Source organism: Aulonocara sp. 'chitande type north' Nkhata Bay, linkage group LG12 (assembly GCF_057382095.1).
Source record: "Aulonocara sp. 'chitande type north' Nkhata Bay isolate Kocher_YH1m ecotype deep benthic linkage group LG12, A_spYH_male_GT1.1, whole genome shotgun sequence".
Taxonomy (NCBI): Eukaryota; Metazoa; Chordata; class Actinopteri; order Cichliformes; family Cichlidae; genus Aulonocara; species Aulonocara sp. 'chitande type north' Nkhata Bay.
The window spans coordinates 39,542,560-39,598,827 of NC_141355.1; the positions used below are offsets into that span (position 1 = coordinate 39,542,560).

The following is a 56,268-nucleotide window of genomic DNA, read 5'->3' on the forward strand; positions in this document are numbered from 1 at the left end:
GTCTCGGTCGTTGTGTCCTTGGGCAAGACGCTTCACCCGTTGCCTACTGGTGGTGGTCAGAGGGCCCGGTGGCACCAGTGGCCCCAGGGCAGCTGTGGCTACAATGTAGCTGCCATCATCTGTGTGTGAATGACTGAATGTAGCAGAAAGCACTTTGGGGTCCTCAGGGACTAAGTAAAGCGCTATACAAATACTATTTACCATGGCTAAATGTAACTTGTGTTACACTCTTTTTTTCTGCCGTTCCATTCGAACCATTCATGCTTACAGCCCCTTTGTCCACCTACCATCACATGTCGTGTGATTCAAAGAACCTAAAATACTTTTTTTTCCTTCCAGTTCATCCCCAGGTCTTTTCAGAAAATCGACATCATGGCAACCAAAACAGCTGGTGAGTCCACTCACATGTTATTGATCAGCAGTGAGGATTTTGCACTCACACCGTCCACAGAGAATAGATTTAGAGAGTAACTGTAACATCTGTTCAGGTATTGGAAGTGAAAGTAAGCAACAAACAGGTGCAGCAGCAGCAGGGTGGAGCAGGATCCAACTGCCATGATCACACTGTGCTGCTGGTTTTAGGAGCAACGTTGGCTGATAAACATATCCAACATGCTCACAGTTCTGCCAACAATAACAACTTACAAGATAATCCAGTGTAACACTATCTGTACTTACCAAAGGTTTAATGCTTGGAAATCAGGATTGTTGACCTTCACTAAGCATCAGTATCAACAGTTTGACCACGATGCCTAGGCCCAAAAATCACACAGTTGGAATCAGGTTGCAAGAATTGAAATGTGTCCCAAATATCTGGATCCCATCAGAGGCTAGTTTCATAAAGGAGATTGGCAATAGAATAGAATAGAATAGAATAAAATAGAATAGAATAGAATAGAATAATCCTTTAATGGTCCCACAGGGCAGAATTTGGTTCTAACAGCAGCAAAAAAAAACCCCACACATACAAACAAAACAGGACACAGTACAGAAACACACTAACTATATTAAAAAATATATTAGCTCAGTAGGTAGAGTGGTCCATGATTCCATGATCAGAAGTTCGGGGATTCGATTCCCCTGAACAGCTACCCTGAGGTACCCCTGAGCAAGGTACAATCCCTACACACTGCTCCCCGGGCGCCCAATGGCTGCCCACTGAGTGAATGGGTTAAATGCAGAGAGGAATTTCCCCACGGGGATCAATAAAGTACTCTTTCTTTCTTTCTTAAGCAGAATCAGCAGAATCAGCATACTTTATTAATCCCTAAGGAAATTATGTGGGTTACAGTTGCTCCAGTACAGTAACAGGAACAGACTAGACTATTTAAGAATACAATATGTTAAATATTGCTGCTGTTTTAATTCCCCGCGGATGTTGGGTCAAACATCGCACTGCTGCTCAGCACTGTCGCGTGTTTAACTCCTCCACTGCTGAGCAGTTTTCAACAGTTTAGTTAAAACTAAAACTTTAAAATCCCAGAGTGTTCATGCACACAGACTGAGAACCTGAGCTCATGGTTTTATTCCACTTGTCGGACTGCTTTGGACACTGTGGCTCCATTAAAAACCAGACTGCCTAAAACTAAATCTAAGTCCTGGCTGAACAGCACAACCCGAGCTGTCAGAAAACACTTATCTGACATTATTCTGTCAAACTGTCACAACCTGCTTGTTTTATTTAAAACCATTAACTCTGTTCTTGGTGCACCACATACTGAATGTATCGAGCCCTCGTCTGCAGCCTGTGAAATTTTTTTCCCCTTTTTATTGAGGTCTCCTCCACCAGGGCTCACATGTCTCCTTGTGCTCGTGACCTCTCAGTCACTTTAAAGAAGACTGTTGGTTGTTTTAAGCCTGCAGGGCAAATGATGCTGTCCCTCCTCGACTCTTAAAAGAGATGCTACCTACAGTTGGGCCTTTGGTTCTTGAGCTGGTAAACCAGTTTGATGTCAGGTGTTGTCCCTAAAGATATTCAACATGCAGTAGTCAAACCCCTGATTAAAAACCCTGCTCTTGATCCTACAGTTCTTGTAAATTACAGGCCTATCTCCAAATTACATTTTCTTTCCAAAATTCTTGAAAAGATGGTTCACAGCCAATTAATGACCTTCCTGGAAAAGCAAAATGTTTTAGAGGTTTTCCAATCTGGTTTTAAATCCTTTCATAGCTCTGAATCAGCACTTTTAAAGGTTTTGGGTGGGCATTAGGGGCACAGCACTGGAGTGGTTCAGGTCCTACTTGGAGGGGCGAACATGTGTCGTCCTCCGCTCCTCTCTTGTGTGGTGTCCCACAGGGCTCAGTTCTAGGCCCCCTCCTCTTATCTTTATACTGCTTCCTCTTGGTACTATACTGAGAAAACATTGCATTTCAATCAATCAATCAATCAATCAATCAAGGCTTTATTCGCCACATGCAGGTTGCCCCACTATACACACACAACACAGACATTACACATAAATGTCCACAGCACAACATTATGGAGCACGTGACAAGCCGCAGGGTTGGGTAGGGGGTGAGGAGTAGTCCGAAGCAAACACAGCGGCCATCCTTTTCCCTTTTATGCTGATGACTGTCAGATCTATGTCCCTCTAAAGGAAAAAGGCACATACTCCACACAGCCATTACTTCAGTGTCTCGATGACATTAAGGCTTGGATGTCTGTTAACTTTTTAAAATTCAATGATAAAAAGACAGAGGTGATGTGTTTTGGTAGCCCCACTGAGACCCCAATGTGTATTTAGATACCTTGGCCCAATATGTTAAACGAGCTGTCACAAACCTGGGGGTGAAAGTGGACTGTGATCTGAAGCTTGACAGATAGATTAACTCAGCTAACTAAAATAAAGCCAATTCTTTCACAGCAGCACTTTGAGACAGTGATCCACGCCTTTGTTAGCGCTAAGTTGGATTACTGTAATGCACTTTATATTGGGGTCAGCGCATCATAAATTACCCATCTACAGAGGGTGCAAAATGCTGCAGCTCATCTTTTAACTGGCACTTGAACGTTTCAGCACATTTCCCCTAATTTAGCTTCACTTCACTGGCTGCCCATTCATTTTAGGATTCATTTTAAAATTATTTTATTTCCTTTTAAAGCTCTCCGTGGCCTAGCACGATCTTATCTCTCTGGGCTGCTACAGCTTTACACACCTATCCACTCTGTCAGGTCAGCTGATCAGCTGCGCCTGAATGTACCCAGGACTGGACGTAAACTTAGAGGAGATCGTGCTTTTGCTGTAGCAGCTCCAGAACTGTGGACCGATCTGGAGCAGACTCCCCATACTCCATGTTCACAAAACACATCTAGACTGGTTTTGCAAACTCCCATGCACCTTGAAGTGTCCTCTAGAGGGTAAAGAGCTGGTCCAGTGCTCATAATTTGCGTTTAAGCTGATGATTCATTAACTAAATTCCAACTTTATCCCAACTCTATACTGTCTAGTGTAAAGACAGTATAAACAGTTTAGTATCAGTGTAGAGGATGGACATCAGTCAAGAAAATCTACTGAAACTCATATTAAAGATTTTTGTGAGTTGTGATATTTTTCCCTCTTAGGGTTTCCCACCCGCCAATATAACCCTTGACTGTACTCATTTCACTGTTACCATTTACAACAGGCAACAGAAAATAGTTATTGTTTTAAAGCTATCATTCAATGCAGGTGTCCGAGATAACAGATTCAAACTGAGTACATTCATTAGAATTTAGATTTATGCACTAACATTATTTCATTGTTATATTAGTATAGCACAAGGTTCAGTTACCTTTGTATGAAAATTGTTCATAGAAATGTTCTTCAACAAGTTACTTTTTACTTTCTTACACTGAGTACATTTCAGAGCCTGTACTTTTGGACTTTTACTTAAGTAAAGAAAGTTTGCACCTTTGCCACCTCTGTCCAACAATATCAGGCCAGTGCCTTTAAAACCTGCCCAGAAGCCTATCCTCCTTAATAGAGGGCTGACATGGCTGTTCAAACTTAGCCCGGCCCGTCATCAAGAAACCATATCGGAAAGTGTAACTGCCAGCGCTATCACTAAGCAACCTGTTTTAAGACAAAGTTGTAAGTGATTATTTCTCAAGTGATATGATTAACAATTGCAAACTATGTAATGGAATGTGACGTAAATATGTGTTTCATAATTTTTGATGTAAAATAACTTTTTTCTAATTGCAGCACGTGAACTCAGGATAATGCTGTTTGGAAAAAGTAATGACAAGAAATCAGCCCTGGAAAAGCTCCTCGTTGGGAAAAAAGAGTCTAAAGGTTTTGGAGGAAAGCAATCTGGTGCTGCCTCTGGAGAGAGGAACAGGAAACCTCCCACAGTTGTAAAAACACCCAACATCTTCAGTCTGCCTGTGAATGAGCTGTTTAAAGTGATGAAGAGCTGTGTGAGTCTCTGTCCTCCTGGACCAAACGTTCTGCTGCTGTTAGTCAAACCTTCTGATTTCACTGAGGAGAACAGACAGACTCTGAATTTGGTCCTGAGCTTGTTTGGTCAAGATGCTTTTAATCACTCCATCATCATCCGAACGCATAACGAGGAAGGGAATAACTCAGTGGATAAACTCATTGAAGAATCCAAACAAAGGCAGCAGTTCATTAACTTTGACAGGAAAGACTCCTTGTCAGATTCCTCAGAGTTGATGGAAGAAATGAATGAGATAGTGAGTAAAAACTGGGGAAAATATCTAATGTTAAAAGAAGAGGCTAAACCCAATGTGAAGTCCAGTCTGAACCTGGTTCTGTTTGGGAGTGGATCATCAGGGAAGACGTCAGCAGCCAAGGCCATTTTAGGTCAGACTGAGCTTCATTCAGCCTCCAACTCATCAGAGTGTGTTAAACATCAGGGAGAGGTGTGTGGACGTTGGGTTTCCCTGGTGGAGCTGCCTGCCTTGTATGGAAAACCTCAGGAGGCAGTGATGGAGGAATCATTCAGGTGTATCTCCCTCTGTGATCCTGAGGGTGTCCATGCCTTCATCCTGGTCCTACCTGTGGCTCCCCTCACTGATGAAGACAAGAGAGAGTTAAAGATCATCCAGGATGCATTCGGCTCTCGAGTCAATGACTTCACCATGATTCTGTTCACTGTCAAGTCAGATCCGACAGATCCAACTGTTTTAAGCTTTCTAAAGGAAGACAAGGACATCCAGGAGCTCTGTGAGAGCTGTGGAGGAAGATCAGTTGTTCTCAACATCAAGAAAAAACAGCAGATCCCAGAGATGTTTGAGATTGTGGACAAAATTAGTCAGCCTACAGGACAACTGTGCTGTTATACAACTGCAACATTTTTACACGCACAAATGGAGAAAGTCTTAAAACTTGTCACTGGTAAGTAATTTAGATTTTCTATTTCCAATGACCCACTGAGTCCTGATCTAACTCTAAGTTAAATGCAACTGTTTTCATGTTTTAGGTGGTGAAGTTGGAGAACAGGACTCAGACTGTCTCAGGATTGTGCTGATTGGGAAGACCGGCTGTGGAAAGAGCTCTACAGGAAACACCATTTTAGGAAGAGATGAGTTTAAAGCTGAATCAAGTCAAATATCAGTCACCCAATGTTGTAGGAAAGTACACGGTGAGGTGGACGGTCGTCCCGTTCTTGTGGTCGACACTCCTGGTCTGTTTGACACAAGTTTGTCCAATGAGGAGGTTCTAGAAGAGCTGGTGAAATGTGTCAGTCTTTTGGCTCCAGGACCACATGTCTTCCTGTTGGTGATTCATATCGGCAGATTCACAGCAGAGGAGAAGGAGACACTGAAACTCATCAAGCAATTCTTTGGGAAGAATTCTGAAAAGTTCACCATCATTCTTTTAACCAGAGGTGATGAACTGGAGCGTAGCAGACTGTCCTCAGAGGACTACATCAAAAACAACTGTGATCCTTCCTTTAAGAAGCTGATCTCTGACTGTGGAGGAAGATACCATGTGTTCAATAACAATGACAAACAAAATAAAAAACAAGTCAGTGATCTGATAGCAAAGATTGACACCACGATGAAGAACAATGGAAGGCGCTGCTTTACCAACAAGATGCTGCAAGAGGCTGAAACTGCGATAAGGAAGGAGATGCAGAAGATTTTAAAGGAGAAGGAAGAAGAGATGCAGAAAGAAAAGGAAGAAATGGAAAGAAAATATAAAGAAGATATGGAGGCCATGGAGAAAAGAATTGATGAAGAAAGAGAAAAGGAGAGAATACAGAGAGAAAAAGAACTCGAAAAAATGAGAAATAAAATTAGAGAAGAAGAAGAGAAGAGAAAGCAGGAACAGGAAATCAGGGAAAATGAGAAAAGGGAAAAGGAAGCTGAAGAAGAAAGACGCCGACAAGAGTTTGAAACAGAACTTGAAAAGCTGGACAAACAAATTCAGTCAGAAAAAGAGGCAAAAGAAAATGTGGACAGAAAACTGGAAGAAGCCAGAGAAGAGATGAGAAGAAAACAAGAGGAGTGGGAGAAAGAACAGAAAGAATGGTGGGACAAACAACGACAAGACGAAGACAAAAGACGAGAGGAAGAGAAAGAAAAAATGGAAAAACTCCAGGAAGATTATAACGAAAAGCTGGAATGTGAAAAAATCAATAAAGAAGAGGATCAAAGAAGAAGAGAAGAGGAAATAAAAGGATTGGAGGAAATTCATAAGAAAACTCTGGATGATCTAAAGAAGAAACATGAAGAGGAAGCCAGAAAGAAAGCTGAAGAGTTCAACCAAGCCCAGAAGAAACACGTGGATGATTTAGCAAAACAGAGGGAAGAACATAAGAAGGAAATGTACGACTTAGTGAGACGTGTGACCAAAAAGACTGAAAACTTGAACAAGATCAAGAATTTAATGCAAAAACATGAAAGACAAATGAAGAATCAAACTAATGAGGAGGACATAGAAGACCTCCAGGAAAAACAAAAAGATCAACTAAATGAGTTGATGAAAAACATTTTGGGAGAAGAGCTCAGCAGCTCATCAGCCTGCAGCATTTTATGAAATGAAACGTCAGATGTTCTTCTCTTTCTGTCATTTAGATAAGAGAATCTTTAAAGTAGCACAGAAACTGATTAGTGATCATCAGTCTCAGCAGTGTCATTATTAAACTACAGGTCATTACACCAACATTAAATATGCTTCTGACTAGTAAAACTAATTCATCTCATGTATAGTAATTAGCTGTTGTTACATGTTACATGCACTTCTGTGTTCCTGAGTTCTAACATTGATTTACTTTTAACCGTCCACTCAGGCTGCTCTGTGGTTTTTAGTCGACTTGATTTGACCTCTGCTTTCGATACGGTTGATCACCACATTTTATTATCGAGGCTAGAACATGCTGTTGGTCTCAAAGGCATAGTCCTATCTTAGTTTAAATCAGATCTCTCAGAGAGGACTTTCTCCGTTGCTATGGGACAATACTTTTCCTCTTCTGCCCATATTTACTGTGGTGTGCCCCAGGGGCCTGTTCTTGGTCCTACTTTGTTCTTCCTGTATATGCTGCCTTTGGACTCTACTTTCGAAAAATATTAACATCTCTTTCCACTTCAATGAACTCACCCGAAACTCTGGCTGATTGGGACCCACACCCAGTTTCACACCTTGGCTCAGGCGATTAGAGGATCATCAGGGGTCCTTTTGTCCCTCTGTGGGGGGAAACTCCCACTAGGTTTATATCTGGGACTCTCCACCATTTGACCTTAGAACTGAAGAAGCTTCTCGGATGAGAGGTGAAACGTCTTCAAGCAACTTAAAGAAGTCCAGACGCTTTTCTTTGCAAGCTCCTTTGACTGTTCACTTTACAAACACGTCAGATCAGATACAAGGAGCTGAATTCACGACACAAAGAGAAAAAAAGTGGCTCGTTTATTTCACTGAAATGTCATGTGACCAACTCAAAACGGTTCTCTGTCGTTTGTTTGGCCCCCACGTGATGGTGTGTGTGCCCGATGACACCAGGGCCTGCTTCTAATGAGACGACCTGTGGTGTCCTCCCAGGTCTGGACAAGGCATCACTGAGTTCCTGGACAGTCTGAGGTCCAACCTGATGGTGTCAGGTGGACAGAAACATAATGAGGTGCTCTGTTGGATTTAGGTCAGGCGAGCTTTGGGGCCAGTCAGTGATATTCATTTATCCTCCAGAAGTGCCTGCAAACTCTGTCCACATGAGGCCGGGCAGCGCACCAACGTAGAGTCTGCAGTGAGTGGAGGATTTCATCTCCGCACCTAATGGCAGTCAGGGTGGTGGTATCTAGCCTGTAGAGATCTGTCTGTATTTCCCTCCATGGATTTGCCTCCCAGACCATCACTGAGCCACCAAATCACTGATACAGAATCATGTTACACAGATCGTGTATGTCGATCGCTCTCCTTCAAACATCTGCATCAGTGCAGGCTAATGTCTGATATCTGGCTGTCATCTGACTGTTGTTCCTCCTCTGCCTGTTCATTTTCTCATTAAAATAAACATTAATAATCATTCGTCCACTGTCACTTGAACGCAGCATGCATTTGTGATCTCGTGAGAAGCTGAGAGTGTGAAGACGATCTGTTTGTCCGAGGCGACCGACTCTGCACGCACAAAGATCGCAGGGCCTGTTCTGGCCTGCTGCTGTTTGCAGCTGCAGTAGCACCAACGCAGGAAGAGTCTGACGATCAGAAACATTCATCAGGACAACAGTCAGATTAAAACAGCTGAACCAGTTTCATCAGGTGAACGATCTACGTGGAAGTTTTTTGGGTTATTATCCATCTGCACTGTAACACTGGCTCCACCATGTTGGTCACATGACGTGGTTTCCTTCAGATCATTGGCTGTTTCTCTCCTCCCGTCAGTCCGGTACTATCGAACCTTGGCTTCGTGTGTTTGTCACACCTTTGGTCTGTTGTCTGAGTGTATCTGCTTCTGTTGTCATAAACATGACTAAACTGCCAGTCAGTCAACTGTCCAATTACTTTTGACACTCTGAAAATGCTCGGCTTTGTTTTTTTAAACATGAATAAAAACTTTGGTTTAAGATCCTCTGCAGTGACGAGCAGTCATCAACACAGTGTCGTTATTCAGATACTAACAAACTTATCTGTGTCTCTGTAAACACCTGAGATATCACAGAATGAAGCTTTGAGTCGTAGCAGCACTCGGACCTGTGGAGCAGATGGCTGAGCTGATGTGCTCGAACACGTCTGAACACTACGTGTAGATAACGTGCAGGGACTTGAAGCAGGGCAGACATTTAGAAGGTGAAAGTACAAACATGTGGCCGCGCTGTGTGTAAATATGTCAATAAAAACGGAGCTCAATTTTCTCATAAATAAATATTTTGTTCATTTATTCTCTAAACTGTTTAAACTGGAAAATGCACCATCGTAAGAAATATATGAGCGCAAACCTTGACACGCCTGGACCGTCTACTCGTGTCGTTTCTCCATCACCCTGGTGGTGGCCTCTGACGTAAAGAGACAAAAACGACAGCTTGTAAAATAATAAACGCCAGCGTGCGTCTAGGAGCTCAGGGATAACGTAGACACTCGGCAGATATGTGCGGAAAAGCTTTTTCATTGACAGCCTCTATTTTCAGCAGGACGATGTTAAACCACACGCAGCAGGACTGCGTAGCAGACGAGTCCAGGTGCCAGCTGCAGCCTCCAGCTGCTGTCTGAAACTGAGAAACTCGACATTTCAAAATTGAGCCGGCTTCACCTCATCAACAACCTTTTCTGCCTCCTGCGTTCGTTGGCTCGTTGTGCTTAAAAAACATCATCTTCTGAGAAGATGAAGTTTTGTGGAGCTCAAAAGAGAAATACAATCATTTTACTCAGATCTAAAAACATTTATTGACCAAAACAACTTTAATGTGAATCCTTGGAAGTAAAACGATTCTGTTTCTGATCGTACACGACTGCTTCCTGTTCTCAAATGTAAATGAAGTACACATCTGTGTGGGGTCAAAGCTGTGTGCTCAGAGGAGACGATGAGGCTGAACGGACCAATCGGGATGGAGGCGACGACTCAGGTCGAGCCCTGCCCCCTGGTGGTCATTTGGTGGCATCAGCTGGTTAAGCTGCAGATTAAAAAGCATGTTTGAGATAAACCGAAGCACGAGGTGAGTCGACACAGAGCTGCGGCTTTAACGTCATTCACGGACACGTTTAAACACGTCAACCTGACAGGAAGCTTTTTTTCAATTTCTAGTACTTTAAAAATATTAAATATTTTCTGATATTTTAAAAACTATTTAAAAAAATATGGTTGTTGTAATACTTCTGGAATAATTTAGTGGGGATAGTACAGAAACAAGAAATTAAAGGTTTTCAGTACTAATTGTAAGACTAATGAAATGAATCAGTGTTGTTGGTATTATGCAGCGTCCACAGTCACATGATTTGATGGATGTGCAGGTTGTGTTTGACGTGTCAGCTGTTTTACACTCAAACCTATTGTAACATAATTACACATTTACAGCTGTTAAATTCCTCTGATGTACAATAAAAAACCTTCTTACTTTAGAATAAAACTTATAAACCTGTTTAATGTTACGATGACCAAAGCAGCGCTGCTGGTTTCAGCTTCACTTTTCATCTACAAGCCTAAAAGTTCATTTAAAACCAAAAACTTCGTGTTGAAAAACAAAGATTCGATTATTTAAACAGGTTACAAGTTTGTCCTTCTTGCTCGGCAGTAAATATTTTTACAACTTGAGATCACGTCATGGAGCAGTGACTCCATCACATTCAGCTGTTTTGTGCAGTAACTTTAAGAAGATGTTTAAATGTTTACTTTCAAACGCTGAAAAGCATCTTTGGGCGTCGATCTGAAGCCTCGACCAGCGCGTCACTGAGCCGTGTTGATCCTGATCCAGCAGGGAGACCTTCCCTCTGCTGTGGCCTGTTCTAAGCAGCCCGATGTGAACCTTCAAATTTTACCCAGAATGCACTTTGTGAAGTTTTCTCCGGTGAATCAAATCGATCAAACGGCGATGCTCGTTCCTGCTCGCGTGTCGGTCAGGGTTAACGCCTCCACGTAGCCGGAGAACCTGCAGCTGTTACATCAGCTGAGTTTACTGTACAAATAAATCAATCAGCTGATTTTCAGCGAGCACTGAGACGTGATGCTGACGCTAAACGGAGCACAGACTGACGACAAACAGACGCGTCAATGTTTCAGCGTAAAGGCCGACATTTTTGTTTATTCCAGCTTCCAAACAGTTCATCTCAAACATTTTACAGTTTTGGTTTTTTAGTAACAGGCGTCACAAAGTCCACAAACCTGAAGCATCCACGTTTCAAACGTCTCAGCGGGAGTTCAGGCCACGCCTCCGTACTGAGTGTCACAGTGGGGCGTGTCCTCTAACGAGCCACACAGGAAAATAATAATAAGCCATAAAAACCTCGTCAGTGGTCGAACTGAGCAAACCGGTGTTCAGCGGCTGTTTAGTCCGAAGTTCAGGAAACTCGATTCCACGACTGAAACCTTCCACCGCTCGTTTATGATCGACCTCGGTTCTGATCCAGACCTCGGACTTGTGCTGACGGGCGCGTAAAGAAAAGAAGAATTAAAGAGCGGCGAAGTCCAGGATGCACAAACTGAGGAACTGAAACACGGGAGGGAGGCGGGGACGAGTCCTCGCTCGGTCGGGTTTAGCCCTCGTCCAGAGTCACAGTGTTCACACCGAGACCTCTTCATCATCGTCCTGCTCATCGTCCGAGCTGCAGCCGGATCAGCGCCATGATTAAAGCATTCATCGTCCCGACGTGCCCGCTGCGCTCAGGCCGAACACGTGCCCGTATCACGCCGGATCAGACCCGTCGGGGCTGAGCTTCGTTTCCCCCTCAGACTGAAACATGTTCTTCAACAACGCCAGCGCACGACCTGCTGTGACTCTGAGCCGCATCACAGAGAACAAAAGGCTGAAATCAAAGAGTCAGAATGAACGTTTTAAATCAAACGTATTAATGTTTACATGTGTCGAGTTTGCACGAAGGACCGGAAACTGTCGCACAAAGTTAAACTAAACACAGGCGGGGAAACATGGCTGCAGGGTCAGTCAGGAAACACCTTCACCTGCATTCTACCTGAACGCCACCAGAGGGCGACAAATACTTCCAGTCCTACAGAAGTCAGAGGAACCAATGATCTCTGACCTCTGCTCATTTTGGGTCATACTGAATAAATCATCAAGTCTGTAGATTTTGGTCACACCAGGTTTGACAGCAGCCCCGCCCGTGAAACACGGCGTCCCCGCCTCGCTTCTGTTCCTCGGCGACATCGATACATAACAGACAAACAGCCCGGAGCACCTTGAGCATGCTGACAGAAGGGAAAGCGTGAAACGGGCACGTCTGTAACGTGTTCCTCGCAGGAAGTTCAAGCTTCACGTCGCCTTTCACAGGAAAACCTTTATCGGCGCGTCAGCCTGAACAAAAAGCTTCATCCAGACGCTGATCTGTGTCAGAGGAGGGAAACGAGGAGAGGCGGGGAGGGGGGCGTGTAAACGATGTCGGGGGGGCGGGTCACCGTCTCTGCTGGCTGTAGACGGGGAAGGCCAGCGTGACGTTGAGCGAGTCGTTGTGCTGGACCAGCGACGTGTGCTGGTAGTGCAGCACCAGCTCCTTCAGCGAGCCGTACAGGTTGTAGGGCTCGGCGAAGCCGTAGCCGGTGCTCGTCTTGTTGATGACGCAGTGCTTCACCTCGCCATCCACCCTGTGGGGGAGAAAGAGAGGTGAGGCTGATGTGCAGCAAACGGGTGAAGAAGAGGAGCAGGAGGAAGATGGAGTGTTGCTTACACCACGGAGCAGGCGTAGCAGCCCGGCTTGCTGCTGTCCCGCACCAGGAAGGTGCCGTCCCTCTTCCCTCGCAGCAGAGACTCCGCCTGGCTGCGGTTGATGTTTCCGAGGCGCCACAGACGCTCGTCGTGATGAGGAAGGTCCTCCTCATCCTCCACCATGCTGTACTCGCTGAGAGGGCGGAGACAGAGGACTGTGAGGAAGCTGCTTTACTCGAGTACTTCTACTTTCTGCTCAGGCTGAGAGCTGCCTGCACTGTGTGGGCTGGTGCCCCCTTGTGTGACCTTTGACCTTTCAGGTAAATTTAACGAGGTTTCTGTGGCTACACAAAGTGACCTGCCATCATCGTTTTACAGTCACACTGAATTCTAAAGGCTGGACTTATTTGTGACTCCTCCTCCTTTGGGTGGAGCAGCTGACGGAGGCTTTGGGCACTAAAACAAACAGTTTGAGCCGCTGGTGCGGTCGGTACTTACTCCTCTGTGGTCTCGTTCTTCAGGCCGAGCCACTCGTTCAGCCTCCTCTGCCGAACGCCTTTCTGAGTCAGCCACCTGTGAACGCACACACAGTTATTAGTCTGTCACACCGGGCGTCACAGTGCTGCGCTCTGGGCGTCACCTACATCAGGTACTGGTCCCTGGTCTTGCGGAGCTGGATCAGGTCTGGTTTGATGCTGTTCATCTTCTTGTCGATCTCTCGGTAGTCGGCCGCCTGCTTCTTCAGGTCCACCTCCAGGTGGCGCTTGCTGTCCACGATCTCGCTGATGCGGGACTTGAGCTTGTCGTAGTTCTCCATGATCCTGCGGAGACGCAGCGGGAGTTCACTGTCACGTGACAAATACGCCGCTGCACGGCGAGCGCGCAGACTCGTCATCTGTTTGTCGTTTCGATATAAAAACATCTTTCAGATCAAACTGAGCTGAAGCTCATTTCTGACTCCGAACTTCGTTTACCAGCAGGTGGCTTTCTTCCTGCAGTCTCTGCTGCCATGGCAACCGGCTTCCTTTTAGTGTGTGTAGATGTGCTTTCCCCTCAACGAGCTCCGTCACAGTTGCCATGGTAGCGGCTTACCTCTGGATCTCCTTGTCGTTTCCCTCCCGGCGAAACTTCTCGATGTACTCTTTGCTGAAGCGCTCCTGAGTCTGACACTGCTCCTCGAAGATCTTTATGGTCTCATTGAACGCCTCGATGGCCGTCCTCTTCATCTGGATCTCCTGATGAGGAGGAGGAAGAGGAGGAATGTTTTATTTACCATAATTTAAATGTAATCATTTTAATTAACTGTAGTCTCTCAGTCCTCTTCTACTCCAGTACTCAGAGTTCCCCGTTAACACCCTTAAATGATCGAGCACTAAAAGTAAAGAATCAGCTCTTTCTTAAAAACCCTGTAAGTATCCTGATCATCACTGTTTGTAGTTCTGTTTGACAAATCTGTAGTTTTATTAGAGAACTTCCTCCGAGCGTACCTGCGACGTTCTGGTGTACTCCTCGTACAGCCTGTCGTACTCTCGGTTCTTCTCCTGGTACTGCAGGTGATACTCGTGCAGCTTCTTCCCCACCGCCTCGATGCTGTCCTCCTTCACCACCTGATCCTGAACGACAACAACGCAGCGGTCAGACGCCGTCGTTAACCAAACGCAGACTCTCAGAGAGCGCGACCCACCTGCTGGTGCTTGGAGACCGGGTAGAGCAGCTTGACGTCCAGTTTGGGGTTGTACTGGGCCAGAGACTCGTGTCTGTAATGGTTGATCAGCTCCACCACCGAGCTGAAGGTCAGGGGGTCGGAGAAGCCGTACTTCCCCTCCCGATGGAATATCTTTATCAGCTTGTTGTTGCCTCCTTTCCTGCAGGTGACGAGAGAACGGAGAGCTGGTCAACTCAGAGCCCGCGGCATCGTCCAGACACAAAGCAGACAGTCGTGCTGTGGACGTTTACTGCACAAACAAGACTGTAACTGTGCAAACCACGAAATCTGTAAATCGGCTGGAAGACGTAGAGCCTTGGCCCCCTGGTGGGCAGTGAGGGCGCTGCAGGTGAGCAGCCACAGATCACTGAGAGTAAATTATTTTTATAGGATTTCAAAAATGTGAATTAACGAGTATAAAGTTGTTTAACTTTGTATGAATGTTTTATTCTTACAAGATTAGCAAAGGTTTCATCCTGTTCCACATTCTATTCAACTGTTAATGTCGACTTTCAGCTGAACGTTTCTCTCAGCTTTATTTGAGCCTCGTATCCACGAGTTTTGGCTCTTCCACCCTTCACACCTGTAGATCATTCAGTCTTTACATTTAAACATTATTTAAACGCTTCATTTCTGCTCACTGGATTTTAAACCTGTGTTTGAAAAGCCGGTGATGCACTGAGAGCTTTACCTCAGAGTCAGAGTGTAATCTCCGTGCATCTTGGTGGAGGCGTCTCGGACCAGAAACGTACCGTCGGCCGTGTCCCTCAGCTTCTCGTTCACCTCCTCCCTAAAACGGCAAAAACAGACTCTGCATCACTCCGTACATCCTGCATGTCCTCCCACGGTGTGTGTGTGTGTGTGTGTGTGTGTGTGTGTGTTACCTGGAAATGTCTCCCCAGTACCACTCGGCGTCCTGCAGAACCATGCTGTTGTTGAAACTGGTGGAAGGAGCCGGAGCCGAAGACTTCACAGGTTTAGGAGGTAAAGCTGAAACAGAGAGCGAGGAGGAGGAGTCACACCCGGAGACGGAGCAGTTGTCTTTTTGATGGATGAATAATCAGGCTCCATCTTATCTTAATGACCTTGTAGTACCATATCACCCCATTAGAGCACTTCGCTCTCGCTCTGCAGGCCTACTTGTTGTTCCTAGAGTATTTAAAAGTAGAATGGGAGGCAGAGCCTTCAGTTTTCAGGCCCCTCTTCAGCCTGAAACTTTCCTTTTTGCTAAAGCATATAGTTAGGGCTGGACCAGGTGACCCTGGATCCTCCACTCCCTCATCCTGGTTTCTTTTAATAGTTTTCATCCTATCTGGTCTTTAAGTCTGAAGTTATTAGCTGTGTCTGGGCCCAAAGTCAAATGAACACTGCGGCATCACTGAGAGTTACAAACTGTCTTTCATCTGTAATAAAATCATCAGCATTGCTGCTTTACCAGGTGTAACAATTGAGTTTAACATCCATGAAAACAGGATTTATTACATTTAACAGAGTTAGAAGTTAGCAGGAAGTTAGCTCGCTGGCTTCCACCTAAACATGATATAACATGTTCTGACTGAGAGACTTCTGAAAATTCAAACGTACAGCTCTGCTGTCACTTCCAACATAAATGCTGGAGGATGAACGCTAACACTTTTCCACTCGATGAAAGTTAACGTGAAGGTTCCTGATGGTTAGAGACAAATGCAATCGATGGCAGGATGCTGTAAACGGACCAAACTTCAGTCAGGAGAACAACTGAGATCATCCATCCACAGTACGAGGTTAGTCATTAATGTACTGCTGCTGGGCTGCAGTTACATCGTAAGGGTTTAAACACTGAGCTTTAAAATGATTAGCAGCAATAAAAACAGGGATCACTGACTGTTTTTAGGGGCTTTTTGAGATTAAATAGAACAAGATACAAAACATGTTAAAAACACAACAGCTTATTAAACGCAGAGTAGTTTGGGCCTGGAAGCAGGTTTCATCACGTCATCACTTAAAGAGCGGATTAAAGGAGTTCTTCCTTCCCACTGTCACCAAATGCTCCTGGGTGAGTTTCTCTCATGCTGCAGAGCAGCAGTGGGCAACTCCAGGCCTCGAGGGCCGCTGTCCTGCTGGTTTTAGCTCAATGATCTCACTTTGGGCCAACACACCTGAATCAAATGATGAGTTCATTACCAGCCTCTGGAGAACTTCAAGACATGTCGAGGAGGTGGTTTAGCCGTTTGACTCAGTTGTGCTGGATCTAAGACCTGCAGGACAGCGGCCCTCGAGGCCTGGAGTTATCTACCGCTGCTGTAGAGTCTGTACTACATGAAACACTGTGAGGTTGTGCTGTTGGGAACCGGTGCTCTCCTCCTCACAGCGTCACCTGTTCTAAAGTCACACCACCAGGGGGCGCTAACAGGTGAGCATTTGAGTGAACAGAAAGTATTTAAACCTTTGTTAAAACAAACATCCTGCGACTGTTGATTTATAGGCACTCACTGACTCTGACGTTCACCCTGATGTCAAAGGTATCTGCAGTCATGTGACACATCAGTGACTGATGAGGGGAGGGGGGAGGGATCACTTTGTTGTGCAGACTATATCGAAGAAACCACAACTAACCAGCAGTGTGACCCACAACCCAAAGAAAGAACAGTGGGACTGTGTGAGCGTGTGCGCTGGCGGGGCTTTTAAAGCTCCACGCCAGATTTAGGGAGGCGTCTTCATCTGACAGCACAACCAACAGAAACCTCAGCGACGTGCCGGCAGCACGGAGGAGCCTCCTCACTGAGAACAGGCGCTGCACAAACACCTGTGCACCTGCTCCACACGTCACCGGCTGCAGCAAAGTGAGCTCCGTCTGACACCATGTTTAAATCAGGCAGCAACAGGGCGGAGTCTAAAGGGGGCTCGGGGGGTACCAGACCCCAACTGTTTCAAGGCTTTAGTAACTTTATTTACAAGATTCACATAAATATGAACAAAATGTTTATTAAATTGTCTTAATAATTGAAAATTATTCTTAACATTGATTAAGTATTTATATTAACTATTAATTATTAACACCAGCAGGAAACGTTGCATCACAGCAGAGAGTAAAACTGAGAATGTCGATGTTCTTCAACACACACACACACACACACACACACACACACACACCTGTCAGAAATCCTTTCTTATCCAAATACTCGATTATTCGACTGAATACTCGAGTACTAAAATAACAGAGCATATTAGGACCGAGCTGTAGAGAAAGAGCGCCATTTCGTTTGTTAAAGAGGAAGTGAAACTGAGCTTTTGGTCACTCACAAATAAAAGTGACAGCACGCTGCGTTCAGCCCATCCGGCCTGAAAACAGCAGCCTCCAAATCGACTGTCTGCTTCACCAAAATAAAGTTCAACACGTTTCATGTTTCTCTGAGGAACACCTCGCCCTCTGACTGAAGCTTCACTTTCTGCTCAACTGAACAGCGAGTGAGTCTGAGCTTTTAGAGGAGGCGCACGGGGAGGAGGCGCACGCCATTGATAACAAGTGAAAACCAGAGCTTTGCAGCACAAACACCTGAAACTAAACTAAGCGTCGGAGCAGTTTCTCGGAGCTCGCCGCGTCTCGTGGCCATTTTTAGGTCTGAACTTTGAGCTCGGATCAGGTTTGACACCATTTTTCTTTCTCACGCGTGGCAGGAAATCGCTTCAGACGCATCTGCGCTTCGGGAAACACTCCGACACTCGCTCTGGTGAAATCACCACGAGATGAAGTGCGGGGTCATCGTGTGCCGACTCCTGAAGCACACAGCGACGTCACATTTTTAACCTCGACTCCATCGCACATCTGCATTCACACCGCCGGGTTGAGCCTGAACACGCTGACTTTGGGTGGGATGACGAGAACATCAGGAATAACATGGAAACACATTTTGAGGCTTCACAGCAAACAAACTTCCAGCTGCTGATGCAGATGTTTAACCCGACACAGGTTTAGTCTCGCCGCTGCGGCCATCTGATCAGGCGCTGCTCCCTCCAGGTGGGGGTTTGACTCCTACCTGGGCTCTGCATGTTGATGTAGCAGAGGATCTTGTCTCGTCCCCTCAGCGCCTCGGCCCTGCCTCCCTCCTCTCGCTCCATGTCGGCCCCTAAACCGTCACCTGTCGAGTCCTCAGAAACGAACGGACGCCCGGCTCTCATGTCCCGCTGCTTTCAGCCCGTTCGGCCGCCAAAAATCTGACGTCATCTCAGCTACATCTTCATTTTCGGTCACCTCGCTCGACTCGGGCCTGCTGGACGTGGCTTCGCTCTGCACCTGCAGCTCTGCTCCGCCTCCACGGCCTCAAAACCTCCTTTTTTATTTTTCCAGCTCGCCGTCCGCGGCTCGGAGACGTTTCCAAACGACGCAACTTTCTCCCGTCCGTCTCTCTCTCCCTCTCTCTCGCAGTCTCGGTTCAAAGCTCAGGAGAGCAGCTTGGAGATGTGTGACATCACCGATGGCTCCAGCCAATCCTGTGATGGCAGTGATATCACCAAGGCAACACCCCCCTCCTCCCTCCCCTCTTCGTCTGCTGCATCTCTCACTCTGTGGACGGGTGATGTCATCGTTTCAGCTGCTGACCGGCTGACTCAGAGCCGAGCAGAGTGGATGGATGAGTCGATGGATGAGTGACTAACGCAGTCAGAGCTGCTCGTTGACCCACTTAACTGACCCAGAGACAAACGCCAGCGATCATGTGTGCTTTTTTAAATCAGCTGATTCAGGCTTTAAATATTCCCTCCCGTCACATCTGAGAGGTTTGATCTGCTGAAACCTTCCATTTCTCTCCAAATCCATCTTTCCTCTGTTACCCGCAGCACCCGATGCTTCAGCCAATCATCATCCTGAAATAACAAAACAAAGAAAAAAAAACTCCTTCCTTCCTTAATGGGACAGGAATGAGCTGCAGAATTCCTGAACCCCCAAAATGGCAAATGTATGACAGAAATCCTGCCGAAGAGCCAATCATCTGCTTTCTAACAGCCAATCACGTGTGCCGGTGCACACGTGAGGACCAATGTTAACAACAGCTGCCAACAACGATCCAGAGGAGTGAGGCCGTAATTACACCGCGACACATTATAAAGTAAGCATGAAATAATAACAATAACAATAATAACAGACGCTCGGTGCTCTGGGTCATCCTCGCTGTGAAAAACATGAAACAGGAAGTTCTGGAACCACCCGTGAGCTGCGCTGCTTTCATCACGAGCATCATTTCAACCGTTTCCACCGTCTGCTGAACAAAAGTACCAGACTGTACCTCAGCACAGGCTGATCACTTCCTGTCACATCTTAACCCAAAGGCCTCACAGATGTTGCCAAAGTAACCGCGAGCTTAAACGGCGCCTGATTCTTCTGTACGACGTGTAAAACGTAAAAACAAACCTGTCGTTCGACAGTGTGAGGACGGCGCTCAGGCCTCAGAACGCTCTAAACACTCTTGGATCTGCGTGATGTCAGAGAGGATGGATAAGCCCCACCTACTTCATGTTCACAAGGAGCAGCCAATCGGGAGAAAGGCATCCCTGATCATCTTAAAGGAGGAGGAGCCAAAACAACTTGAGTGTAAGAGAAAGGAGGAGGAGCCAAAACAACTTGAGTGTAAGAGAAAGGAGGATAATTTTTGGACTTCAGCAGAGTCCGAGAATAAAACTGTGGAGCTGGAAATGAGCCACAGTGGTCAGGCTGAGAGCTTCAGCACTTCCCCGAGTGAAACCAAAGCCTCGTGCAGTCTTTACCAATAAACCCCGTCATCAAATCTTTGTTGCTGCACTTTTTCAGACTCATCTTTCCACCGCCGTCTCATCTGAACCGTTCGATTGAGCAACAGCTGTGCGTGACAGACTAAACGTGACGGCTGAGAGCAACCATACGGGAGTTTCACACACATGCACATCAACGCTCAGCCACTCGAACACAGGCAGGTGTGTTACCTGGTGCGGCCTGGTTCATGTTGAGCTCGCTGGTTATCAGAACCTCCAGGACCTGAACCAGAGGATCCAGACTCGACTCAGACCTGAACACAGAGACAACATCATCAGTGCCGTTAACAAAATGGGTCAAAGGTTTTCTCTGCTTCATCTTATTAATCATCATTAATCATCACACTTCCTGTGAGTGTGGCCTCAAATATGTGCATGTGCCAGGACCTGCGAGCAGCTCACGTCCTTCCTGACATCAGTGACTCCCTGAACCAGAACAGCGTGACCGATCTAAGCTAAGCTTCAGGCCTCGGGGTTTGCAACACGACAACACGACAACCTTACCTCTCCATGTTAGCTGCTCTTACGAGTCATAAAATGTGTTATGAAACATTCCTTCAACTTAGTATGGAAAAGAAAATAAAGTCTGTATAAATAACCCGTCACGTGTGTGTGTGTGTGTGTTAATAACCCGCCACGTGTGTGTGTGTGTGTGTTAATAACCCGCCACGTGTGTGTGTTAATAACCCGTCACGTGTGTGTGTTAATAACCCGTCACGTGTGTGTGTGTGTGTGTTAATAACCCGTCACGTGTGTGTGTGTGTGTGTGTTAATAACCCGTCACGTGTGTGTGTTAATAACCCGTCACGTGTGTGTGTTAATAACCCGTCACGTGTGTGTGTTAATAACCCGTCACGTGTGTGTGTGTGTGTGTGTTAATAACCCGTCACGTGTGTGTGTGTGTGTGTTAATAACCCGTCACGTGTGTGTGTGTGTGTGTTAATAACCCGTCACGTGTGTGTGTGTGTGTGTTAATAACCCGTCACGTGTGTGTGTGTGTGTGTTAATAACCCGCCACGTGTGTGTGTGTGTGTGTGTGTTAATAACCCGCCACGTGTGTGTGTTAATAACCCGTCACGTGTGTGTGTTAATAACCCGTCACGTGTGTGTGTTAATAACCCGTCACGTGTGTGTGTGTGTGTGTGTTAATAACCCGTCACGTGTGTGTGTGTGTGTGTGTTAATAACCCGTCACGTGTGTGTGTTAATAACCCGTCACGTGTGTGTGTGTGTGTGTTAATAACCCGTCACGTGTGTGTGTGTGTGTGTTAATAACCCGTCACGTGTGTGTGTGTGTGTGTGTTAATAACCCGTCACGTGTGTGTGTGTGTGTGTTAATAACCCGTCACGTGTGTGTGTGTGTGTGTTAATAACCCGTCACGTGTGTGTGTGTGTGTTAATAACCCGTCACGTGTGTGTGTGTGTGTTAATAACCCGTCACGTGTGTGTGTTAATAACCCGTCACGTGTGTGTGTGTGTGTTAATAACCCGTCACGTGTGTGTGTTAATAACCCGTCACGTGTGTGTGTGTGTGTTAATAACCCGTCACGTGTGTGTGTGTGTGTTAATAACCCGTCACGTGTGTGTGTGTGTGTTAATAACCCGTCACGTGTGTGTGTGTGTTAATAACCCGTCACGTGTGTGTGTGTGTTAATAACCCGTCACGTGTGTGTGTGTGTGTTAATAACCCGTCACGTGTGTGTGTGTGTGTTAATAACCCGTCACGTGTGTGTGTGTGTTAATAACCCGTCACGTGTGTGTGTGTGTTAATAACCCGTCACGTGTGTGTGTGTGTGTTAATAACCCGTCACGTGTGTGTGTGTGTGTTAATAACCCGTCACGTGTGTGTGTGTGTGTTAATAACCCGTCACGTGTGTGTGTGTGTTAATAACCCGTCACGTGTGTGTGTGTGTGTGTGTTAATAACCCGTCACGTGTGTGTGTGTGTGTGTGTTAATAACCCGTCACGTGTGTGTGTGTGTTAATAACCCGTCACGTGTGTGTGTGTGTTAATAACCCGTCACGTGTGTGTGTGTGTTAATAACCCGTCACGTGTGTGTGTGTTAATAACCCGTCACGTGTGTGTGTGTGTGTTAATAACCCGTCACGTGTGTGTGTGTGTTAATAACCCGTCACGTGTGTGTGTGTATTAATAACCCGTCACGTGTGTGTGTGTGTGTTAATAACCCGTCACGTGTGTGTGTGTGTGTTAATAACCCGTCACGTGTGTGTGTGTGTGTTAATAACCCGTCACGTGTGTGTGTGTGTGTTAATAACCCGTCACGTGTGTGTGTGTGTTAATAACCCGTCACGTGTGTGTATTAATAACTGACCCGGCTGTCTGTCTGAACAGCAGCGGGCTGAAGCTCTCGGCGAGGTTTCGGGGGCTCAGCTGGTTCCTGGAGCCGTGCAGGCACAGTCGGGCCAGGTGTCTAACCACGCTGAGCAAGGTCAGCCCATACTGGGCGGGGCAAGTTGGCGAGCTGGCCACGCTCCGCAGCAACTGGGCGCACTCCTCTAGGTCTCTGACCTCTGAAAGCAGGAACAGGAAACAGGACAGAAGTGTGAACAAACTACCAGATGCGGTGTGAAAGAGGGAGACGGGGGCGGGATCGTGGGGCTTCTTCTGACCTTGAACGGCGTGGATCATGTCGGCCTGCAGCGAGGCTGGCAGGACGGGACCGGGGAGATCCTGCAGGAACCGGACCACCCCGTCACACAGGGACGGGGCCTCCAGCTGCTCCAGGTCTGAAAACAAACACATCAGTTTAAGCAGAGATTTCACGATGCAGTCGTTCTGTAATTCACAGGTGAAAACACGCCCTCCTCACCTGCGTCTGCGAGCTGCTGCGTGTCCACTCCGCCGCCGCTGAGGCTGCGATACAGGCCGGGGCTGTCCAAACCTGCAGCAACACACGCATGTTACAAACACCAGCTGAAGACTTCGTCAGATCAATATTTCAAACTTCACACTCAGTTTGCTTTATGTTCAACCTGACATGAGGAACATAGTTTAGAGAGAAGTATTATGAGCTCCTAAACTGAAGCTGGGTCTAATGAAGTGTCCACAAATGCATTTCTGACAACTCTGCAGAACTGTGAACAAGTTCCTACAGACTGAAAGTCACGAAGCTTCAAATGTTCAGTTTAAATGCTGGAAAACACCAACGCAGTGACATCAGAGTGACGGAAGAAAAGGTCAGAATAAAGCTGTGAATGCATCTGAAGGGTTAGTGTGCCGTTTGCAGATGTAGGCGTCTCGAAGCTTCAGAAGAACAACAAAGATAAACTCTGAAACCAGACACAGAGACGGGAACTGGTTGGAAATCCACGTCAGTGTGTTCGGTACCTTTGGTCTCTATGGCCTCCATCAGTCTGCTGAGGAGGGGCGGGGCCGTGTCCGGGGGTCCGAACTGCTCGGGGAGGTCCGGCAGCACGAGACCTGAAGAAGAACAAACAGCACACGCAAGATTTCAACTCAAAAGTCAAAGTAATAAGATTCATAACGAGACATTGATCTCCCTCCCTTAACCTTTATGATGTCATAAAGTATACAAGGAAACCGGGGGGGGGGGGGGGGACTAAAATTATGGAGGAGGAAATGAGAGCATATAACAGCTTTTACTTTGAAAGGATGTAGGCAACAGGAAGCTGAGTGAGCAAAACAGTTCTGTGAAACACGCAGGTAACAACAATAATCAGGATTCTGCTGCCAGCAGCTTTAACCACAGCGCGCACAAACACACAGCGCGCACGCACACTTCCTGTGCTCTGTGAGGCGGGTGGCAGCAGATCTGTTCACTCAGCAACCGCAGCCCTGACTCAACCCGAGCTCTGTGTGTCTGTGTGTGTGTGTGTCTCTGAGGAGTGTATCAGGACGTGAGCGTCTCTAATCTGCTCGAGTCTTCTCAGGCTCTAGCTTCCAGGTGCAGGGTCGTCACACACACAGGTGTGTGCTGTTGCTCTGTTGAGGAAGCAGCTGAAGGAACCTGAATCACTGAGCGAGCGATCGGGCTGAAACCTTTCAGTTTCTTCAGGGCAGAGCGACAAAAACAAGTTTCAGTGTCGGTTTACAGATTTCACGGCTCCCTCTTTCAGGCTTTCGGCTGGTCCCAGATCAGAATCTGTTCTGGCTCCATGTGACGGCGAGCATCACGTCTACCTCTAACTGAAGGTTTAAGGAAGCTAACGTGTTCCGTGACCGTGGTGTTTGGATGTGTGACGCTTCCCTGCCGACCTCCTCGACCCGCCCGAGGACACAATATAAACAAGAAATAGCAATAATTTACATTTTTATTTACTCGCTTTATTATTTACTGTCTTCATTCTCTTGCCGTCTTCCCGTGCATCGTTTTAATCAGATCTGCTGCACAGCTGATCGTCTCTGAATCTGCATTTTTACGCCAGCTTTTCTTCTTCTTCTATAAAATCAGCAGAAAATACATGATGTGTTTGTTTTAGCAGCCTGATGTTTCTCATCTATGTCGCTGTGCTCACTGGTTCATAAACTGGGGAACTGGTTTCTGCTGCTGTGCTGGGATGTTGGGACGGCTGACGCTCGAGCTCAGTCTGCTTTTAAAACATAAGCACTTCCTCTCAGAGCGCTTTTATACAACCCTGTGTGACACCAGGAGGACGGCTCCACATCGTGTCATGCAGGCACGTCGGCCTCTTTATTTGGCCTGACGTATATGACAAAATTCAATAACATGTTTAAAAAATGGAAAAGGGTGGAGTGCCCACTCCGGGTCGGGGATGAGTTCCTGCCCCAAGTGGAGGAGTTCAAGTATCTCGGGGTCTTGTTCGCGTCGTGGTGAAGAGGGAGCTGAGTGTAAAAGCGAAGCTCTCAATTTACCGGTCGATCTACGTCCCTACCCTCACCTATGGCCACGAGCTGTGGGTAGTGACCGAAAGAACGAGATCGCGGATACAAGCGGCAGAAATGAGCTTCCTCCGAAGGGTGGCTGGCCTCTCCCTTAGAGATAGGGTGAGAAGTTCAGCCATCCGGGAGGGGCTCAGAGTAGAGCAGCTGCTGCTCCACATCGAAAGGAGCCAGCTGAGGTGGTTCAGGCATCTGACAAGGATGCCTCCTGGGTGAGGTGTTCCAGGCATGTCCCACCGGGAGGAGGTCCCGGGGCAGACCCAGGACACGCTGGAGAGATTATATCTCTCGGCTGGCCTGGGAACGCCTTGGTGTTCCCCCGGATAAGCTGGAGGAGGTGGCTGGAGAGAGGGAGGTCTGGGCCTCTTTGCTTAGGCTGCTGCCCCGGCGACCCGGCCTCGGATAAAGCGGATGAAGATGGATGATGTTTAAAAAACACGTTTAACAGTTTCAAAAAAAACAAAAAACAACTCTAGAAGCAAACGAGCTGGTTTGAAGCAAACTAGTCACACAGTTGAACCAAAGTGGAGTCGAAACCTGTAATCTACGACTTCTGTTTGCAGCTTCGTCACTCGTATCAAACACCAGACAAGTCCTGTGTGAACGACTACATGACAGATAATTAGGATGGTCCATGGTTGCTGTTCAGGTTTTAAAAGTTGGACAAGTTTCAGCAGGATTGGACGTGGGTAACAAACTACAAGCATCTGAGCGACTTTACTCACCCTCTGACTCCGAGTCGGCCCTCACCGACGCTGCAGATGGGGGCCTGGGTGGGCGGGGCTTTGGGGTGGGTGGAGACATCCGCTTCCTGCCGACAAACTCCACATACGTTCCCGGGAAGTCGCCTTTTTCCTGTCGTACACGAATCGAAGATCGCAGATGTGAGAATCATATAAAGTCAGTAACGATCATTTTTTGGAGGCTAGTTTGGGTCACACAGCAGAAACGCTACGAGCGTTCCCCGTTAATCCCACCATCTTTCTAACAGACTGGACTGAACGTGAAGGTCAGAAAACCTGAGCTCCTCGCTCTGACCCCACACCGAGGGGCTCCTCGGTGTGGGGTCGGAGCGAGGAGGATGTGGGATGCAGAGCTGTTTGTGGAGTTTCGTGATGACGGAGCCGTGCAGCTACGCCGCTCCTCCACTTTTACTTCAGCTTCGTTTTCTCTTTGCATCACCGAAAAGAAGCCGAGAGGAAACGCAAGTAAAATATCTCACTTTGACGAGTCAACACGGAGCATTTCCTCCATCACATGTGCTAATAGAGCGAGTGCTTCACTGACTGCAGGATTTATTGGAAGCGCTGCTGCAGGAGTTGTGACTGAACGAGCTGCACCAGGGTTCAGTCTGCACAGCAGCTTTTAAATGAACAAAGACGCCCAGACTGAGCTCTGCCTCACATCTCTGTGTGTTAGAGGTTATTAGCCTATCACAGAGCTTCCACTGCTGTAACCTTTGATGTCACCACATCAGCTCTTTCACAGAGACGGCCAGCAGAGCCAAAAAGACTCCAAAATAAAGACTAAGAACTTCTATTACTTTCTTCTGCTAAAAGAAGAGCTTCCTGTGACGGGAGAGGTTCGTGCGGTCTGAAAGCACTTCCTGTCTCTGCTGCGGCATCGTACCTGTGTGGTTTCGTTGAAACCAGGCAGCCAGCCGATTTCCGACGGCCGTTCTTCGGCTCCGTTGGTGCAGCCGAGCGCCAGCAGCGCCCCCTTAGTGACCAGCAGCACGTCCCCGACGTGCAGGTCGATGTCCTCCTCCCTCTCCTTCTTGTAGTCGTAGAGCGCTCGGTACTGAAAGCCCTCCGAGCTCATCCTGACTCAAGTATGGCTTCACGAAAACTAACAAAACAGCTCTGAGTGAAAAAATATGAACATAGGTTTGAGTCCGTGTCCTGAGGGGGTCTAAAGAGGAGAATCCACGTGGACGCGCGTCTCCCCTGTCTCCATGTTGGTCCGCCACAGTCCTGTCATCCCTCCAGGCCGAGCCGCAGCCGCTCGATCAGCGCGTCCTCGCGGTTCATGAACAGCAGTCTCAGCAGAGGTAGCGGCCACATCTGTGGAGGCGACGGGTCACCTGAGAGACGAGAGGTCAAAGGTTACATATGAGTGTGAGGAACGCGATGCGGCAGAAGACGCTTTCATCATTTAACGAGCAAAAGCTCCAAAACAAAAATGCTTTTTCTACACAGTCTGTACCTAATAAACTGCTCCCCGAGCGTTTATTTAACCTTTAAAACGAGGAAGAACCAACTTCCTGTCAGTTTATTCGTTGGTTCTGCTGCAGTGCTGGGTTTCCCCCAGGAAGCAGCTCAGCCACCACAGCGAGCCGCTGTCATTCCCGCTGCCTCGGATCTCAGAGTCCGTCGGAAAACATCAGCACTTAAACACAAAGCTTCAGATCTTCATGAATATCCTCGTGTCTTCATGATGCTCTCCGTTAGTGCGCAGCCAGGAGAACTCACTGTGGGTTATTTTAATAACCAACCGTTTAAATCAGGGCTGTCAAACATGCAGAAACAGGACACACATGAAGTGACTTCCTGTCCTTTAAATGACTTCATATGAAGGCAACATGAACAGTGTTACAGACGTGTGAGGGATGTCAAACTAATGCGCACACGCATGTCTGCAGTTTGTTACACAGGAACACACTGACAGCAGCAGCGCTGCCACGTGTGCGCAGAGAGTGTGTGTGATGGTTCAATGAAAGGATTCAGTCAAGTTTGCAGTTTTGCTTTTCATACAATATTAGAAATTTAAAAAAAAACAAAACTACATTTCCTGGAGTTTCCCTGTTTGCTTTGTACTGCTTGAACACTGAGCTGTGCTCACATGACACCACAGTGCGAGCAGCGGCTCACAGCTCGTTTACGTTATGATCTACACGGTTGTTTTATTTAAAAATATAATTTATGTTTTTATGATGTAAATAATATAATATGCAAGTTATTCCAATCCTATTAATAAAAGAAAACGGTACAAAGACAATGAGACATTTTTAAGTTCTGTAACACGTTTCACCGAAGCTGTGAGCATCAGACGTGACTCCACGCCACGAGCCTCAGAAACCTCCGAGTGCTTCAGCGAGTCACGGCCGGCTGCAGTTTTGTGCTTAAACACAGACTCTCTCTGAAAAAGACACCAGAGCAGGTCGAGCGTCACCTGCCTCCTCACACCGGCACCGCCTGATGGAGCAGATGGTTCAGCTTTAATGAGGCCTTCACCCAACCCCCACCCCGTCAGGGACGCTGGCTGTGAACTGAGTGCTGATGACCTGCAGCATCCATCACTTCCACCCAGACCTCAGACTTTGATTGGTCAGACTGGAGGACAGGTGCATCGGCTGCGGTCAGAGAAGGCGGCGCCATGCGTGAACACCATCATTAAGGCCATCACCAGACCATCAAAATAAAAGCTTTCAGATAAAAGCTGCTGCTGACAGCTCCTGTTATAACTCAGACACTCCAGGTCTTCATCAGGCGCCTCATCATCATCATCATCGCTATAATAAATTCTTTTTTTCGAGGATTTCACAACTTTTCTCATTTCTGAAGAATGTGGATGTATAACAGTAAAAATGAGACAACATTGTTATTATGCAAACAAAGCCTCATTTTCCACAGTGGTTCACCTTTATGTTTATTTATGAATCGCGTGACAAAAATCATCTGAGGAATACTATTATTATTATTATTATTATTATTATTATTATTATTATTATTGTTGTTAAGCTGTAAATAACTGTAGCTTAAATCCAACCACAGAAATGAAACGTGTTTAGTTTTTGATCATTTAAATGTAAAAATCGCCTCCAGTTAATCCACAAACTGCGTTCTGTTCACAGACGTTTATAATGATCACGTGATTCGGAGCTGGAGAGCTCAAATTTTAATTTTGAACTTCGGAATTTGTGAAAAATATTTCTGGCATTAAATCCTAACATAAAACATGAAAATAAGAACTGAGAATAATAAACTGGGACAACAATGAGTTACACGCCTGTGGATGCTGCACAACACTTTAACAACATCAGCAGAATAAGTCCCTGCTGACGTTTAACAGTCAGACACTGAACCAATAATCAGAAACAGATTTGATGCCTTTAGTTTCCCGTGTGGCTGAAAAAGGTTTACTCCGAAAACACAAAGCCCGAAACTGAGGAGCTGGAATCGGAATTTCGGCAATTTCTCTTCAATCGTTAATCGACCGATAAATTTTTTTTTTTTAAAGTCGTTTAACGAATTTTAATTAGTTCAGGTTCAAGCGGACATGCGTTAAGATTTAATTTAAATAAACTGGAATTTCTGGATAAATTGACGTATAAATGAAAAAGCGACGACATTTAAAAATGCTAATAATTATAAAATACACACAATATACAAAAATACAAACATACACACCAAACAGAGAACATTTGTCGGGTTTTAAAGGTACTTTCGTCACTCAAAGAGCAGAAAAGGAATAAAAACCCACTTTAAGGGGACTTTCCACCTCGCGGGGTTTATCCCACAGAGCCTAAAACCAAACACTTTGACTTTATTTTAGCCACATGAAATCTTAATCGATACAGAGTTTAAGTAAAGCTCCCAGAAGCTGTAAAACAGCATCAGGAGCAGCTTTCAGACGATGGATCCCCTCAGGAAACGGGAAACGACAATGCATGCCAGCGCTAGCTTAGCCACCTAGCTTCAGACGCTCAAACGTCTCACCTTTATTTCTTGATGTTTCACCAATAAAAGCCTCCAACAGCACGAGCAGCGGGCGCCATGACGAAGCAGTGAGGGCACACGACCTCCTGATGGAGTTCAAAGCTGAGACGTGCCGCTGTTTTATCGATTATTTCCCAGATGAAGACACTCGTGCTTCGTCCGTCTGTATTACAGCAGGGAGACAGGTGTCAAGTGCGCGTGACAGACAGAGGTTCCGGTACGGGCTTTCAAAATAAAAGGGACTTTTAATTTTACAGTGCGAAGCATCGGCGTAAAAGTTCAATTTAACCGTAAATGCTTCGTTTTCAGGATAATAGTGTTTATCAGAATCCAAAATCTAAATGTTAAAGTTATTTATTTTCTGCTTAATGTATCAAATATGTGTGTTTCTTTTAAATAAAACAAGCGATCAAAATGTTACATTTCCGAATGTCTTTCACAATAAACCTGAGGATACGAACGTGCTTAAAAATCAATAGTGCTAATTTCAAGCAAGTGAGACGTTAAGCAAACCGAAGATAGTCACGTATTCTGCGTTTCCTTTATTATTGCATCATATATTTGAGGCGTTAATGAGCCAGAAACACGGATTGAAGATCTGACAAGCGATTAAAGCTGAAAACGGGGGCTGGGTGCTTACGTCACATCCGGTAACCCAGATATTTTTTTAACGCAGTGTGCAGAGAGCCCACAGCAACAAAAGAGTGCGTGTGAGAGGGATGGGGGTTGTACTGTATTCATGCTGCACTCATTCATTCAGGCTGCTCGGTGTGTGTGTGTGTGTGCGTGAGACTCCAGCATCATGTGACTGCTGCAGCTTTTCCAGAACAGTCACATCACATGCAGCAACTCCAGACACTTATTACAAATATTAAAAAAGCTTTATTGGCATCAGAGAAGGATGACAAACATCAGTATGAAAACACTTTACAAACGCACACACAACACACAAATCCAGCTGGAGCACCCCCCTCCCCCCAGCTCATGAATAGTTCAGTAGATTTGAATAAAATATAAATGGGTTTCTGCCCTTGAAGCATTTGATGAAGAGGAAAAACAGCTTTAGCTTAACTTAGATATATTTTTACATCCTGTGTGGACGCAGCGCACAGCTGCAACAGCTCCTGATCACATATTACTGTTTGACACAGGTCAGGCTTACTGGTGGAAACTGGGTTTGATCTGCTCATAAAGCCAGTATGGCAGAACACTTGATGAATATTCGCCTTGTTTCCTTCAGAGAAAGCCTGAACGGTGGATAAATGGCAGCGTGGATTTGCTGTTTGATGAGCAGATTTCATTCACTATCACACAGCCTCGCTCTCAGTGTGCACTCTGTAACACCAACTGTTCTTTTTAATGTGCTCTGTGAGGGTTTTGTTAACGGACGCTGGTTTATTTGAAGACAGAGCAGAATGCTAACTTGATTTTTCTTGGAGCTTCTTCGTCTTCATCAACAGTTTCCAGCTACAACCTGATGTGAACAGCTGATAAACATCAGCTGGATTATGTCTGCATCTCTAAAACAAGAATGTTAGCTATGGCAGAAAGCTTGCTGTAACACAGCGCGTCTCCCTGAGTGGGTCTGATCGTTTCACTCTCACTGTTGCTTCCTTTTATCACTTTTACGGTGCTGATTCTTATCAGGACTCACACTGTGACTCACACTGATGCCGGCCGGGCCGAGCTGCAGGTTAAACCACAGTGACAAAGAATAAGACCGAAGCTGCCCCCGCAGATGTCACTGCAGCCTCCGTCTAAGCTGCGACGTCTGCAGAAACCCAAGCGAGTGCAGCAGGGGGCGCTCTACATGCTGAAGACGTTTCCCAGCCGGCGCACCGACAGGTCGATCCTCCCCGACAGCCGCAGCTCCTCCTTCAGGAAGCGCCCCACCTGCTCGGAGTGCAGCACGTCGCAGAACACCCAGATCTCGCCGCGCTCGCGCTGGATGTTGGCGTTACACGACGGCAGGCAGGAAGTTCGCGCCAAGCGGCTCAGAGTTCGCCACACCTGCGGGGAGGAGGAGCAAACTCCACGTAAACAATGTGACAACATCAAACAGCTGTTTGTATTTTCCGTCTCTGTTGCTGAGCAGACTTATTTCTGTGGGACGTTAAAATGTGACGAGCTGTGGAAACAAGGTGAAGGTCGGACACTCCGATAAGGATCAGCAGACACAGCACGCAGGAAGAAAGCACACGCCGGCGCCGTCCACGCTGGCGCCGTCCACAGGTAACATTAACCAGGAGCAGACTCACAGTCCTCGTGCCCGCTTTAACATTTAAAGCGTGAAGATTGTGGAGGCTTAGAAACTGCATCTCTGATAAAGCACGTCTGACTCACACACTCGTTATTTCATGGCGAGACGTCAGTGGAAAACCTGGAAGCTGCGAATCTTTGGCGTTTTTCTCTGAGAGCCAACAAATTATTAACTTTGACCAGCAAATAAAGTTTTCTTTCTGTGGCTTCGTTCTAATATTTAACGTGTGTGTGACACACCTGGTGATTACCACGAACGGTCCCGATGATTAAATATTCCACAGTCACTGATTATTAAAGCCTGTTTGTGTTTGGTTGTTTTTGTAACGCACTGTTATGGCTGAAGGTGGCAGCGATGCACCTACAAGCTGTCTGAACAGCAAGAATGCGAGAGAAGTACTCGGACTCGTGACGATTTATCAATCGCCGCCGCCGCCAGCATTCGTACGTGTGAGGTTTCCCGTGCGTGCTGTGAACGCAGGTGCAGCAGATGTGATGTCACAGCTGCAGATTCACAGATGTTTCAGACGGACACGCTGCTGGAAGCGACCGCTCCCACTGTAACTTCATCTGCACCCACACACTGCAGCGTTTATTTCTACCATGCAACACCTGAAGTTCAGAGGAAGACTGCAATGAGTCCAGTAGAACACGCAACAACCAATACAGCGAGTGTGAAGTCACGGCGCCGCCATCATTAAAGAAACGTCTCTGAGGAAGAGTCGAGGAGTTCTCGTTACACATCGCCCTGCGCTTCTACTCGAAACCACCTGTAAACACAAACATCAACATCCTGCAGTTCCTCTAACACCCAGCAGGGGCAGCAGTGAGTCAGTCCCCATAGACGCCCATGTTAAAACTTCACAGTGTGTTTCCAGCCTGATAAACAAACTGGTCTCTGTGGATAATTTCCTCCTTCACAACAGCTGTAGAGGTGAGCATGCTTTAATAACAGACCTGTTCTAGTAAGACTTAAACATTTTATTATTTTATGTTAATAATATTATATTATTAAGACAAAACGCCAAAACACAAACTTAACAATGTGGTGTATGCTGTACAGTGCAGCGAGGAATGCCCAGACCTCTACATTGGAGAGACCAAACAGCCACTTCACAAGCGCATGGCACAACACAGAAGAGCCACCTCCACAGGACAAGACTCAGCAGTCCATCTGCATCTTAAGGATAAAGGACACTCTTTCGAGGATGCCAATGTTCACATTTTGGACAGAGAGGACAGATGGTTTGAAAGAGGAGTGAAAGAAGCCATCTATGTCCACTGTGAGCGACCATCTTTGAACAGAGGCGGGGGTTTACGACACCAACTCTCTGCCATCTATAATCCAGTTTTGAGATCCTTCCCAGATGCCTTAACACCCACTCACATCCTGGGCCATCTGACCTCAGGACATCACATGATAAGGTGGGGCCAGGTTTCACAATGAGCTCACCCGAAACTCTGGCTGATTGGGACCCACACCCAGTTTCCCACCTTGGCTCAGGCGATTAGAGGATCATCAGGGGTCCTTTTGTCCCTCTGTGGGGGGAAACTCCCACTAGGTTTATATCTGGGACTCTCCACCATTTGACCTTAGAACTGAAGAAGCTTCTCGGATGAGAGGTGAAACGTCTTCAAGCAACTTAAAGAAGTCCAGACGCTTTTCTTTGCAAGCTCCTTTGACTACGATGACCTGGATGACTGAGAACCTTCACAGACATATTATATTATTGTTTTGTTTACTTTTATGTTCCCTGCTGCTAAACTAATCTCCCCTTGTGGGACAATAAAGAATTTGAATTGAATTGACTATGTGCACGTTAGCATATGCTACTTCCGGTGTGGAAACTCCTGTGGGGAGCTTTGTTTCCGGTCTCCTATTCGCCTGGTTTACGGTCCAAAACAAGTTAAGCAAATGAATGAATCAAGTGGCGATTTACATTTCTATAGATGTCTCGGGCATTTACCCAACATATCTGTAAATGATGTTCATCGGCTTGTCGATATTTTCCCCCGCGCCTCAGAGCAAAAGAGAAAATGGATTCAAATGTTATATTTCTCAGCGGTCCCTCGTTTATCGCGGGTGTTATGTTCTAAAAATAACCAGCGAGAGGTGAAATCAAGGAGCCGATTTTATTTTTGACGGTGCAAAACGTTTGGTGGACATCGTGGACATACAGCACTGCACTGCAGAGTCACACTGCTAGCATCGATGCAGCGATTCTGGACTGTACAGGAGAGACGGAGGAGATCGTCTGCAGCGATCAGGACGCAGGACACAATGTGCTGTAAAAATAAGCAGCAAACTTGCACTAAAAACTCAGTGAAACAGCGAGGTGAAAGGTGAAGCGCGTTATAGCGAGGGACCGCTGTAATTTTGAAGGTAAGTCACAACATACCCTTCTTACATACTAATGTATAGAAACCGTTACCAGCAGTCATTCGTTTTTTGTGTGGCTGTTTTCACGGTTTGTTAACATGCTGTGTAGGTGTGTACTGGACTAGCTGATATCAACATAACGGGAAACATCTGGTTTGACTGTTCTTCACCTGTAGTTTGAATGCTGAACATTTGCCTGTTTGAATCATGAGACCAGTCACTACACAGACATGTGCTTCTGCATGTGGACGATGTGTCTTCTGCTGCAGTGATGCAGCTCTGCTCGTGTTGAGTGATGTAAACAGCTGATGATCTAAACGCTTTAAACGTCAAAATTGATCATTAGACTTTTTATGACACAGCAGCGGTGAGTGTTCCCACCTTCTGCTCTTTGTAACTTAACGCCATCTTTCCGTTTTCAAGTTTTGGACATGATTGTGGAGGATATATCTTTGCAGTAGTGATTGACCGCAAAGTAAAGCTACCGGAAATGTACAACCCCACATCCGGTCTCAAACCAGGAAGTTAGCATTGTCTCGTGCACAGGGTCTATTGGGGGCGTGGCCTCTTTGACTGACAGCTAGCTGTCTGCTAGCTTCACCTGAACTGGGCCTCTGCAATGTGTTTGTTTGCTTAATGACATCATGTGACCAATAACATGGCTGCTGTGAGGTCAGTGCACTGACCCCAGGAAGGCTGGCTGAGTTTTACTCAGAGACATTCTGGGACTTTGAGTGAATGTTACTGAGCGCTGATTAGCAGGTGTGTGCCTGTGCACTCCACCGTCTCACGTCTGGCTCCAGTCTGTGGTTTTTCCTCACTCTTAACATCTTCATCAGCCTTCAAACAAAATTTTAAAACATTGTAAAGCTTCACAGTTTCTACAACATTCCACCGACCTCCTCGATGTCTCTCGCTGCTCCGCAGTTCAGCTCACCGATCACCCATTTGGCCCTCTGGCGGAGGTGGAGCCCGTGGACGGAGACGGCGTGGTGAAACTGTTTGGACAACGACTGCGAGCTCTGCTGCAGGACGCCTCTCTGCGTGAAGACGCTCCACCTGCTCCGCCTGACCTCCGAGCCGGTGCAAAGGGCACCATCTTTGTCCTTGTGTGGCTGCTTCTCAGGTCTGTTGTTAGGAGACACAGGGTGGAGATCACAGTGGGTTTCTGGGTCACCATCTCTGGGTCTCACCTCTGCTGCTGGTGAATCATCCAAACACGTGACGACAGGAGCTGGTCTCGCAGGTCTGATGGGCAGGCGGCAGTCTCCGGTGAGCGTGGGGAACCACGGCGTGAAGGCCGGAGGAGCACGGAGAGGGAACGGCTCCAGGAGCTTCTGCGTAGTCTCCAACAGTGAGCCGAGCTCATCAGCTGATCCAGGCTGATAGTGCAGGACTACATCCCCCATACAGGCGGACGGGGTCAGGGGACCGGCGGCAACACCCTCCTCCTCACCATCATCATCTTCCTCTTTGTGACGTCAGTCCAGGCAGACATGAAGCACGTTTCATTCAGACCGACAGCCCGTTAACGTCATCAAGTGGTGAAAGGATTAACTGTTAAAAATGCTCAGCAGAAACTATACTGCGCATGCTCCAGAGTTCACATTTCTACACACGCTGACAGAAGCATTCACACTACACAGCATCCCGACCGGAAATGTCACATTCAAACAAATCTTTACCGACTCCGTGACTTTTGACGTTTGTGGCTTTAAAGTCAACTCAGGCTCAGCTCGCGCTCAGGTACCAAACTTCCCTCGAGCACCGGGGGCTAATGTTTTTAGCCTCTGCTGCTAGCTCACGTTAGCTACCGGGCTGACCGGCGAGCAGAGCCGGTATTTACCGGCGGGCCTCTCCGAGCTCACAGGTGATGACTCTAGCCCACCTCCACACCTCAGACCCGCGCGCCTCCATCAAGCAGCCGCGAACCACTCCAGGAAGCTAACATGGACGGTGTCGAGCAAATATCGCTCCAACTCTCGCGATATTGATGTAACGCTGATACGGAAGTCATTTTAAGTTGAAAACGTGTCTTTTTTACAGTCGTTGATTTTCATCAAAGTTTGATATCATAAACAGTAACATCTGGAAACATCTGCTCATCATCCACAAAGGCAGAAACATCCAAAGAAGAGCTTCAGGGAGCCCGGAGAAGTTTGTGCTGTGAGCTGCGCAGAGCTCGCAGCATTTCCATGTATCTATTCGCATTTTCCTGCAAACGATGGAGAAACGATGGTTGTTCAGTTGCATAAAAATAGCAAAGAGTGGAAAAAACTTTTTAAACTTTTGCCATAAATTCAAAAATAAATCACTATCAAATTTGTCTTTCAGGCTTTTTCTCATTCTTAATTGTAAAACTCGCTCTGCAGAAATCATTTAAAGAAAAGGTTCCTGCTGATTTCTACACTACACATCAACCAGTTCATGATCACCTGATTTCAGAACAGCTGTGATTCACTTTACGTGACATCACTCATACTTGCCGGTGAGCTCCGGTTACCGTTTCCAGCAGTAGATGCAGGTCTGAAGCTACAGGCTGCTCAGCACTGTGATGTTAGTCTTTCATCAAACACAAATAAAAACATCCTGCAAAGTACAAAGTAGTCTCATTTAACACTTTTAAACATTTCAGATTTCCTTCTGAATCTCTGCCTTAAAATATGTAAATAAAAAATATACATATTTCCTGCCAGCATTCTCTGACTTGACCTTAGAGCACACGTAAACTCCAGGCCTCGGGGGCCGGTGTCCTGCAGGCTTTAAATGTGTCCTTGATCCAACACGGCTGATTTAAATGACTAAGTGACCTCCAGAGGCCTGGTAATGAATCATTTGATTCAGGTGTGTTGGCCCAGGGTGAGACCTAAAACCTGCAGGACACAGACCCTCGAGGGCTGGAGTTGCCCACCCCTGGGCTTAAGTAACAAGCTTAACATGTGTTCTGAGCACGCTCAGAAAACAACAGAACTGGAGCACAAAGTTCGAACCTCCAGGTGAAGCAGGAAAAGAACGAGGTCGACTCACACAGGAAGTTCATCAATAGGACATTTTATTTCATACGTCTGTTGTCTTTATTCAAATTACAGTAATATACTTGCTGAGATGACCACCGGCTGCAGCCCGGACAGCTAAAACTCACAGCTGTACTACTAGAAGCAAACTTAAATCAGTTTTTAAAATTATTTCGCAACAGGGGGAAAAAAAAAAAAAAAAAAAGCAGGTATGCCAGGAGACGTGTGGTGTTGGCGGTGACGTCAGGTCTGTTTTAGTGCTGTGGTCTTTAAAAAAAGAAAAAAAAAAAAGAGAGAGAAAGGAAACAGAAGAGGAAGGAGGAAGCCTGCGTTTGCGTTGTACATGTGGTAAAGGAGCAGAATTATGGCACATTTGGTCCACGTTGGTAGTTTTATTCTCTCGATTTCAAACATGTAAGAAACAAAAAGAAGAACAGATCAGAGTTTACATGTTTCTGCAGCACAGCATTAAAGACAGCATACTGAAAACACGACTGTAGGGGGCGCCCTCTTTAAAATCTGGATTCAGCCAATCGTTTGTCTCTATTCATCATCATCATCATCATTATCAGAAGAAGGATTAGAATGGTCTTTCCATCCAAAATGACTGGGGGGGAGGTGGGGGTGGGTGGAGCTTCGTGGATGATGGACGGGGATGCTTCGGACATTCACAGGAAGTAGTCGGGAGTGCGTCTGGTCACATGGGGCTCACCACGGCGAGGGGCGGGGTCAAACTGAAGGCTGAGGAGACAGAAGAAACCTCGTTAGTGACGACTTCCTTTAAGTCGAGTGAGGTTAGATCAGTTAAACCTTAGCTTCTGTATCCATGGTAACCAAGACAGTCATGTAATTTTAGCAGATGAGACCTAGACTCAGACTGTACATAAAAGATGGTCAGAGTGATGTAAAGCCTTGACCTGGCATTTTAAAATCAGATGATAAGGAGCGAGCCGTGGAGCTGCTTGTCTGTCACAATGAAGCCCCGCCCCTAAGCCCTCCCCCTTTATGGATGTTTCAACTGTAACAGGACCAAAACTTCCAGAATAACTACATTTTATTCAGACCAAAAACTCATCAGGTGAGTTTACTGAGCTCAGCTCATGTCAACCTTCAGGAGTCGCCCCCTGCTGGCAGCTGTCAGTGTGTCCCTGAATGAAACTGAATGTGTGCTCTGATGTTTCTGACTCGTTACGCAGAAGCACAGTCTGAGTATTCATGCTAAACTTATTATATGAATTCGTGATGTTTAGTGTCCAACCCTCAGGGTCCCCACACGGCTCCGTGTGTTTTACATGGATGTATTCATATTTAACCTCAGCACCGTTCGGCCTCTCATATGATGTGAACGCATTCTTCGTACTTACAAAGAATATTTCAGAGTGTCGTCCAGTTCCATGATGGCCGCCTGGTTTCCACAGCGGTAGCAGTAGTTTGGAGCACTGAAGATGGTCACCACGTTCTTGTCATGGCCCCAGTTGTAGCCCTGCAGGAACAAACATGTCAGTTAGACTGGGACACCTCTGATCAACAGGGGGCGCTACTGAGCTGAACGAGCAGGACTCCATGGGCTCAAGAACAAGTTTCATTTCTTTGTTTTTGACGTTTCACCGCTGCGGTCGTGAAATGTTTTTGAGTGAGAATCAGCCAGTCTTTAACCGACCAATCAGCACAGAGTAGCAGAGATATTTTACTCTGAAGGACGAAATAGTCTGTGAGAAGAAGAAAAAAGGACTACAAAGTTATATTTCACTTCAGACACATGAAATTGTCAAGTTAACCGTGAACTGAATGGCGTGCTAACATCAACAGGAACGGCTCTCGCAGATCAGTTCAGGAAAACTGACGAGAACTTTGTCATTTTAACATTTCCAGTGAGAATAACGGTCAAACCAGCTCGATCTGTGGGCGCGGCGCGTCCTCAGCCGCCTGTGATCGGCGCTTTCCTTCAGCTGCAGATGAAGTTCGTGCAGCTGCTTGGCGAATCTTCTGAACAGTGAACTGAACCTCCGTGGGAGTGAAACTGGGACACCAGGGAGGAGATGAGGAGCCTGCTCCAACTTCATGTTGTTGCCATGGAAACCAGAGGATTTTTATAGGACCCTTCAGTCCACTGGCTGTGTGAACACGTGTGCCAGGTTTAACATAAAAATAACAGGACATGTGAGCGCCGGTCTGTGGGCTCATCACGACAAACCTGCAGCAGCGTGGGTTTCTGAAGCTCATCATCATGACATCAGAGGACAAACAGGTCACCTGACCAGGATAACGAGGTCACCTGACCCAAAATAAAGTGTTTTGTTTTTTTCCTTCTAATCTGAATCATCTCTGCATATAAACAGGCTGCTAACAGGTTGGATTTCCTTCTTTTACGCAGCCAGATTTGTTTTTTTTAAAGCGAACCCCCGAGGAGATTTTCTATAAACAAATATTCATACTCATTCTTTGGTTAAACAGCACAATATTTTCACATAAAAGTGACACCGTGCTGTGAAAAAGTGTCCAAAATACCTCCATGACCAGCTGATGGGCGCGAGACACCAGAGTGAGTCCGTTGGCATGATTGAAGGTTTCAGAGATGTCCTGACCGAAGGTGTAGCCGGCACCTCGGGGAGAGATCCCCCACCCGCCGCGGTCATCGGGGTCCGACCACAGCAGGTCACACATCGGGCCCTGAAACAGAAGCCAACAGCTCAGGTAAACTGCACAGTTCAGAATCCTAAATATAAACCTGATAAATGACGCTTAGAGTTTAAACTAGAAGCACAGATCGTAACTGCACTGCACGCACAAACTCATGATGGACACCAGATGTTATTGAAGGTTTGACTGGTGTTGCAGAGCTTTGCAGAGCACTGATTGTTTTTAATAAACTGCTCTCCTGTTCTTGCTTTGGTGACAATTTTGTACATAAAGCAGTAAAATTACTACGTGTGAACAGATGAGTTGTGTCTGTAGTTTTTAATGACACAATCAGGTCTAAGCCTCGGCTCTGGCTCCTCTGCAGCTCACGAATGAGTGTCAGCATCGAGCCGGCCGACGCGTTTGTTCTGCCCATTTATCACCACAAACTGCTGTGGTGCCAAACATGGATCAGTGTGAAAATAAAAGCTCCACAGAGGCCGTCTCTCAAACAACCGACGGGCTTTTGTTTAAAAAGTATTTCTGTTTCCATCCCTGACAATCTGAAAGCTGACCTGTGTGTGTGTGTGTGTGTGTGTGTGTGTGTGTACCTCATGTGGAACTTCTTGCAGGCGGTCCAGAGCTCGTATGTGATCCAGAGTGTCTATGGAAGGAGACAAGCCTCCGTGGAGACAGAAGATCTGAAACAAAGAACAACAAAACCTGCAGTTAAATAATTAATGAACAGATTCACCAACAAACAGTTAAAAACATCTTTATTCAGCTTCAAACTCAGGCGGGAGTGTGTGGACGCTCAAATATTCACTCATGAAGAAAGAAAAACCCAAATAAAACTGACAGGATGTGGCTGAAAAATAGGGTAAATGTTTAAGAGGCGGACAGACCGCAGACACGAGAAACAGGCGATTAAAAATAATAAGAATCATGATCTATACTGACCGTTTTTAATGTCAGATTCATGCTTAAGAAAAAGATTTGCCACATTTGCCAAAAACAATATGATCACCATTCTTTCATGTGTTCAGGTTTCTTTAATCAGCTACAGTTCACAGCAGATCTCTGCACTCATCTTTTATTCTAGTCTATCAAAAAGCACGACGTGAGGAGATTTATCATCTATGGAACAATCATGAAGTCATTTAAATAGAGTCGTTTCTCCCGTTTCTACTCTCAGCTAAAAACATGCCAGCATCACCAGCAGGGGGCAGTGATGCAGCTACAAAACGTTTTCCAACCAACAAACAAAAACAAGTGTGTGCAAGTAACCATCTGTGGGTTATGATAATAAACACAATGTCATACCTGGAAAAAGGAGCACTGATTTAACCTTACACGCAGGGATGGGATACGAGAACCGGTTCTTATGGTAGAAGAACCGGTTATTGGAATTCTAGTAGTCTACGTGCTTGGAATTGTTAGTCTGCCTGCCTATAGATCCTTGCACACTTGGCTACGATCAGCTGATTTCAGTTTGCGTGTTGGAGGAGGAAAGTAGTGGCGCCGTCTCCAGCGTGGACGCAATGATAATATGGAGACTCCTCCAGGACAGAAGCGCCTGCATCATACTGTTAACACACGCTCTTTAACAGCATGCTAATGTTAAGCTAGCCAAGAGCCCAGAGTGACGCTAAAGCTGAGTGAATCCCAACACCACACCGCGCTGCGATAAAGTGACCAGCCAGGCTGAGGTAGAATCACCATGGCAACCACTTTACAGTCTCTCTGCTGGTTTCAGCTCTGCTCATACCTAAACACTAAGAACGATCGCGTGTCCTTATCAGCACAGGGATCTATGTCGGTGTATGCAGCTGTAGCCTCAGGTTTATAATGTTAAACAGTAACTGACTCAGTGTCAGGGTTCATACGCCTATTTCAGGGTCAAATTCAAGCACTTTTTAAGCACTTTCAAGGTCACTTTTCAAGCTTTTCCAGCACATCCCCCCCACCGCCCAACACAAAGAACGCATGTTTCAATTCGCATCACGTCAGTAAGACCATGTGAAAATGAAAACAAATCATCCTGGGTGAACTTAAACACCTTTGTTCCCCTTTTGTTGAGACATATAAAAACGCACCAAACAAAAATACTGCAAAAGGAAACGGTCGCCTTATACACATCGTGTAAACTCAAAATGCACATTTCACTTAAAAATTAAGATGTGAAAATGTGAACAAATCAACTTGTTAGAGATGTTCTAAAATAAACAACAACAAAAACCCCACAAAAAGAAACCAATGAGTCTTCTCATCAGATATTGATGCTTCTTTCCTGTGTGACAAAAAATAGGAGACAGATGTTTGTTTGTTTTTTAAGTTAATTCCCAATAAAACTGTTTTTTGCTAACTACGTTGCTGTCTGTATTATTGCTGAAATCCTGAACGATCACCTTTAAAGTGTTTGTGCTAATAACATCATGTCAGACAGGCACGGAGAACAGCACTGACTGGGAGGCTTTGAACACATCACATAGTTCAATTCAACATATAAGACTTTAAGAAAGCACAAGCATCTACTTAAAATCTATTGAATTTATCATCTGTGATATTATGTACAATTCCAATGTACTTTGTTCATCTGCCTTAGATAAACAGGCAGCCTCAAACTATGAAATATTCATATACAAACACACATAACTGTGTGTACTGTGTGAGTGGCTGATTGTGCTCCACAGGCCTCAGTGTGAGCTTGAAGACATTTATAATGTTTAAGTAGTTTAAAGTGTCGGTGCTGATACACAGTTTGAATGAAAGCCGGGGAACTTTGGTAGCACAGAAACTAACATTTTTACTTGACTATGAGTATTGACCCAACACCGATCACAACAAACAGGAAACACCTCCAACGTGCACAAATAACTGACCACACAACATGAAATTAATCTGCATGAACTGATATGCTGTTCAGTGACGGTGGCCACTCTCAAAGCAGAGCCAATGAGAATCAATAAGAGAATTCATAAGGAATCAAATCGATAAGTAATATTAATAATGGAATCTGAATAACTAAATTCTTATTGATTCCCATTCTAACTGCAGGTCTGATCAGATGAAAACGTCACAGTGAAACTGGGCGTGGCGCGTCCTACCTGTCCGTCAACCAGCGCGGTGAGCGGCAGGTAGTCGAACAGGTCTGTGAAGTACTTCCACACGTTAGCGTTGCCGTACTTCCTCAGGCACTCGTCGTAGAAGCCGTAGACCTGTGTGATCTGCCGAGACTCGTGGTTCCCTCGCAGGATGGTGATTCGCTCCTGGAAACGAACCTGAACAACAATTTAAAAATACATAATAACGTTAAAGACGATCTAAAGCCGGGTCAGACCCCCAGAGAGTAGCATGCTGACTCAGCTACATGTTTAATGACTCTTCTGTCAGACTTCATGATGTAAAATAGAAACGATTAGCTAAAGGAAGCCGTCACGCTGTGATACCGAGACGGGAAAGAAGAAGCACTCAGACCAAAGTGTGACTCTGCTGGCAGCCTCTAGAACAGAAACAGGACCACCGCTCCCCACCGGGGGAGGAGTCTGACGGCAGGACGAGACATACCGGAAGAACCTTCGAGACAGGAAGCTAGCTGGATGGCATTAACTATACTTTCAAAATAAAAGCAAAGAGGTTGTAAACTACTAAAGCAGCAGCGCTGTTCTCTCAAACAAGTTAAAAAAAAAAATTATAACAACCAGGTAAACATGTGTGAAACATGCAAGTACAACAATAACCACAGTGATGCAATTTTCTAAATAAAGTTTCTTTGCATCATTTTTATTTGTCTGTGTATCATTTTAACTACAATACACTAAACTTTAAGAATAAATAACTTTGTCTGAAGGGCCGATCACGCCTGGTTGTTCCTGTGAACAACCATGTTTCTGTAAACTCGAAGCTCACAGCCTGTGAATCCTGCAACAAACCTGATATCTAACCAGAATCACACGTCAGAGTCCAGGTCTGACACGTGTTGTGGTTAGAAAACAAAAAGGTCATTAAAGTCTGTCAGTTTCCTTGAGATTTACACGCTGCAGCTGTACTGTGAACACAATCAGAGTCAAACTAGTTCACATCATTTTCACATCATGTGGTTGCTTCTGTTCAGACCACATTTATCCCCCGACTGCTCCTCTGTGTGCAGCAGAAACATTGGCCATCTCCTCAGTCAGCTGATTTCCCCTCACATGCCACCACTTCATGTTTTTATAAAACGTGTTTATGATGCTCTAAAACTTTACAGAACCATCAGTCCTCAGATTAAACGTCTGCTCAGCTGAGCTGATGTTGATCTGTTTGTTTGAAGCTCAGACGAACTGCAGATGATTTTTGGAAGCTTTCAGACTGACGGAGCAAACAAGTTCAGTCTGCTTCTTATCAGAACAAACAAACAGTCTGTCAGCCTGTGGCCACCGAGAGGGCCGCTGTGATCCTAACAGGAAGTAAACTCAGAGAACATCAGCTGACATCAGAGCGCTTCCATGCAGCACACGTGAACGCCACACAGAAACACAGAGGTTTACCTTTAACGTGACGAGCAGCGTGACCGTCTCCACAGAGTAGTAGCCTCTGTCGACGTAGTCCCCCATGAACAGGTAGTTGGTGTCGGGAGACTTTCCTCCGATCTTAAAGAGCTCCATCAGGTCGTGGAACTGACCGTGGACATCGCCGCACACCGTCACCGGGCATCGCACCTGAGGGGACAAACACAGAGTCACATGGTCAGCGCCACAGAAACTGAAGCTCATTCGTTTTGTTTTTTTACACCAAGCCAAAAGGAAGCCAGCGGGGTTTTTTATCTTCCTGCTCTAACATCCGCTCCAAGGCCTGAGTTTAGATAAAAGCACAAATATAGTTGTTAGATACTGGCTCCGATGACTGATGATCAAATAGGATCCAACTGTTGGGTCATTAAATAAATTACATTTCTATTAGGATACAAAACTGAAGGAAAAGTCGGGGATTTTCTTTAACCCTGAACAACCTGCTTTTATGTTGACATGACTCATGTTTGTGTCTGCAGCAGAGGAACGTCAATATTTAGGCTGATAACAAATGAACACACATGTGCGCGCGCACACACACACACACACACACGCACGCACGCACACACACACGCACACACACGCGCACACACACACACACACACACACACACACACACACACACACACGGAGCTGAGCCACAGTACGTGAATATTTAATGCTGGGTTTTATTTGGGATGCACTGACCTGATCTTTGAATCAGAAATTTGATCTCAACTCAAAAGGTTGAACTGGGTATCCATGACAACAGGCTGATATATTCTAGTCAGTTCTAGTTTTTACTGTTTGTTAGCCTTTTGGACACAAAAACATCAAACCTGCAGGAATCAGATCGGCTAGAAAGACGATGAAAATGATAATCGGTGTAACACTGTTCGACCTTCACCTGACTCACCTGTGCTCACTAATTACCAGGAATGTGTGCGACTCATCAATTAGATGTTTAACAGCTGCTGCACTCGACAGTTACATAACTACTCTGTGGTTAAACTGAGCAGTATTTCATTAATCTACAACCACAGTTTCCTGTAAAGCTAGCACAGTTTATCGGTGGGCCAATATCAGCGTCAGTATATAATCATGTCAATAAGAAACAAAAAAGATGTTAGAGACATCCATTTGTTTTGTTTCTGAAAGAAAAAAAAAAAAAACATTCGCAGCTGATCTGTTGGAATATCACTAAATATCCACACTGCTGTTAAAACTCCTGCATGTGTTTCCTGGCACACTAAGATAAAACCACGGGACCAAGGCACCCACATCATGCACATGATGGCTGCAGGTGCTAGCACTGCTAACGTTAGCCTCACCGTGCTGAGTACACTGGCATGTTTGTGCAACATCACACTGAGCGCACCAATTACTGCCAAGGCACAACACCGAGTGAAGTAACGTTTCAACAACCTGCGAGGGAAACGTCTTCATGTCACCTGTAGCAGCATCAAGCTCTCTTCATGATAAGCTCACTGGATCATAACTGGTCTTATCAGACACTCTGGTTCAGATCCAGCTTCCTTTTAGAGGAGGTTTCACTGAAAGCTGCCGACACCTCGGCACACCTGATGTCGTCAGGCAGCTTTCACTGTCGTTTCTCTCGACTGCGTTTTTCTTCAGGTCATTTCTCCAAACGTCAAAGGGATCAGTTTTACCTCTTCACCATCAATCAGCCCTTTCATGTGTTCACACACAGTAAATGTAACTTTCACTCGTTCCTTTTAGCACACCTGAGTCTCAAAGAACCCCCTACTTCAGAACGTCAGCGTTTGCTTACTTCAGGGTTTAAAGAGGTTCTAAGCTGCTGACAGAAATCCTCATTTTTGTTATTGTTTACAAATAATAAAAAAATGAAGGCACCAAAAAATGTTTAAGAACTGCATTAAAACAAAAGAAATCTGATCCGATCTGGCAACTGCTCTGTTGACAGGAAGTCAATATGATCAATTAAAGTTCTTTAAGGCCGAACACACAGGAGGAACAGTTTCCTCAAATCACTTCCACCTTCCTCACTGCAGGTGAATCAGTAACAAGCATCTGACAGGAGCGGCTGTAAATAGGACGTTCACCGACGGCTGAATGTTTGGATCAGTTTTGTGCTTTTGAGGGAAAACCGTTTCCATAAAAACATGGCGGTGGGCATGTGTGCGAGCCCACGCCTCAGCTGTAGGCCGTGTAAACAGGGTGTGAGATTGCTCAAACACCCCACAGGGAACAAACCGCACACTGAAATCTGTTCCTCAAATCTTTTCCACACTTTGATACAAATGAAAGAAAGAATTTGGACAAACAGGAACCTTTCTTCACCTGTGCCCTGCAGAAACACCATCAGCGGGTGGAGAGCTCATTTAAAAACAGGCTGGTGCTCACCTACACGTGCTGATACCTGGGACCTGGAAACTGTCCATCATTTCACAGCGTGTTTCTTCATGCTGCTTTTATGGGTTTTTGTAAGAGCAGCCTGGAGGTGTTTATGAGGAGAAAGGAGCCTGTCACAGTTTACAACTCCACTATCTAGAAGGCTCCCTGGGCTGGACCTACTTCAAATATTGTCAAAGGTAGAGTCCTAGTACCGTGGCTCTGTGAGCAGTGCAGCTCAGGTTAACACAGAACTACGGATGCATGTAAAATGTTAACCTGAGCTCCGCTCCACCCGAGTCACAGAGCCACATCTTCACTCTGAAACACATAAAGGTGGTGGTCAGAGGGCCCGGTGGCGCCAGTGTCCGGCAGCCTCGCCTCTGTCAGTGCGCCCCAGGGTGGCTGTGGCTACAATGTAGCTGCCATCACCAGTGTGTGGATGTGTGCGTAAATGGGTGGATGACTGGATATGTAAAGCGCTTTGGGGTCCTTAGGGACTAGAAAAGCGCTATATAAATACAGGCCATTTACCATTTATAAAGGACCGATGACCCATAAACGGCTGACTTGGATTAGAATCTAATCGTTTGATATCAGCTCTGGTTTTATCTTCTGCTTTTCTTTTTCCTCGTGACTTTCATATTTTCCATGAATAATCAATAATGAGTTCGGAAAACTCACCTCCTGAACGTTGGACTCCTTGGTCAGGATCTCCTTGGCCTGTAGAGGAAACAGATTTAATGAGTGTCTTTGGGGGTTTTTTCTAAAGGACTCACAGCTCAGACAGTGGGGGGGGGGATCATGTGACGAGCTGACAGGAGGTGAAATCAAACTCAGCTCCTACATGCCCAGAGTCACACACACGACTGTTTTTGGTTTGTTTGTTTTTTCCTTCTTAAGATTTCAGGCCCACGTGACCTCAGAGGACACTGTACTGTTTGGAAACCTGCTCTCCTCAGCCCCACAGCTCTTTTAAATTAGTGAGAAAATAAAGTTGATCTTATTTTAGAGTTTTAACCATCAATCACTCAGCAGCTAAACTTCCCTCCCTCACATCAGAATTCACAGAATACACAGGCTACAGCTGGGACTGCCTCATTTTTGACCAGCTAAACACGTCACACACATGTGACATTTAAGCTGTCATTTTTTTAAATTCTCTTACTGATAAAGTATTATTAATTTATTTTACTGGAAACAGCTAACCGGGCAAAATGCTAAATATCTTTTTTATGCTGTACCAACAGCGTCCTCCAACCAGAACCCTTCAGAACAGCAGGTTATAGTTCCCTCTATTCGAAATAACGCCATCTTTGTTAGTCAAAATGTCAGAAATATCCAAACCTTACACAGCCCTTTGTTAGGCACAGTAAACTCATCAACACTGAGTCATCAGCTACACGTGGACTCGCTGTGTGAGGCTCATTTAGAGCAGGAAAAACTTGCTGCAATGAATCATGCAACAGCTTCAATACGTGGAAATATAAAATCAATAACCTTTAAAAATGTACCCACCTAAGGAAAAAGTCCATAAACATGTTGCTGGTTTTTATTCAAATTTACTGCAAACAGCAATGTGTAGGAAGAGCAAAAGAAAGACTTATCAGTACTTTTTACATCACTTCAGCTCCACTCATAGCTGAAAGATGACAGCATGTACCTACAACAGGCCAAACCTCATTCATCTCATGAATGTTGCTGTTATTAACTGTAATAAGAGCCCCCTTCAGTAATTGATTAGTTCATATGAAGTCAGCTGGCAGAACCTGGCTGCGCTCAAACCTCCTCACCCACCTGACCAATACCACCTGCATACTTTCATTCCCCCTCAGATTACTGCAATAATCTCCTAATGGAGATCAATCAGATATGAGCCAGTCTGTGCCATGTTCATCATACCTCCATTATATTCTTCTGTCCTTCAAATTTCACGCCATGTTTATACAGTTTTTACTTTGAGACTTTCATCTTTTTATTATACTGAAAATCTAAGAAGACAAAACGGGGACACCAGAACCTGTACTATAAGTCTCTTTATTTATTTATTTATTTTTAACATCTAAACCATCTCTGACTCTGCTGATTAGCTAGAAACAAATAAATGACTGATTAGTACAGACGGTTTCAGCCCTCATTTAGATGTTAAATGGCACCAACAATGGATTCCTCTTCATGCAGAGAGCATAATAAATCAGGTTACAGACATTTTACGCTCTGCTGTCTCGGACGTGGATTTTCAGTTTGATGGGTATTTTCTCTGAACATCGCTGCTCATTTAGTCAACGCACACTTCTAAAAGTACGCAACGAAGAATATTTCGGGTTTAATCGCTTCGACAGAGGACGAGAGCCGCCACACGGCTGAACAAACGGCTCATCTTTAATGGTGCAACCAACCTGCCGTTTATGCAATCAAATGGTTGATCAATACATTAAGGGCGCGGTACTAATCGATCAATCGCGACACACATTAACAGATGATTCGCCTTAAGAGAGAATTAAGAATAAAGCCCCCTACAGTGAATGGCTGAATCAGGCTGAATCCCGGCCTGTGCGCAAAAGACAGCGCAGGTAATAACCGGGCAGTAAAATGGGCTGCGTCTATTTCTTGGCACTGGGCTAGAGATGCGATTTTTCGGCCCGTGTGTAATGAGTCGACGATAGTCGGACAACAGTTCACAGTGGGGATTATTTAATAGAAATACACACATATATATCACACCTGAAAGGGAATTCTGACTCAGAATGCGTAGGAAAATTGGGCGCAAACAGCCGCCTCGTCGCTCCTTCATTCCGGAAATTAGCCGGAGCCACTTTCGCAACACAGGCCGCGCTGGGCTGAGCCAGGCCTGCCGGGAAATCATGTCAAAAACTTTGGAACTTACCTTCTCACAGAGCGTCCGGACTTGGTTTTCCGATAGCTGCTTGCACTCGTTTAGCTGTTCGATCCATTGGTCTAACTCTTTAGTGAAGGATTTGTCTTCCATGACAGCCGCGGTAGCTCGCTAAGCTAGCTGTGTTAGCTACCTGAAGAAACAAGCGGGCCTGTGTCTCTACGCTAGCTGCTAATTTAGCCTTTAGCTCTTCGTATTGTTAACCCACCGGACCGGTTGGAAAAAAATCACCGCAACAGTTTAAAACAACGACCTGTTTAATCAACTTCTATCATGATAAATGACCGATGTTAAGATACCAACGTTAAAAACACGGGTCTATCGGCCGGGGGAGTGAAAAGGATCAAAAGTCCCCGATGCGGCAGAGCGTAGCGGCAGAATACTGCGGCGTCGCAGCGGCTAGCCGATTTGCTAAAGGAGCTAGCCACAATAACATCCGGGGATTTAACCAGCGTGTGGACTCAGCACAGCAGTGACACCGTGTGGACAGACCTTGAATTACGGCGCGAATGCGCGCCACAACACTACTAGTACTACTAACACAGTACAAGTACAGAACTACTGCTGCTACACTACTACATTACTGCTGCTACAGCTTCATTACTGCTACTTTCACAGTACACCTACATTACTGCAATACTATAACTACGCTATTACTACACTATCAATACTGTTAATGAGGAGGTTCAAAGGAAAGTTGAAATTGTTATCCTCATGAAATCAACCAGTCAGAATGCAAAATAAAACAGCCATCAATCTGTTGCAGTATATCAGAGTTATATAGCATAACTTAAAGGGAGACATAAGCTGTGTCCCAAAACGTAGGCTGCATCCTCCTGAGGCCGCATTTGTAGGCCGATTACGTCACAGCGGCGCAACGAAGGCTGTCCCAATTCGTAGACTCCTCCAAAGCCGGCCGACAAATACGTCCTCCTTTTCCCCAGATTTGAAGGGTGGGTCGGGTGTGTCCTTCGTGGCCCTGAAGATGCTTCTCGGATGAGAGGTGAAACGTCTTCAAGCAACTTAAAGAAGTCCAGGCGCTTTTCTTTCCAAGCTCCTCAGACTACGATGACCTGGATGACTGAGGACATTCACAGACATGCTCTTATTAATCTTTCTGGGTCACAAAATAAACTTTTAACATATATTCAGGCGTGAATGTAGCTGTGTAAACTTCAAATATCTGCTCGGTTTATCAAGACATCACATATTTGCAAAAGTGCTCCGACATTTTCAGAGACATCTGTTACCCACCAGCTTGATAGCTGACCGGGGGTTCAAGGGTCACTCGAGCCGGCGAGAACACCAGACCCCCGGCACATGGTTAATCGTTCAACCCCCACGGTCTTTCGCTACGGAGGAGACGTTAAACATGATATATAAGTCACTCAGATAACTTAAGATGTTATTGATTTGCTTTTTTCAGTCTTTTATTTGTTGGGGAGTAAATCAGTTTGGCTGAGATTAAAGTTCTTAGATTTGATTAAATAAAACGTTATTAATCCCTCGGGTGGGTTCCTCCGGAGCTGGCTGAGATCGTCGACTTTGCAGTTACTGAACGACACGGAGATGCAGCTGGTCAGAACGCTCTCTATGGTGCTCCTGTAGAACATGGTGAGGATGGGAGGAGGGAGGTTGGCCCGTTTCAGGCGTCTCAGGAAGTGGAGGCGCTTTTGGTGACGGAGGTGACGGAGGTGATGTTGAACTTAGGAATAAAGGTTTAAACTCAGGAGACCAACTCAAACTCACGTCAGCTGCTGCCCCAGCTGTAAGTGAGTGCAGTCCTTATATAATGTGTGCCAGGTGAGTGCAATTAAGGGCAAACTCTAGAGCCAATCGAAGGTGAGAAAAGGAAACAAGGTAAGTCAGGTAAGGTTAGGGCGAGTGAGGAAGAAAAACAAGAATCTTTGCAACAACTACTACTCGTATACTACAGGGTGGCCATTTATATGGATACACCGTAATAACATGGGAATGGTTGGTGATATTAAAGTCCTGTTTGTGGCACATTAGTATATGTGAGGGGCAAACTCCTCAAGATGGGTGGTGACCAGTGTTGGTCAAGTTACTTGGGCGATCGTGGCTCAAGAGTTGGCAGTTCGCCTTGTAATCGGAAGGTTGCCGGTTCGAGCCCCGGCTTGGACAGTCTCGGTCGTTGTGTCCTTGGGCAAGACACTTCACCCGTTGCCTACTGGTGGTGGTCAGAGGACCCGGTGACGCCAGTGGCCCCAGGGCAGCTGTGGCTACAATGTAGCATCCACCCATTCACACACACATTCACCAGTGTGTGAATGTGTGTGTGAATGGGTGGATGACTGGATATGTAAAGCACTTTGGGGTCCTTAGGGACTAGTAAAGCGCTATATAAATACAGGCCATTACCATTTGAAAAAAGTAATCAGTAACTAATTACTGATTACTTCCCCAAAAAAGTAATCCCGTTACTTTACTGATTACTTATTTTCAAAAGTAATTAATTACTTAGTTACTTAGTTACTTTTTAAAAACACGATTTACACCCTGAATAGGTGATAAAGTGATAGATCTTTCAGCCCAATTCTACTTTTTCTGCATAATCCATCATACAAAATGTAATCAAATGGAAAAGTCTCTTTTTAAAAGTTTTATTAGTTTTATTAATTTTAATCTTTTAACTTTATGCATAAAGCAAAAATTTAATTATATGCAACATTCTCTGACTGGAAGAAATTTGTTTAACATTTAAACCTATTTTCTGCACATTCCAGCACATAAAATCTTTTTTTTTTTGTGTGTTTACACTCACTCTTTCAAATAGATGCAAGTAAAACACAGCAGAAAATAAATAAAATCAAAGACTAGCGGTCCTGTTGCTCTATTTTCACCTGTAAAGCAGGAGTTGGGTAGGCGGAGGTTTACCCTGGTGCAGGTGTGCCGCAGCGGTCAGTGGAAGGATACGGCAGTTTCTCTGTGAATTTCCCATCACGTCGTAGCTACTTGGAGCTTGCTTGGAAGTTTAGGGGTTTTTTTCGCTGTAAAAAGATGTTTTCTTCCCACGCACAATGCTAATGGACGCTAATGTTTTTGTCACTTTTTATGGATTCAAACTTAAAGTAAGGTCAGTACTTCCACGCTTTAAACGCTGCACGCTCATACTCTCTCCCATACTCCATATATGATCCACTGTTGATCTGCACATAGCTGTTGTCACGAACGTCGCACTTGCTTACGTCACTGTCGTGAGACATTCTCGCAAAAAAATCACGGTTTTAGTAACGCAGTAACGCAGCGTTCCTACGGGAAAGTAACGGTAATCTAATTACCGTTTTTGCAATAGTAATCCCTTACTTTACTCGTTACTTGAAAAAAGTAATCGGATTACAGTAACGCGTTACAAGTAACGCGTTACTGCCCATCTCTGGTGGTGGCCATGGTGGCCATTTAGAAGTCGGCCATCTTGGATACAACTTTTGTTTTTTCAATAGGAAGAGGGTCATGTGACACATCACACTTATTGGTAATGTCACAAGAAAAACAATGGTGTGCTTGGTTTCAACGTAACTTTATTATGACACAAAAAATGACACAAAGCTGGAGTTATTCTGTGTCTTTACGCTGCACAGCTGCCTCTTCTTCCTTCATTCTCCCCCTCCCTCTGCTGTTCCTACTTCAATCATGAAACTGATCAATGATCAGCTGATTGGCTTTTCTCTCTTGTTTATTTATCGCCCACTTTGTGCCAGAAAGAGGAAACCAGATCAGCTGTTGTTAGAGTTTATTTAATATTACTTTCTAGTATCAGCTGATGTTTGCTGGAGCCACAGCTGTAAAGCTGCTGGTCATGATGTCGGTTTGGATATGTGGTGAGAGGGAAACATGAAGATGAAACCAGGAGATGTCCTTACTGAATCATCAGAGCTGAACAGTGATGGAGAAGCAGGTTTACCTTTTAGATGACATGAATGAGCTGAAGGGAAGTTTTGTGGGAGACCTCCCAGCCCATTGGTCCTTCAGTGGGCTGGTTTCAGTCATTATGCAAATGTGCTGTTTATAAGGTTGGAGAAACCTGCAGTCAGCTGAGACTGAAGAAGTCACCTGGATGATGACGAAACGTTTCTCCCACAAAACGCTACGTCCAGATGAACAGAATCAACTTTTTGGAGCTTTACTTTCCTGGATGACTGAGAATGCATCAAGACAAAGTTATGAACTGTTTCTGAGAGACAAATAACACCAGGATCCTTTTCTAAGTAGCTGGTAACTGTGCAGGGGCGGGTCTAGCAAAGTTATGCCAGGGGGCCACAATTTTAATTATAAGCTAGATATATTTCTACTAATGAAATGAGTTTGCTATCAGGAACAGGGAGGAGTCAGTGAATGAGTCAGTTGGGCTTGTGAATCATGATTCACGAGTCAGGAAAGTGATTCTCGAGTATTGAACGATAGGTTCATGATTCGCACATCACTAGTGCCTACTGCTTTAGCCTTTGTTTGTAAGCAGGCATAAGGAAGATGGTGGCATGGTGCGATTTTCCAATTCCAGTGTTCTGAGAAACCGTCCTACTTTGGCATATCGTCCTACTTGTATTAGAATTTGCCAGAGACTTCTGACTAATCCAACCCCTAACCCTAACCATAAGAAATATTCACAATGGATTAAAAAAATATGTAAATTAGGGGTTTGGGTTACGAGCATGCGCAGCGTTTGTGCAGAAACAAACGGTAGGATGGTTTGTGAGGTAGGATAGAGTCCCAGAACACCGGTGAGGTGGGCTGCCGTGCTGGATGCTCTGACCCAACTTTTCCACTTTTTGCTGATTTTTGTTACTTTCTTCTCTGCCTTAATAATAATAATAAATATTATAATAATAATAATAATAATAATAATAAATTTTATTTGAAAGCGCCTTTCAGAACACTCAAGGACACTGTACATGGTAGAATAATAAAAGCAACATGAAAGCCAGCAGTTTACACAATCATAAGACATAAAACAAATTTTAAATAGCAGAGTGGAGAGGTTATGTGGGATAAGCTGTTTTGAACAAGTGAGTTTTGAATTGGGACTTAAAGAGAGACAAGGAAGAGATATTTCTTAAATCAGGAGGTCGGGAATTCCAGAGTCGAGGAGCAGCTGAAAGCTCCCCATGGTGGCAAGACGGAGGGGACATAGAGAGAAAGGGAAGAAGTAGATCTGAGACACCGAGATGGGGCGGTGATCCGAACCAGGTCAGAGAGATATGGAGGAGAGAGATGATGAACAGCCTTAAATGTGTACAAGAGTATTTTGAAATTGATGCCATATTTGACTGGAAGCCAATGAAGCTGCTGCAGGACAGGAGTGATGTGGTGGACAGAAGGGGTCCTGGAGATGATACGGGCAGCAGAGTTCTGGACGCGTTGGAGCTTGTGGATGGATGTTTGAGTAAGACCAAAAAGAAGTGAATTACAATAATCAATCCAGGAAGTAACAAGGCTGTGGACAAGAATGGCAGCAGCATGTGGGGAGAGGAAAGGACGGAGACGATTAATGTTGCGCAATTGAAAATATGCAGACCGAGTGTCGTTATTAATGTGTGAATTGAAAGATAGAGTACTGTCGAGGATGACACCCAAGCTTTTCACAGAGGAAGAAACGAAGACCGGCGAGTTATTGATAGTAACAGAGAAACTGTTGGTTCTGGATAATGTTGATTTAGTGCCGACCAAGAGGAGCTCGGATTTATTACTGTTGAGTTTAAGAAAATTAGAAGAGAACCATGAATTTAGTTCAGCTAAGCAGAGGGTGAGGGAGGAGAGCAGAATCAGGTTTGGTGGACAGATACAGCTGGGTGTCATCAGCATAACAGTGAAACTGGATATTGTATTTACGAAAAACGTGTCCAAGCGGTAGAAGGTAGATAGTGAAAAGAAGGGGCCCAGGACAGATCCCTGGGGCACGCCAGTGCTCAGAGGAAAGGGCTGAGAAGTAAAGGATTTGAGTTGAATGAACTGAGTGCGATCAGACAGGTACGATTTAAACCAGGCTAGTGGAGTATGGGAGAGACCGATGGAGGCTAGCCTACTGAGGAGAACAGAGTGAGAAATAGTGTCGAAAGCAGCTCTCAGATCGAGGAGAATAAGGATGGAAAGTAAACCAGAGTCAGCTGCTATAAGAAGATCATTGGTTATTTTTATAAGTGCTGTTTCAGTGCTGTGGGACTGGAACTGTTCATACAGATTATTATTAGTTAAATGTGAGTGGAGTTGTGTGGCAACTATTTTCTCAAGAATTTTTGAGAGGAATGGTAGATTGGAAATAGGCCAAAAATTCTCAAAATTACTGGGATCTAGACCAGTTTTTTTCAATATTGGGGTGATGGCAGAAATTAGAGGGAAGCAGGAACAGTTCCAGTGGTAAGTGAA

At 45.5% G+C, this 56,268-nt stretch overlaps 4 protein-coding genes across 11 annotated transcripts in view; 1 reads left to right on the top strand and 3 right to left on the bottom strand.

The window, feature by feature from the left end:
- LOC147318112 (GTPase IMAP family member 8-like) overlaps positions 1 to 9,002 on the top strand; it is a 10,747-nt gene extending 1,745 nt beyond the window's left edge. For both annotated transcript variants that reach the window (XM_086257769.1, XM_086257768.1), the window contains 3 exons: positions 340 to 391; positions 4,185 to 5,339; positions 5,425 to 9,002. In XM_086257769.1, the coding sequence (XP_086113895.1) occupies positions 373 to 391; positions 4,185 to 5,339; positions 5,425 to 6,986 (2,736 nt within the window). In that variant the 5' untranslated portion in view covers positions 340 to 372 and the 3' untranslated portion in view covers positions 6,987 to 9,002. The remainder of the gene's footprint in view (positions 1 to 339; positions 392 to 4,184; positions 5,340 to 5,424) is intronic.
- A 2,137-nt stretch (positions 9,003 to 11,139) lies between these two features.
- Positions 11,140 to 30,019, bottom strand: LOC147318113 (phosphatidylinositol 3-kinase regulatory subunit alpha-like). Of its 2 annotated transcripts, XM_086257785.1 has the most exons (17): positions 29,815 to 30,019; positions 26,726 to 27,179; positions 25,822 to 25,951; positions 23,564 to 23,656; positions 23,046 to 23,117; positions 22,846 to 22,962; positions 22,548 to 22,746; positions 20,388 to 20,470; positions 15,338 to 15,443; positions 15,145 to 15,243; positions 14,433 to 14,613; positions 14,236 to 14,361; positions 13,841 to 13,983; positions 13,393 to 13,569; positions 13,247 to 13,321; positions 12,771 to 12,941; positions 11,140 to 12,687 (listed from the first exon to the last, which is right to left on the bottom strand). In XM_086257785.1, the coding sequence occupies exons 2-17, from the start codon at positions 26,915 to 26,917 to the stop codon at positions 12,498 to 12,500; spliced, it is 2,154 nt and encodes a 717-aa protein (XP_086113911.1). In that variant the 5' UTR covers positions 26,918 to 27,179; positions 29,815 to 30,019; the 3' UTR covers positions 11,140 to 12,497. The 2 variants fall into 2 exon arrangements, with proteins under 2 accessions (XP_086113911.1, XP_086113912.1); XM_086257786.1 differs by lacking the exons at positions 20,388 to 20,470; positions 22,548 to 22,746; positions 22,846 to 22,962; ... (3 more) ...; positions 26,726 to 27,179; positions 29,815 to 30,019 and adding an exon at positions 18,470 to 18,943.
- A 663-nt stretch (positions 30,020 to 30,682) lies between these two features.
- shld3 (shieldin complex subunit 3) lies at positions 30,683 to 37,214 on the bottom strand. 6 transcript variants are annotated; one of them, XM_086257792.1, is made up of 5 exons: positions 37,136 to 37,214; positions 36,940 to 37,042; positions 35,647 to 36,668; positions 35,353 to 35,581; positions 30,683 to 31,824 (listed from the first exon to the last, which is right to left on the bottom strand). In XM_086257792.1, exons 3-5 carry the CDS (start codon positions 35,820 to 35,822, stop codon positions 31,621 to 31,623), a joined length of 609 nt encoding a protein of 202 aa, XP_086113918.1. In that variant the 5' UTR covers positions 35,823 to 36,668; positions 36,940 to 37,042; positions 37,136 to 37,214; the 3' UTR covers positions 30,683 to 31,620. The 6 variants fall into 6 exon arrangements, with proteins under 6 accessions (XP_086113918.1, XP_086113917.1, XP_086113913.1 ...); XM_086257791.1 differs by having other exon boundaries at positions 35,353 to 36,668; positions 36,957 to 37,042; positions 37,136 to 37,212; XM_086257787.1 differs by having other exon boundaries at positions 35,353 to 36,668; positions 37,136 to 37,212.
- Positions 37,215 to 37,488: 274 nt separating this feature from the next.
- On the bottom strand, positions 37,489 to 50,316 carry LOC147318115 (serine/threonine-protein phosphatase 2A catalytic subunit beta isoform). Its single transcript, XM_086257794.1, has 8 exons — positions 49,876 to 50,316; positions 47,673 to 47,711; positions 44,616 to 44,786; positions 43,194 to 43,367; positions 40,698 to 40,787; positions 39,976 to 40,137; positions 38,832 to 38,950; positions 37,489 to 38,208 (listed from the first exon to the last, which is right to left on the bottom strand). Exons 1-8 carry the CDS (start codon positions 49,975 to 49,977, stop codon positions 38,136 to 38,138), a joined length of 930 nt encoding a protein of 309 aa, XP_086113920.1. The 5' UTR covers positions 49,978 to 50,316; the 3' UTR covers positions 37,489 to 38,135.
- Positions 50,317 to 56,268: the final 5,952 nt, after the last annotated feature.

Bases quoted from the DNA above. Each gene is read 5' to 3' on its own strand.
- LOC147318115 (XM_086257794.1), bottom strand. From the start codon at position 49,977: ATGGAAGACAAATCCTTCACTAAAGAGTTAGACCAATGGATCGAACAG. The intron at 43,368-44,615 runs GTAAACCTCTGT...ATTGTTGTTCAG, and splicing joins CGCTGCTCGTCACGTTAAAG to GTTCGTTTCCAGGAGCGAAT. The intron at 38,951-39,975 runs GTATTTTGGACA...TTGTTCCTGCAG, and splicing joins CCCATCAGCTGGTCATGGAG to GGCTACAACTGGGGCCATGA.
- shld3 (XM_086257791.1), bottom strand. From the start codon at position 35,862: ATGGGGGATGTAGTCCTGCACTATCAGCCTGGATCAGCTGATGAGCTC. The intron at 31,825-35,352 runs GTCGGTGGAATG...TCCTCCCCGCAG, and splicing joins CAGCGAGAGACATCGAGGAG to GTGTGGCGAACTCTGAGCCG.
- LOC147318113 (XM_086257785.1), bottom strand. From the start codon at position 26,917: ATGAGCTCGGAGGGCTTTCAGTACCGAGCGCTCTACGACTACAAGAAG. The intron at 23,657-25,821 runs GTGAGTAAAGTC...GTTCTTCTTCAG, and splicing joins GGCCGACTCGGAGTCAGAGG to GTCTCGTGCTGCCGGACCTC. The intron at 13,322-13,392 runs GTAGGTGACGCC...GTGCGTTCACAG, and splicing joins ACCAGGGACCAGTACCTGAT to GTGGCTGACTCAGAAAGGCG.